The 71,192-nt window shown below is 43.5% G+C and overlaps 4 protein-coding genes and 2 long non-coding RNA genes across 8 annotated transcripts in view; 2 read left to right on the forward strand and 4 right to left on the reverse strand.

Annotated features, from left to right (window-relative positions):
- Positions 1–8,535: 8,535 nt before the first annotated feature.
- On the forward strand, positions 8,536–14,423 carry LOC103721278 (uncharacterized). 2 transcript variants are annotated; one of them, XR_016397747.1, is made up of 6 exons: positions 8,536–9,095; positions 9,199–9,412; positions 10,033–10,168; positions 12,221–12,385; positions 12,477–12,593; positions 13,290–14,423. It is a non-coding gene; the product is annotated as an uncharacterized LOC103721278 (long non-coding RNA). The 2 variants fall into 2 exon arrangements; XR_016397746.1 differs by having other exon boundaries at positions 10,033–12,385.
- Positions 14,424–14,524: 101 nt separating this feature from the next.
- Positions 14,525–16,463, reverse strand: LOC103721272 (pentatricopeptide repeat-containing protein At2g27800, mitochondrial). Its single transcript, XM_008811409.5, has one exon. It carries the CDS (start codon positions 16,127–16,129, stop codon positions 14,861–14,863), a length of 1,269 nt encoding a protein of 422 aa, XP_008809631.4. The 5' UTR covers positions 16,130–16,463; the 3' UTR covers positions 14,525–14,860.
- Positions 16,464–34,232: 17,769 nt separating this feature from the next.
- LOC120110409 (non-classical arabinogalactan protein 31-like) lies at positions 34,233–35,076 on the reverse strand. Its single transcript, XM_039125232.3, has 2 exons — positions 34,704–35,076; positions 34,233–34,602 (listed from the first exon to the last, which is right to left on the reverse strand). Exons 1-2 carry the CDS (start codon positions 34,903–34,905, stop codon positions 34,289–34,291), a joined length of 516 nt encoding a protein of 171 aa, XP_038981160.3. The 5' UTR covers positions 34,906–35,076; the 3' UTR covers positions 34,233–34,288.
- A 16,354-nt stretch (positions 35,077–51,430) lies between these two features.
- Positions 51,431–52,573, reverse strand: LOC108511871 (non-classical arabinogalactan protein 30-like). The gene is made up of 2 exons (XM_017846663.5): positions 52,275–52,573; positions 51,431–51,939 (listed from the first exon to the last, which is right to left on the reverse strand). The coding sequence occupies exons 1-2, from the start codon at positions 52,492–52,494 to the stop codon at positions 51,632–51,634; spliced, it is 528 nt and encodes a 175-aa protein (XP_017702152.2). The 5' UTR covers positions 52,495–52,573; the 3' UTR covers positions 51,431–51,631.
- Positions 52,574–62,089: 9,516 nt separating this feature from the next.
- LOC148715432 (uncharacterized) lies at positions 62,090–63,258 on the forward strand. The gene is made up of 3 exons (XR_015971592.2): positions 62,090–62,229; positions 62,946–63,028; positions 63,132–63,258. It is a non-coding gene; the product is annotated as an uncharacterized LOC148715432 (long non-coding RNA).
- Positions 63,259–65,555: 2,297 nt separating this feature from the next.
- LOC103723123 (proton pump-interactor BIP131) overlaps positions 65,556–71,192 on the reverse strand; it is a 10,032-nt gene continuing 4,395 nt past the window's right edge. For both annotated transcript variants that reach the window (XM_008813942.6, XM_039125405.3), the window contains 3 exons: positions 66,965–67,063; positions 66,350–66,877; positions 65,556–66,196 (listed from right to left, as the gene is read on the reverse strand). In XM_008813942.6, coding sequence (XP_008812164.4) covers positions 65,882–66,196; positions 66,350–66,877; positions 66,965–67,063 — 942 coding nt within the window. In that variant the 3' untranslated portion in view covers positions 65,556–65,881. The remainder of the gene's footprint in view (positions 66,197–66,349; positions 66,878–66,964; positions 67,064–71,192) is intronic.

Consider the following 71,192-nt stretch of genomic DNA (forward strand, 5'->3'; position numbering starts at 1 on the left):
TGTTTGGCCTTTAGGTTCTTAAGGCATCGAGGTCGGGCCTTAGTCTTTCAAGTAAGATCGCACTTGATTTGTATGTGCCGCTAATCGAGGGGTCTAGTCGGGTTTCCGAATTTGACTCCCGGATCCTTCGTAGGGAGCGTGAGCTAATAATCGAGTTGTCGCCAAGGGTTTCCATAGTTATCGTTCTCGGACTTTGCCGAGGTTTCGGTAAGCAGGACCGGGACTTTTAAGGAATGCCTCGGCATCTTTGTGTTCGATCGGTACGCCCGCGGCCGAGGTCATTTTCACAGCTAGACATCGGAGTCTACGTATGGGGGCCGAGTTGGGCCCTAATTTATGAGGACTTGCATAAGTTGTGGAGATTTTTAACGGACGGAGTATGCATAATGTTGGTGGGAGATCGGTCTTAAGCCGACTCATAGGAGTAGTCCGACTTTGGGCGAAATAAGGTTCTGACTTTGACTGAGATTCCGCTAGCAGCGCGTAGATAAAATTTGACAAGGAGGACGTCGAGTTAGATGTACCTTTTGCATTCCCAGAATTGTGTCCTTCATAGCGGAGCGGGTTGCTTCGTTTCCTCGTTGGCTTTCGGAGTCATTCTTTGACTTGTCAGGGGGCTCGGGCTTCTCGCGGACCCGATGACGCCCACCGAAGTTGAGGGGATCTGGGAAGGCTTCATTGATCCGCGGCTCTTTCCGAGGTCGAGGGAGTTTGGGACTCTACGGTCGAACCTCGGGGCATCCCGACCTCGGTCGAGGAATCTTACGCCAGGTCGGTAGTTTTGGGAACACTCTGCTGACCTGCGACGCTTCCCGAGGTCGAGGGAGTTTGAGACTCTACGGTCGACCCTCGGGGCATCCCGACCTTAGTCGAGGAATCGTCCGTCAGGTCGATGGGTCTGGGCACGCTCTATCGACCTGCGACGCTTTCCGAGGTCGAGGGAGTTTGGGACTCTACGGTCGACCCTCGGGGCATCCCGACCTTAGTCGAGGAATCGTCCGTCAGGTCGATGGGTCTGGGCACGCTCTATCGACCTGCGACGCTTCCCGAGGTCGAGGGAGTTTGGGACTCTACGGTCGACCCTCGGGGCATCCCGACCTTAGTCGAGGAATCGTCCGTCAGGTCGATGGGTCTGGGCACGCTCTATCAACCTGCGATGCTTCCCGAGGTCAAGGGAGTTTGGGACTCTACGGTCGACCCTCGGGGCATCCCGACCTTAGTCGAGGAATCGTCCGTCAGGTCGATGGGTCTGGGCACGCTCTATCGACCTGCGACGCTTCCCGAGGTCGAGGGAGTTTGGGACTCTACGGTCGACCCTCGAGGCATCCCGACCTTAGTCGAGGAATCGTCCGTCAGGTCGATGGGTCTGGGCACGCTCTATCAACCTGCGACGCTTCCCGAGGTCGAGGGAGTTTGGGACTCTACGGTCGACCCTCGGGGCATCCCGACCTTAGTCGAGGAATCGTCCGTCAGGTCGATGGGTCTGGGCACGCTCTATCGACCTGCGACGCTTCTCGAGGTCGAGGGAGTTTGGGACTCTACGGTCGACCCTCGGGGTATCCCGACCTTAGTCGAGGAATCGTCCGTCAGGTCGATGGGTCTGGGCACGCTCTATCGACCTGCGACGCTTCCTGAGGTCGAGGGAGTTTGGGACTCTATGGTCGACCCTCGGGGCATCCCGATCTTAGTCGAGGAATCGTCCGTCAGGTCGATGGGTCTGGGCACGCTCTATCGACCTGCGACGCTTCCCGAGGTCGAGGGAGTTTGGGACTCTACGGTCGACCCTCGGGGCATCCCGACCTTAGTGGAGGAATCGTTCGTCAGGTCGATGGGTCTGAGCACGCTCTATCGACCTGCGACGCTTTCCAAGGTCGAGGGAGTTTGGGACTCTACGGTCGACCCTCGGGGCATCCCGACCTTAGTCGAGGAATCTTGCGTCAGGTCGATGTTTCATCGTCCTGCGATACTTTCCGAGGTCGAGGGAGTTTGGGACTCTACGGTCGAGCCTCGAGGCATCCCGATTTTAGTCGAGGAATCTGAGGATCACAGACGACCCAACATTAGAAGAGAGTTATAATCATTGAAATAGGCGAATCACTTGCAGAAAAGAGACTTGAGTCCATAGTCCTGATTGTCTTGAACCCCTAGGGGTTTCATTGGTAGTACATTCGTAGATTCTCGGAGTTCCAGCTTCGCGGAATCAGAGTCCCCTCTAGGGACTTCAATTTGTATGCTCCGGGTCGTTGTACTCGGGCGATTTGATACGGCCCTTCCCAATTTGGGGCGAGCTTTCCTTGCTCGGTCGGTTGAGAAGCCTCGGCTCTCCTGAGGACGAGGTCCCCTACTTTGAAGAGCTTGAGCTTGACTCTGGAGTTGTAGTATTGGGCCGTCCTCTGTTGATATCTCGCCATACGGACCCTAGCGACCTCTCGGGTCTCCTCAACAAGGTCCAAGTTGTTCCTGAGCCGGAAAGAATTGGTGTCGGGGTCGTAATGCTCCACCCTTGAAAAAGGGATGCCAATTTCCAACGGGATGATAGCTTCAGTGCCGTACGCTAGGTTGAAGGGGGTCTCTCCCGTGGGCAGTCGGAACGTAGTCCGGTACGCCCAGAGGACATTGTACAAGTCCTCGACCCACTGTCCTTTGGACCGATCAAGCCTAGCCTTGAGCCCCTGCAAAATAGTACGGTTAGTTACCTCAGTTTCTCCGTTTGTCTGGGGATGGGCAACCGAGGTGAAGCGGTGGTCAATGCCGAGCTCAGAGCAAAATTCTCTGAAGTGGACATTGTCGAACTGCCGACCATTGTCGGATATAAGGATACGGGGTAGTCCGAATCTGCAAATTATGGACTTCCACACGAAGTCCCGCATCTTTTGCTCGGTGATCCGGGCTACAGGTTCAGCTTCGACCCATTTGGTGAAGTAATCGATGGAGACGACCAGGAACTTTCTTTGTCCGGTGGCCAGGGGAAAGGGCCCCAGAATGTCGATCCCCCATTGGGCAAACGGCCAGGGGGCGATGATGGAAGTCAGCAGGGCTGAAGGTCGGCGCTGGATATTAGCGTTCCGTTGACACCGGTCGCACTTCCGGACGAAATCCGTCGCATCTTTCTGGAGCGTGGGCCAGTAATATCCTTGCCGCAGGATCTTATGGGCTAATGCCCGACCCCCCAAGTGATTTCCGCAGATTCCTTCATGGACCTCTCGGAGGGCATAGTCCGCCTTAGAGGGTCGGAGGCATCTGAGAAGAGGAGAAGTAAATGATCGACGATAAAGTCTGTTTTCGTACAAGACATACCGGGGAGCTTGGCGCTTGATTCGACGAGCTTCTGTCTCGTCATGGGGTAGGGTTCCGTCCTAAAGGTAGCAGACGATCCCGTCGATCCAGCTCGGTTCAAAGTCGATACACATGGTAGGTTCTGGTTCCTCCGTGCTGGGAGCCTGTAGGTACTCGAGCGTTGTCCCCTTGGGAAGCTCGCTCATGCGGGAGGTTGCCAGCTTGGACAACTGGTCTGCCTTGAAATTCTCCGCTCTGGGAATGTGCTGAATATCAAAAGAGTTCAGAGTAGACGTAAATTTCCGCACCTTTTGGAGGTATTTCTGCATGGATGGCTCTTTTGCTTCAAAGTCTCCCTGGATCTGGCTTACCACCAGCTGGGAATCACTGAAGGCTCTCAGGTCTTCCACTTTCAGTTCTTTCGCCAGCTTGAGCCCGGCGATGAGAGCCTCATACTCAGCCTCGTTGTTCGAGGCCGGAAACTCGAGGCGCAAGGCTTGCTCGGCCACCACCCCGTCTGGACTGGTGAGGATGAGTCCGGCCCCGCTACCCCCCGAAGTTGAAGACCCGTCTGAGTGTAGGACCCATGGTGGCCTTGGTGCTTCCTCCATGGATATAGATGGCAGCTCGGGGTCGTCCGGCAGGGTACACTCTACGATGAAATCGGCGAGTATTTGAGCTTTGATAGCCGGCCTGGGCCGATATTCGAGGTCAAATTCCCCGAGCTCGACCGCCCATTTGGCGATCCTCCCCGCACGATCCGACCTTTGCAATATTTGCTTCATAGGCTGGTCGGTCAGTATAGCTATTGTGTGGGCTTGGAAGTAAGGCCTGAGTCTCCGAGCCGAAATGATAAGAGCAAAGATGGTCTTCTCAAGTTTGGAGTATCGGGTCTCAGCATCCCTGAGGACCCGGCTGATGTAGTAGACCGGCTTTTGGAGCTTGTCCTCTTCCCGGACGAGGACTGAGCTCACTGCAACTGGAGAGACGGCCAGGTATAAGTAAAGGACTTCGCCCCTCTGTGGCTTGGTGAGTAGCGGGGGAGAGGCCAGAAGGCTCCGGAGCTCTTCAAAGGCCCGCTGGCATTCTTCTGACCACCGGAAGTCCTTCGGCCGTTTGAGGCTCTTGAAGAATGGGAGGCAGCGCTCAGCTGATCGGGAGACGAACCTCCCCAAGGCGGCAACCCGCCCTGTGAGCCGCTGCACCTCCTTGACTGTCTTCGGAGGTGCCATCTCTTGCAGTGCTTCCACGCTGGGTTACTATGAAACCCAGGAACTTGCCCGAGGTGACTCCGAACGCGCACTTCGCTGGGTTGAGCTTCATTCGGTATCTCCTGAGCTTGGAGAACGTCTCGTTGAGGTTAGCTACGTGGTGTTCCGCCGCTCGGCTCTTCACCAGCATGTCGTCCACGTAAACTTCCATATTTCGGCCGATTTAGCCTTTAAAAATTTGGCTGACTAGTCTCTGATAGGTGGCTCCAGCGTTCTTCAGGCCGAAGGGCATCACCTTGTAGCAATAGGTACCCTTGTCGGTGATGAAAGCCGTCTTCTCCTCGTCTTCTGGCGCCATTCGGATTTGATTGTACCCTGAAAAGGCATCCATAAAAGTCAGCAGTTGGTGTCCTGAGGTGGAATCGACGAGTTGGTCGATGCTTGGGAGGGAGAAGCTGTCTTTTGGGCAAGCCTTATTCAGGTCGGTGTAGTCCACGCACATGCGCCACTTTCCGTTGGCCTTCTTTACGAGGACTATGTTGGCGAGCCAGTCCGGGTAGGAGATCTCCCGAATGAAGCCGGCTCCGAGGAGTTTATCCACCTCCTCGGCCGTAGCTCGTTGTCGTTCCGGGGCGGAGCCCCTTTTCTTCTGCTCTACAGGTCTGCTAGTTGGCTTCACCTGGAGTCGATGGACCATGACCTCAGGGTCAATTCCCGGCACGTCCGTAGGCGACCAGGCGAAAACGTCAGCATTGTCCCGCAGGAAGCTGACAAGGTGATCCCTCTCGCAGGCGCCAAGGCCGGAGCCAACCTGCACAGTTAGTTTGGAAAAATTTTCTTGCAGTGGAACTTGAACAATAAGCTCACCGGGCTCTACTTGCTTCTTCCAAAGGGTGTCCCTCGCATCGAGGGTTTCTATGGGTAGTGAGGGGCCTGTTGGCTGAATCGGCGCCTTGGTTGGTTGCCTTACTCTGTGGGCCGCCATGTAGCATTGCTTGGCAACCAACTGGTCTCCGCGGACCTCGCCTACTCCTTGGCCGGTGGGGAACCGCATGAGCAAATGGCGGGTTGAAACCACGGCTCGAAGGGCGTTTAGCCCTGGCCGCCCAAGGATGGCGTTGTAGACCGAGGGCAGACGGACCACAAGGAAGTCCGTCCTCACAGTGCTCTCCCGGGGAGCGAGGCCAACTGTGACAAGGAAGCTGGCCTCACCTTCAACTGGGACCGAGTCTCCGGTGAACCCAACCAGTGGGGCATTAATTTTCCGGAGATGTCCTTCTGGCAACCCCATTTTTTGGTAGGCATGATAATATAAAACGTTGGCTGAACTTCCATTGTCAACTAGGACACGTTTTACATTAAACCTATTTACAATCATAGAGATGACCACAGCGTCATCGTGAGGGGTCTCGACCCCTTCCAAGTCCTCGTCCGAGAACGAGATGACTTCATCAGTATGCGGGCGCTTTAGGGGTGCTCCCTGGGCGGCCGCTCCTGCCGAGGCCCTTCCAATCATATTGATGGTGCCGGCGATAGGCCTGTTGTCGTCCGGATTTTCGGACGGTACGGCGTTCTCCGTCGGCCTCCTTTCCTCACGTCGGTTCCTCACGAACCGGTTGAGTACTCCCCGACGGATGAGCGCTTCTATCTCGTCCCGGAGCTGGAAGCAATCCTCCATGTCGTGCCCACGGTCTCGATGAAAGCGACAGTACTTCCTGGGATTACGGGGAACCCCCGTGTCTCGCATAGGAGGCGGGGGTCGGAAGAAGTCCCGACCCTCGATTTCCATCAGGATCTCGGCCCGGGGAGCATTGACAGGTGTGTAGTTCTCGTACCTCCCTGGGTACGTCCGAGGCCGTGGTGGAGACCTCGGTCGAGGAGGGGTCCTCCGCTGAGGTCGTCCCTGCTGCCGGGGCGGGCTCCTCAGTCGGGGGAGATTCTTCTCTCGACGGGGGGATCGACTCCTTTGTTGGCCGCATTCCTCGCGGCGTTTCTTCTGCTTCTTTGAGGCGGGCTCAATTGCTCCCCGCCTGGAGGCGACTGCCTCCTCGGCCTTGGCATACTTCCGGGCTCGGGCCAGCATTTCGGTGAAGTCGGCCGGGAAGCTCTTCTCGATGGAGAAGAGGAATCGGTAAGAGCGAACTCCAGTCTTCAGAGCCGACATGGTTATTGACTGGTCTAGCTCGCGAACTTCCCACGTGGCGGCAGTAAAGCTGTCCAGGTACTCCTTGAGGGATTCCCCCTCCTTCTGTTTGATGTCCAAGAGGGAGTCTGACGTCCGTCGCTGGCGTCGGCTGGCAGCGAAATTGGTGGCGAACTGCCTGCCGAGTTGCTCAAAGGAGGATACCGTGTTCGGCTTTAGTCCAGAAAACCAAAGCCGAACAGTCCCTCGAAGAGTCGCTGGGAAGACCTTGCAGAGTACGGCCTCTGAGGACCCTTGTAGAGCCATAAGGGCTCGGTAGCTCTCCAAATGGTCGAGGGGGTCGGTCATTCCGCTGTAGGGCTCTACTTGAGGCATTTTGAACCTCGCGGGGACCGGCTCATCCTCGATCTGGCAGGAAAAGGGGGACTTGGTAGTGAACTCGAAGTCTCCCTCCTGCCTCGCCTTCTTACTGTGGAGCGCTGCAATTTGGCGCTCCAAATGCTCAACTTTCCTGTCGAGCTCCCCCACTCGTGGGATTGTCGCCGCGGTCTGCGCCGGCTCACGGTGGTCTGGGGCTGACTCAGCCTCAGAAGGTTGGGGTCTTCTGTTGAAATCTTCCCCCGGTAGCTCTCTCTGGGGGGAAGTTCGCTCTTCATTGTTGGCTCTGGAGGAGCCATGCAAATTCTGGCCTGGAAGAATCGGGCCGTTGGGAAGAAATTCCGGCAGGACCTGGGCCTGCGGGGGGAGCGTTGGTAAGGCCTCCTCGCGCCGCAGGCCTTGAACGGCGGCGGCCAGGGCCTGGACTTGCTGCACCAGGGCATTAAACTGTTCCGGCTGGACCTGGGAAATCGGGTCAGCCGGAGTAGGCGAATTCTGGACGGAATGTCCAGGACTCTGTGGGGGACGCCGGGAGATGTTGGAGGCTCCCTTGCTTCTCAACTTCATGATCGCTACTCGGTCCCTTCCTCTAGCGCCAACTGTTGCTGGAAATTGGACCCGGGGGCGATCTTCGGTCGAAGAGAGGGAGCAGCAGGTTCTCACAGGGGAGCGGCGATCCGTCGGCGGGCGGCGTCCTCCGTCCGGGTGCCTGCAGACAGACCGGTGGCCGGGTTTTCCGGCGCCGGCCCTCCGACGCTCAAGTCAGAAGGGGGGCAAAATGTATGAGAAGAGGAAGAACAATGTTTGTAGAGTGCGGAATCTCCCAACCCCCCTCTGAGAAGCAAAGGCTCCCTTTTATGGGGGGGTCGGTTTACCTGTGATGTGATGGGGCGAGGCCATAGTACGGCTCGGCATGTTGTTCGGATCGGCGCACGATCGGGTGAATCATTGTGCTGATGTCGGAGGTGAGGTCGTCGTACGACCCGAGCTGACACGCGATCGGGCGAATTATTGCATTGGTGTCGGAGGTAAGGCCGAGATCAGAGACTTATCATAGTCGATTGGACTCTACTGGGCTGACTTGCCGTGGAGAGCTGAGGGTCCGTAGATGACAGGAGCCATGCGCATTAATTGTGGAGTAAGCCGGAGATCCGCATTAATTGTGGAGTAAGCCGGAGATCCGCATTAATTGTGGAGTAAGCCGGAGATCCGCATTAATTGTGGAGTGAACTGGAGGTTTGCAGAGGTCATGCGCAATAAATGCTGGGGCAGTGGCAGGATATGGCCCTTGGCCGGACATCAGAGGGGTACGGTCGTAGTAGGTGGCTGACAAGGATAGATCTCGGGTGTCAAGATTTTTCCAGGTCGGAGGTTCTGAGGTCGGATATCTTGAGGTCGGACGCTGACTTCGGCTGTCCAAGATCGGCGGTTGTGCGACTTCTTAGGGGTACTTGTGTCACTGGGGGAAAAACCTTATTCCCCCAACACATATCAAAAAAAAAAAAAAAATCAAATAGAACTACTGAATACTAAACACCCACAACGGCTTGCAAGAAGGAAAATTCAAAACTAAATATAGACAAATCCTACTAAAATTTGGCCCGTTCTTGTTGTCGACCATAACTACTTAATTCACCAAAGCTCTATCAAATAACAATTTGATCCAACAAACCAATACGCAAATAATTTGATCGCCTATAAAAACAAAGAGGAAATCAGAATCTCATATCAAGACCTGTTGAAAATTTCAACCCAACTTGACCCAATAAGCTGATCGGTCCCGATTCACGTGGATGAAACCGGAGTAGGAACTGGGTATCGGCTGGTGTATTCGTATCCTTTGTCCTCTGCGGCTCGAACACTCGTTCGATGCCCGCCTACTGTTCGATCCAATTCCTCACAGGCCTATTGGGCTCCTCCGTCGCCCTCCCTCACCAATAAAGCCTCCTTCCCCTCCTCCGGGCTGCGAGAAACCCCCATTCGGCGACATCAAAGGGAGTGAAGTTGGAGCTTAACCTCACGAAGCCTGACGATTGGCACCTCCACCTTCGCGATGGCGACCTCCTACAAACCGTCGTGCCTCATAGGTTTAGCTTTCTTTTATTTTTTTCTCCTCCTTGATCTTATTCATAGCCTATGGAGCTCTAATGCTTATTCTTCACCTAAGCAAATAGTTTGCGTTGAGTGCAGTGCTAGTCATTTTGGAAGGGCAATTGTCATGCCCAATTTGAAGCCTCCCATCACCACCACGGCCGCCGCCATGGCTTCCCAGGAGTCTGTACTGAAGGCGTTGCCTCCAAACAGTGGTTTCGATCCGTTGAAGGCTCTCTACCTGACCGGTAATACAAGCCCCGAGGAGATCAAGCTTGGCAGGGAGTTCAAAATGAACTACACTGAACAAAATGTATACCACCTTGAAGGTTCTGCAAATAATATTGCTTTATCCGTTGCATGATATTATAAAAATTGTTGACGAAATTGGATACTACTACATTTATATGTTTGACTGACCTCCACGTACCTATCTACGGGCCATGGACTTAGGCATCGTTTGGTATCGGTTTTGCTTTTCAGAAACCCAAGAAGAAAAATGAACTAAACTAACAGCATGTATACCACCATGAGAGTGCTGTGTATTGCTTTATGCTTTGCATGAACTTATAAAATTTGTTATGGAAATTTTGACACCACCACATTCATATGTTGACGAACCTTCACATACATAGAGTGTGGAGCGGCATATTTAATATTCGATAGCATCTCTAAGATCCACCCACCCCCCCTCTTTAAGAATTAGCATCTTTGCATCAGATCAGTAACCTGGCTTATGATGGTGGCATACAGCAAATTTTGTAATTAGATCGACTATTTTTCTTTAATTTCAGGACAACTTAAACTTTTTTGCCTGCAGTTCTTCATAATGTTATGCAAGAATGGGACTTTCTTTGCTTTCGATATTGTTACAATCTCGTGCTGTTTTAGCTGTTGTATTGTCTTGTTGACAAAGTTGATGTCAATTGTCAGGAAAGAGTGGAGTGATGTTTGCTGTGAAACTCTATCCTGCTGGAGCAACTACCAAATCAGAGGAGGGGTTGCAGATATTTTTGGGAACTGTCTAACAGTCCTCGAGGAGATGGTAGAGCAGAGGATGCCTTTCATGGTAGGTAAAATCCAGACGTACAGACACCAGTTTTGGTGTCATGGACAAGAAGAATGAATGCATGTCGAAAACGTCAAAATAAAATTTGTAGTTAAAGAGCAAGGTTAGTGTAAATGGTTCCAAAGCATGCTTTTAATTGATACTGAAAAGAAAGTGCTCCGGATAAATGCTACCAACTTAGGGTTACCAAATGAAATGGTTTCTGAAGTAGTATAATAAAAACTGCAGGAATTGGAACAACCATACCCTGCACTGTTCCTATTACAGTCTATGTCGGTATATGCAATCAAATTTTGTTTAGAACTGTTTGATGCTGACCCTTTTCAAACAAAATCATTTAATTCAAACCCATAGACATATGATTTTATCATTTTGTCCTGTGATCAAGGACAGATGAAAATGGCTGGGTTTATCTTAATTTGAGTTGAAGACCATGAAAATAATGTGGAGGGCTGAAGCTTGCATAAGTTGCACTTAGCCTGATACTTATATTTCAAAATTTTGTTGAACATTTGTTTAAATCTCATAATTTACATGTAAGATCTTCATTGCATATTTGCATGTTTTTTGCTGTTTGGATAAATTCTGGAAATTTTTTGACTCCTTCTGTTGTTGTTTTAATTTGAACCATTTACAGAAAAATTTAAGGAAATCTTAGATCCGTCCAAATTTAGTACAATTTATCTATTAGAAATTTTGGATTTTTAAGAATATTTCCATTTTTACTGGGTATTGATGTTTATTAAATTTTGATGTCACAAGAAATGATGAACTTTATGTGCTAAATTCAGAGATATGCCTTCATTATGATTTGTGAATGAGAGCTAGGTTGCACTTGCATTTTCTAAGCCATGTGCAGCAAAACTGAACTTTTAAACGATCATCAATTTTGTTCTGGGAGTTTAGAAATAATATTTCTGGTTGATATGTAACTATTTCAATCATTACTTGACTGCAGAGTGTTGGAGATTTTGAGACACCATGGCCGAAAGAGGATTATCGAGTCAAAGAAACTAAAAAGAAGGCCATTTTCTATCTAATCAGTCCAGAAACAGTTTTAAAATTAAAAAAATTAAAGTCAAAATTTATAATTCCACTTGTTGCCCATCAGTTGCCCATTCATATTAGGATGCATGGCAGGTTTATTAAAAACAATCAGCCTTATGTTTGTTGGCCATGGATGATGAATGAAAATGTTTGCTAGTTTCATGTCAAGTAAAATTTCCGAAATAAGTACATTTTGAACATATATATAAAGCTTTTATGAGTTTAAACAGTAAAATGGAGATGGATCATATTTACTGAAAAGAGAGAACTGATTGGTTTACTTAGTGTTTTCGTGTGTTGTGGGACTGCCTTTGACAGGCCTGATTACTTTTTGTGGTACAGTGACAGAAAAATTCCCCTTCTTTTCCAGGCCAAGTTCTTTGCAATATCCATAGAAGTTGATTGTTCATTCAAAGAAGGTTATAATGCACGAAATATCCTGATTACAAAAGCAGGTTACTGTGAAATATCATATGTTTAAAAGTGTAACAGATTTGATGATCCTTGTTACATTTTCAGAATACTATTTTTTTATATTTTCATAACTATGAGCAATAAAATAGCAGTTTTAAATACGTTATGCTAGAGATAGGAAACTTTTTGTGTTTGAAGACATTTTAACATTTGTATTATCAGTATCAGATAAAACTCACTTTTTGAACAACCTGCATCCTGAACTATTAGAGTTTGCAGAAATTGAGAAGCTGATCCTTTTTTCTTCATCACTTTTGTTCCTTAGAAATATTATTGTACCTCAGAGAACTAATTTCCACTTTTTATATCATCTCATATACCTGCTACCAGAATTGTTTGTTGGCTCTGACGAGGCTCTGCCATTAAGGTTTCATTTATCCAGTTTTCAAGTGGTCATTTTTATATTTCCTCTCTCGAGAATCCTTACTGCAGTCTTTCACAGTCTTTTCACTTCTGATCAGCGACCTTGTTATCGAGTGCATGTACTAATGAAGCTGCTTTATCTTGGTGAACTCTATTTACATTTTACAGGTTCATGGGGAAGTTACAGATCCGAATGTTGATATATTCGAGTGAGAAAAAGTGTTCATTGAAACGATTTTGCACCATTGGTCCAGAAGCTTCCACGACTCAAAATTGTAATGAAACACATTACTACTATGGATGCAGTCAGGTTCACTCAATCATCCAGTGAAGGTATCTTTTGTTACAAAATTTCTTTTTCTATTTTCCTTTCCTTGTTTCTTTTGAGGGTTCATTTTCTTATTAACATATTGTAATTCTTTAGGCCATGATGCTGCAACTTTGATGCCACAGCAGCTTCTTCTCAATAGAAATTCATTGTTTCAGAATGGGTTGCTGCATCACAATTACTGCCTTCCAGTATTGAAAAGAGAGACTTATAGTATGTCCAGTTATTCCCCTTTGCTAGCTGAAGACAGTCTATATATATATACATACGTATATGTACATATGTCTACACATGTGTATATGTCCATATGTATCTTGTTTCTAGTATATATGCAAGGACTTAAAGAACTTAATGCTAAGAACTAATGCAATGGTTATTAGCCGAATTTTCTATTAACCTCCACAGATGCCGGCACAACACCCTCACCCCCCCCCCCCCCCCCCCCCCCACCTCTTCTTCCCCACAAAAAAAAGAAAGAATTTAAGAAAATATAAGAGTGATAAGTAGAATATTTTTGATGATCATAAATCTATTTTTCTCAAACTGTATGAAAGACTTTAAAATGCCATTGCTGTCGTGTAAATCCAATACTAAACAATCTGTATTTTTTTATGTTTTGTCTGTGATGAGATAAGTTCTGGTTATGTTATAAATAAAGGTCACTAAACTAAATAGATCTCTAAATAGTTATTAGGAATGTGAAATTTGACATTATTTTATCTTGCTTTCCTACATATTTATTAGATTAATGCTAATGCAAAAGCTTATTGTCAAACTTTTGCAATGAACAAATGTGATAATGGAACCAATTTATGTTGTTATTTTTCTCTGGGAAATTCAAGGGAGCTAACTTCTCTTTCCTACTTTTGCACCATTTTCAATAATTTCAGTCATGAATTGTTTTTATAGGACAAGCTATAAAATATCAGCCGTTAGAAGTGGAAGCAGAAGATATTTTCTTGGGACTGACAGTGCTCCACATGAGAGACAGAAAAGATTGTCCGCGTGGATGTGCAGGCATATATAATGCTCCTGTTGCGTCGTCACTTCATGCCAAAAATATTTGAAGAGGCATCCAAACTTTTTGTTTGATGAAATTCTGAAATCCGTTTTCATTTGGTGGCACATAGCTCCAGCATGGTCAAAATGCTGTCACAAACAACTAGGAATTAGAAGCCTTGCCATCTTTCTGATCTCAGCTTTGGGAGTTTATTGTTTCCCTGAGGATTCATGTTTTGAACACGTAATCCGACCCAGTACGACATTATGGGGCTTTCAATGTCTTACAAAGCTTGCCATCTTTCTGGTCTCAGCTTTGGGAGTTAATTGTTTCACTGAGTTAATTGTTTTGAACGCATCTAATCCAACCCAGTACAACATTATGGGCCTTTCAATGTCTCACAAAGACATTTATATACAAGTCTCCTCTCCATCTACCTTGTTTGGATTCTTTACAGCTTTTATTTATCTCATCATCCTTATATGCATAATTTCTATGATAATGAAGATAATCGGAATGCAGCCTCTAGTTCTTTTTAGTGCATATATACATGAAAAGTTGGGCAGTTCGCCTGATGTTGATGGCGTAATTGGCAACCCTGTTGTTGATGATCTGGTAGGTTTCTTTCTGAGACATCTCTTGCAAAGTTAAATCTTACAGTATCTGTTTGGTGTTATCTTCATTAGGCTGGCGGTAGTGGGTTTTGTTTTGATTGAGAGGAAACACGAAGCAGGGATGTGATGCTGATCAATTGCGGTTGATAGAATTGTAATCGAGGACCCTCACATTTTGTCTAGACTTTTTTTAAAGTATTCATAGATGTTTCTGTGTCAAAATAATTTGTGACTTATTGCTTAAAAATAAAATTTATAACTCATTCATATTTTTTTTTTAAATAAAATTAGATTTTTTTTTTTGGTGCTACAACGGATGGCTTATACACCTCTAGTATGAATATATCTAAAAAAAATTAAATGGCAATATATTACGAAGTGCACTAAGTAATTCTCTCTCCAACCTATAGCGTACTTCCAGAATGATCAGGCACATACGAGTCCACCTAGTTTGTACGTCTCTTGTTGTTTTTTTTTTTTTTTTTTAAGATGATCAAGCTTATTTAAGTGGGTTGTTTCAGGTCTTCAAACATAAATGTGTAAATTTCTCATAAATATTTCCAAACATAAAAAAGAATATAAAAATTATAAATTACAACCTTCACAGCTGTTCTTCCATTCCGGCGGTGGTCTCATTTTACACCTATACATTATTGTCCTCCAGCCACCCCGCCAACTGTGTGCAATAACTTTCCACCGAATCACTCCCCTCGGTCACTGCAACTTCAGTCGGTTTCATCAAATAACCTTCCGCTCGGTCCATTTCGCCGACCCGCATCTGTTTGCGAAAATGCCCCAATGAACAGAGCCGACCATCTAAACTCATCCTGAACAGAGGAGAGGTTCTCTCGGTGCTTTCTTCTCGATCAATTGCCACCACCATCTAAACTATCACCAAACTCATCCTGAATCCCATGCAGCAGCTCCCGGTACATCCTCCCGTCCACCAACTCCTTCTCGTGCATCTCCCTCAACAGCCCCACCGCGTCGCCGACCCTCCCCTGCCGGCAAATCTCCTCCAGCAGCGTCCGGCACGTGATTCCGTCCACCGCCCGCCCGATCCACGCCACCTCCCACATCATCTCCACCGCCTTCGCCACTTCCCCGGCCATCGCTAGCGCGCTCACTATCGAATTCGCCGCCCTCCCGCTGGGCGCCAATCCCTTCCCCCTCATCTCCGCCCACAACTCGCTCGCATTCTTTGTCCGCCCCTGCGCGCAGAGGCCATGAATCAAACAGCTGTACGTGTTCTCGTCAGGCTCGACGCGGTACACCGGAACCATCTGGTGGAACACCCGGAGGGCGTCGTTGAGGTGGAGTGAGCTGGCGTAGCCCTTGATGAGAGAGTTGAGGGCGAATACGTCGGGGGCGACGCCGGAGTCGAGCATCTGGCGGAAGAGGGCGCGGACAGAGTCCATGTAGACGTGATGGATGTAGGAGTTGGCACCGCGGCCGAGGAGGGCGGCGAAGAGGAGGTTGTAGGTCCGGGAGGTGGGGCGGGCGGTGGGGTCGCCGGCGGCGCGCATGCGCTTGTAGACATAGATGGCCTTGGAGAGCATGCGGCCCTCGGCATAGAAATATATAATGGTGTTGAAGAAGGGCTCGGAGAGGCGGAGGGAGGGAAGGGAGAGGACGAGCGAGGTGACGGCGTCCATCTCGCGGTAGAGACGCGCGGCGCCAAGCTTCTTGATGGTGATGAGAAAGGGGGAGAGATGATCGTCGTCGTCGTCGTTTGCGGCGGCGGCGGGGGCGGGACCGCGGAAACGGGGATGGCGAAGGGCGGCGAGGAGGAGTTCGTGGCAAAGGCAGGGGTCTGGGTGGCGGGCGAGGGCGGCGGCGAGGTCGGCGGAGGTGAAGCGCGCGGGGAGCTCGGAGATGGCGCGGTCGATCTGGGCTTGGTCTACGGGCGGCGGGGCTCGCTTGGATCGTTTACTCCGCGGGATTCGCCTGGATCTGGTCGTGGAGTAAGGGAAGGTGGGAAGTGAATCGGGACGTGCAATGGGGGAAATTAGGGTTAGGATTTTGGGATGGGATGAGATTGGTTGTGGAGTGGATGGAGAGTGGAAGGAGGAGAGGATGAATCTGGTGGAAGAGTAGAGATTTCTCCAGCGATGGCTGAGAAGAACCCGACTCATCTCTCTCCGATAGTTTCCAGAGCAAGAGAGGGATCCTTTGGCTGCCGGCGGTACGGCGACGAGTTATGTAGTGGACCGGGACGAGGGTGGTTGGGCTGGTGACCGGACCGGAGTCGCAGGACCCGGCTCATACGAATGGGAAGCTCGGACCGGGAATCACGGCCGTGGTTTGTAACGAGCTTGGATGCAGTTGGTTACGATGGGAAATCGGTCCTTGTTTCGTCTTTCTTCTATTGGTCCTGACTTGGTTTTGGTCGACTCTCTTATTGTTTACCTTCGAATTCTTGTTGCAGGTTGCTGGGTTAAGAAACGATACGAAAGTCTTCTGTTTTCCTTTTCCTATCCCTTCTCCTATACAATGCCTCAGTATTGTTGTTGTTTCCTCCAATTCTTGATCTTCCACTGGCATTGTATTGTGGAAGGCTTGGTGATTAAGAACAATGCTTCTCCAATTCAACAACATACGAGAGAGAATCTAAATATTAGGCCCTTACTGTTGGGGGAAAAATGGATTGCTCCAAAACACGTAGATGCATCGCCGGCACGTGATGGCGAGCGCAACGGTAGCAACTCTCAAAGGCGTCCGACCTCAGGGGGCCCGACCTGAAGGCGCTTGACCTTAGAGGGCCCGATTTGAAGGCGCTCGACCTCAAGGCGTTCGACCGCAGAGCCCGCGGCCTTGCCGCTTTGATCTCGGCCAAGCCGAACCCGATCGACCTCAATTCCGAAGAAAATCCGGTCAAAGAACGAAGCAGACTTCTCCATCGGAAATCAAGCCCTTCTCCTCCTCATCCGGGATCCAATCCCGCGATCTCCGCCTGAGCGACTGTCAACAATTAAATACGCACGATCTCCCCGGACCTCCAGCCAACCCGAAATCTCAAGCCATCTACGGCAACTCATTGATTCACTCAATCACGTCCAGTCATCCACCGCAACTCATTAATTCACACAATCATGCCCAATCATGACGATAACTTATTAATTCGCACAGTCATATCGCAGGTAACCCTGGCACCTACACCTCGTGGTGCTTACACCTCTCGCCTATCGAAGTTCTGTTCAAAAACCTCGTACGAGAACTTGTATAGAGAAGGATTTCCCGCGGCGCAGCAGTTCTTCCTCCTATAAAAGGAAGACTCCCTCTTCTCAGAGAGGAGGATTTCTGACTTTTCACTTCTACATGCAATCTCTCTCTTTCTGCACAAGAGCCCCCCTCTGACTTAAGCATCGGAGGGCCGGCGCCGGAAACCCCGACCACCGGCTTCTTGCAGGTCCCCCGGAGGACGCAGCCCACCACCGCACCACTTGCCGGAGCTCCTCCTTCTCAGCCAGTGGTCGCTCCCGGATCTAATTTCCAGCAACAGTTAGCGCTAGAGGAAGGGACCGAGTTGTGACCATGAAGCTAAGGAGCAAAGGAGCCTCTAACGCCTTCCGGCATCACGCACCAAGCCCTGGACACTCAGTTCAGAACTCACTACCAAGGTGCTCGACCACGGATCGCAGCTCGGCCTCGGCAGCCTCCATTTTCGCGGTGGCCTGCCTCCGCACGGCCTCGACTTCGCCAAGCTTTCTCTCAGCCTCCTCCTGTCCTTTTTGACTCCTCCGAGCCTTATTCTGACCCTCAGACACCACGAGGACCAATATGTCGACTTCATGAAGATGCTGTAGAGAAAGAAAGTGAAGGTGAGTAAAGGTCAAGGATTCAAAAGGATGTGAAAATTAAAGCAAGGAGATAACTTACTCGGATGGCGGAGCAGTAGGTCTGATCGACAAGACTGCTAAGATCGGCGGCCTCGAACTCGGCTCGGTCGGTTGGGAGCGGCGCGCAACGAAATACTTCGCATGCAACGTTGCTGTCATGGAGGGCCGAATCGCCCTCGCAGACCGACCATTCCGGGCAATAGGGCCTCCTCTCAGAGCGGCTCTCGGCCCCTGAAGAGCTCGGAAGGTCGGGCCTTGCTGAGCTCGGCAAAGAAGAGCTTGGGACCCCGAGATTGCTGCCCGGCTCGGGACCCGAGTGCCGCAAACGAACGACTTGGCAACTTGGCTGCTGAGAAATAGGGGCCAGGCAAGCTGGGGCCGCTGGATCCCTCGAGCGCTCGGTGGGGGAAGCTTCCTTCCGAATGAACTCGGAAGTCCCGACCTCAGGGCCCCTCACCTCGGTGGGAGCAGAAGTCGAGGCCGACCTAGCTTTCTTCCTAGGCACGGGCTGAGTCCCGCCGGCCTCGGCTACCCTCTTCTTGTACCTGGCGAAGAGGGCCGCGTTGTTGGTCACCATCTCTGCAATGTCTGAAAAGAAGAAAAAGCTCAAGTGTCAGATCAGCACCAAAAAAATGATGATAAAAAGAAAAAGAAACAAGTAAGACGAAGGACGACGAAACAGAGGAGGAGCAGTACAACCGCCCTTACCCTTGGGGCGCGCCGAGCTCAGGCCGACGTTCACCAGGGCCTCCTCGCTCAGGAGGTCGTTCAGAAGAATGTCTCCCCCGAGGCTACGAAGAGCATCGAGAATCCTTTGCTCGTTTGCCGAAAGCTTGGGGGGCTTGTTGATGGCCTTGAGCCGGGGCTGCCCCCACCTTGGGTCAAACTCCCACGTGCGCTCGGAGGAAAAGAAGAAAAATTTCTCCTTCCACCCACGAATGGAGGAAGGAGCACCACGGAAGAATGGCTTACCGCCCTGAAGGACGAGGTAGAGCCATTCCCCGTCCGCCAGGTTGGACTTCAACATGAAGCACCACCGAAAGACGTTCACCGAGGCCGGTATCCTGTGCGCGAGGCAAAGGGATAAGAAACCAATGATGGTCCTCCACGAGTTCGGAGCGAGCTGCGCTGGGACGAGCTGATATGCCGCCAGGAGCTCGTTCACAAACCTGTGCAGGGAAAATTGCAGGCTGGCCCAGAGTGTCTCTATGTACACTCCAATCCGACCTGGAGGAGGTCTCGTCATCCGGTCTTCCGGCCTCGCGGGCTCAAGGTGAAACCCGCGCTGAGGGAAAAATCGGGCGCGGATCAACTCCAACTCCTCTCGGTCAAGCTGGACCCGGCTCCGTTTGGGCCATGATCCATCTCCGACGGTTTTCGTACGACCTTCCTATGGACTTTTGCGGGCTTTCTTCTTCTGTACATAAAAGTCCATTCTTCTTGCTAGAATGGTAAGTGTTGCTGGAAATTGGACCCGGAGGCAACTACTGGCTGAGAAGGAGGAGCTCCGGCAAGTGGTGCGGCAGTGGGTTGCGTCCTCCGAGGGACCTGCAAGAAGCCGGTGGCCGGGGTTTCCGGCGCTGGCTCTCGATGCTTAAGTCAGAGGGAGGCTCTTATGGAGAAAGAGAGAGATTGCATATAGAAGTCAAAAGTCAAAAGTCCTCCCCTTTGAGAAGAGGGAGTCTTTCTTTTATAGGAGGGGTGCCAGGATTACCTGCGATGTGACTGTGCGAATTAATGAGTTATCGTCATGATTGGGCGTGATCGTGTGAATTAATGAGTTGTCGTGGATAACTGGACGTGATTGAGTGAGTCAATGAGTTACCATGGATGGCTTGAGATTTCGAGCTGGCTGGAGGTCCGGGAAGATCGTGCGTATTTAATTGTTGACAGTCGCTCAGGCGAAGATCGCGGGATTGGATTCCAGATGAGGAGGAGAAAGGCTTGATTTTCGGTGGAGAAGTCTGCTTCGTCCTTTGACCGGGTCTTCTTCGGACTTGAGGTCAATCGGGTTCGGCTTGGCCGAGATCAAGGCCGCGAGCTCTGAAGTCGGGCGCCTTCAGGTCGGACGCCTTAAGGTCAGGCGCCTTTGAGGGTTGCTGCCGTTGCGCTCGCCATCACGTGCCAGCGATACATCCACATGTTTTGGGGCAATCCATTCTTTTCCCAACATTACCCCCCGACTTCCGAGTTCTAGCCGCTTACGAGCTCGGGTGAAGGAAGTAATTGCCTTTATCACGCTGGTGGGACTAGGTAGATTTAAATTGCTCCGCCATTTCACGCGCTTCGGGGTGTCTTTAATGAGAGCATGAGGCGACGACCTTTTGCTTTTTGAGGCAGTTTTGAGCCACGGGTTCATGATGAGGCTACGGGATCCGACGGGACGCTGCCTCGATTTTGCTTTTAAAGCGTCGATCCAGGTTGATACGCCGCTTCGGTTTCCGAGGACGACACATGGCGTGATCTAGACGGAAGGCGGGATCTGGCACCATCGATCTGGGCCATCGGGGGGATCTATATAAACCCCGGCCTGGCCCTAAAAGTTCTCATTTGGCCGCCGCAGCTGTTGCCTTCTTCTTCTTTCATTTTCTTCCCCCTTTTTCTTTTAGTTGTTGCTTAGTTTTTTCCGGCGATAATCCAAGGCATTTTCTGGTGATCACCTTGATCCCTCACCTTCGGTTGGCAGCATTTCCGGTGAAGCCCACAGTAGGTCTCTCACCCTCGTTTGCTCGGAGGGTTTTTGTTTTTCTGTTTCTTTCTTTCCTTCCTTCTTCTTCGTCTTCATCTATTCGGTGAGCACAGCAATGTCAGGCGGTGCCTCGTTCTCCGATAGGCTTGCACTGGTAGTGTACAGAACCGTGTCGTCTCTTACGCTTTTATTTTCGGTCAGAAGATACTATCCCATTGGAGCTTTCGCGCTGTTGGTTGGTTTGAGCTCGTAATTGAAACGAGCTTTACGAGCTCAAGCTCGAGCCTTTGCTTTGCTAAGTGTAATAACCCCAAATTTTTTTTTTTTATATAAAAAGGGATAGAATAGTCCTTTAAAATTGATATAAGGGGTAAAATGGGAAGGAATCAAAAGATAATGGCATAATTGCAGATATATCGAAGTGGCAAGGGCAAAATGGGAATTTAATAATATTAAATAAAGGGTGAATAGTGTTTTGATGTGATTTAATTGGAGGGTTTGAGCTGGCTCACGGGAGTGAAACAGAGAGGAGAGGGGGAGGGTTCTCAGATGACACAGAGAGAAAGAAAAAGAGAAGAAGAAGAAGAAAAAGAAGAAGGAAGAGGGATTCGAGGTGGAAGGGAGTCCCGATTGCACTTCCAGCTGCAGGAAAAAGTGTAGATCTCCTTCTTCTCTACGCAAGAACCTCGATTTTCAAAAAGAAAAAGGTAAATATCCATCCCTATCTAGTCTTTTGATGACATTAGGCTATACCAAGGGTGGATATAGTCTAGAGGGGTCGGATAAGGGTTGTAGAGGCGGTTAAAAGAGGAAGAATCGGATTTTGACAAATTTTTCCGGCACTACGGAAAAACTGTGTCGAAGTCCCAACTTCGGCGAATTATTTAGGAGGTCAAACGACCTCCGATAGCAATGGATGTTACCTCTTTAGAATCCCCTATGAGTGTAGAATGTTAGGTAAAAATTTCATCAAATTTGGAGTTTGGAAAGTGGATCAAACTCGGGATGAAGTAACCGGCTGTCGGTCCGGGTTACTGTTCATCCGGGTGGGAAAATAAGAAATTTTATGCCAAAATAGGATATTAAGCCTAGATTAGGCTAAGGGAGACCTTGTACTCGTGCAAGGGAGTCCCTAATACACATAAATGATGAGTTAATTAATAGAAAAAGAAAAAGAGAAAGAAAAAAAAAGATTTAAGGAATGGGGGAGTTGAATCAATTAAAGTTCCCTATATTATAATTGGCACGTAGATTATAGCCCTTGATACAAAACTAAATGTATTGTAAATGCATGTCACAGTTGGGCAAGAAGCTAGGGAACAAGAGGAAGAAGTCCCCTGCTGCCTACTGTAAAATTCTAGAGGCGTATCGAGGCCGTGCCGGATTGGCAGGTGAGTGGGAGTCATGTACTTTGCACTATGAGCATCCTTAATTCATTTTCATGAATGTCGCCAAGTGTGAATTGATTCCACTTGAGCATATTGATTGATATTGTAGTAGATTCCTCTATAATCTTGATTCTCCATGCTTGATTATTCTGTACATGCATTTGAGGGAACATTGAGAGGAATTACGAGGGGTTGATGAGTAATCAAATTGATTCCGAATTGTGAAATGATTTCTTTTGTAAATTGATTTCATTTCCTCTATTTTAAAGACTTGTGAGTCGTAGCTTGATTATACTCTTTTATGAGTAATTAAATTGGTTCCAAATTGTGAAATAACTTCTTTTGTAAATTGATTTCATTTCCTCCATTTCAAAGATTTGTAGAGCCTTCTTAGTGGTATATTGAGTTGTATTGCACTTTCTTGACCCTCACTCCTAACCCTGATGTTAGTTTATGATTGGGTCATGATCGAGTGAGTGGTAGTCTTGATCATACTCCTTTTTAGTAGAGTATTGGGAGGGTGCATTATGGCATTTATACATGGCTTGGTAGTATCTGCAGGACACCTATAGTCGATGGGGTTGAACATCGGCATTTGTGCACATAGTAGCCTTCTGGGTGGGCGGAGCCCAGTCCCTTCCTAGGGGGGACACGGCCCTAGGCGTAGGATCGGCCGGTCCTACGACTTATATTCTGCTTGCCGCCGGGCATAGTAAGACCCCGCGAGGTGCCGTATGGCTTTCCGCGGATGTAGAATTCCCGCGAGGTGCCGTTTAGTATGTAGATGTGAGATGGATTTCTGTTCTGGATACTGGCCAGCATTTATATGATCAGTGTGGTGTCTTATCCTGCATATGCATGTGACAGTAGGGAGTTGTTGCTGGTTCGCCTGGGGCGTAAAACCCACCTCCCGATAGCTGTCTAGCATTTATGTTATCGGTATGGTGTCTTATCCTGCATATGCATGTGACAGTAGGGAGTTGTTGCTGGTTCGCCTGGGGCGTAAAACCCACCTTCCGACAGCTGTCTAGTGATGATTTACATATTGGTGTGGTGTCATATTCGATGTATGCATATGACAGTAGGGAGTTGTTGCTGGTTCGCCTGGGGCGTAAAACCCACCTCCCGATAGCTGTCTTGTTGATGATTCAGCCTATTGACACCTGATTTATATGATTCAGTACTATGACCTGTTGAACATATTCATGAGTAGCATATATGTTGACTTGATTATTCCATATATGCTTCAGATGAGTTGATATTGATTGTGGTGATATTGATGATTTACTCCATATTCTTTATGTTGAGTTCATGTTCATCTTGTTATTGATCTTGAGATTTTACCTCGAGCCATGATTATATCTTGTCTCATGTGCATAGTACTCTCTACTCCACTCACTGAGTATTTATATACTCACTCCCCAGTTTGATGTTTTTGATTGCAGGAAAGGTATTGTATAGAGAGGAGCAGGATTAGTGGTTGCCTGCTAGCTGTGCCGCTCCATAGTATAGTATAGTATAATGTAGATAGAGGTTTATATCTTTTGGTGTATTATAAACCTTCTATTGTATATAGTGCATAGTTACAGTCATAGATCCTGTTGTGGATATGGGTTTGACCATGGATGGATTGGGAAGCAGGTATATATATATGTGTGCAGATCAATTGTGTGCCTGTGATAATGTATTGCTATATATTGTCCAGGTTTATTATGTGACAGATTATGTGATTGCTGCTCTGACAGGTAGTGTGTTGTATGTATTGAGATAATCCTGACAGGTCACTATAGGAAAAGTGATCATTTTGTGCATGTATCATGCCAATTTTTTTTCAAGATCTATTGATGATTGATAGGTAGTAGGGTTCTACGCGGTGGCTGGTGGCCTTATGCCTACCCGCACCCTAGGACCGTCGCGGCGGCCCGCCGGGAACGGGGCGGGGGTCGTGACAAAGCTTGGTATCAGAGCAAAGGTTAAACAAGAGTCCTGTCAGAGCAATAGGATGAGTCAGGATTAAGTATAGGATTATACTATGGAGCATAGGGTTTTTCTGTATGTTATTTTATGAGTTATTTACAACTCAGTAAAATATATCATGACTCAGTGTGTAACGACCATCCTCTCTTTTTGACTTTTTTAGAGAGATATAAAGAATACCTCCAAGGAGAGGACCCGCTCGTCCTGGAAGGAGGATGGAGCCAGATATAGCATTGGATGCGGGTTCTGCACATGTCGAGCCCCAAAGAGAAAAACCTCCTCCTGCTGATAGACGGAGGGTTGATGATCAAGGAGATGTAGGAAGTAGAGATGCATTGATGGAACAGTTACTGGCGGAGAATCAGGCTCTGAGGGAGCAGATTGCTCGGGGGAAATCTCTTGCCCCGTCAGTAGTATCCATCCCACCTCCTGTATCTGTGCCAAGAAGTTTGGCCAGGCGGGCTCTAGATAATGAGGGGATTACTGTACAGGAATTTCTGAGGCTCAAAACCCCAGAGTTTAAGGGGGGAGAAGGTGAAGATCCTCAGAGATTCCTGGAGGAGACTGAAAAGATGATACGGAGACTGCCCTGTTCTGATGCAAGAGCTATAGAACTTGTAGGGCTTACAATGAAGGAAGATGCCTGGGGCTGGTACCAGAGGCACGTGGAGGACAGATTGTACAGTAGGAATCCTCCAACCTGGAAAGAGTTCAGGCAAGCAGTGATGGATGAGTTCTTGTCTCCAGCTGAGAGACAGAATCGGACTCTTCAGTTTGAGAGGCTGAAGCAGATGCCCGGAATGAGCGTATCTGAGTACGCTCGTGAGTTCACTAGATTGGGAAAGTATGCTCCTTACATCATCCCCACTGAAGCTGCCAGGATAGAAAGATTCAGGCAGGGTCTGATTTCCCCGCTTTATAATGCAGTACTGGCAGTAGAGGTCCCCACCTTGTCTAGGCTGATTGATAAAGCAAAACAGTGGGAGACCAGAAACAAAGAGGAAAGAGCTGAAAGAGAACAGAGGAAAATGAGTATGGGAAAAGGGCAAAGCAGTAGAGATAGATCTGAGGGAGTAGAGCTCTCGGAGGGCCCGACGGAGCAGTCTGTGCGCTCAGCTCCACCTGCCCCACGTAAGAGGAAATGGAGGGAAAGAGGTCAATCACAAGATACTTTTCTACCATCAGTACCTCGTCCTCCAGTCACTATGGCCAGAACTGAATCTAGGTTCCAATCATGGCCAGTATGTGGCATATGTGGGAAGCAGCACCCTGGCAGATGCAGAATGGATCAGGGAGTGTGCTACAGATGTGGACAGCCGGGTCATTTTGTCAGAGAATGCCCGCATGGTGCCACCCAGCAGTTTGTGCCTTTGGCATCCTATCCTTCTGTGCAGATGGACAGGCCTAGTAGTAGGGAGCCTGTAGGCAGAGGTAGAGGTCAAGCACAAACATTACAGCAGAGTGCTGGACCATCTCAACTGTCAGCTCCAGTAGGCAGAGGGCAAGGAAGGGTGTTCACGGTAAATCCACAGAAGGCACAGGCATCGAATGCAGTTATGACAGGTACACTCCTCATTGATAAGATTAAAACTAGAGTGTTATTTGATTCTGGAGCTACCCATTCATTTGTATCCCCTTATTTTGCTAAAAAGTTATCTTAGGATAAGATATTAATGCATATTCCCTTAGCTATTAGTACACCTGTAGGGATAGTATAAAAGCGAAGTATGTGTATCCTACCTGTGTGGTAGAAATAGAAGGTAAAACACTTCCAATTTATTTGATTCCCAATACCACACCGAGCAGAATATGAAGAGTAGATATACTCATCCCTTTGAGTAATCAGGTAATTTACTCTTTTAAATTCGAGGACGAATTTTATATAAGGAGGGGAGGATGTAATAACCCCAATTTTTTTTTTTTTATATAAAAAGGGTAGAATAGTCCTTTAAAATTGATATAAGGGGTAAAATGGGAAGGAATCAAAAGATAATGGCATAATTGCAGATATATCGAAGTGGCAAGGGCAAAATGGGAATTTAATAATATTAAATAAAGGGTGAATAGTGTTTTGATGTGATTTAATTGGAGGGTTTGAGCTGGCTCACGGGAGTGAAACAGAGAGGAGAGGGGGAGGGTTCTCAGACGACACAGAGAGAAAGAAAAAGAGAAGAAGAAGAAGAAAAAGAAGAAGGAAGAGGGATTCGAGGTGGAAGGGAGTCCCGATTGCACTTCCAGCTGCAGGGAAAAGTGTAGATCTCCTTCTTCTCTACGCAAGGACCTCGATTTCCAAAAAGAAAAAGGTAAATATCCATCCCTATCTAGTCTTTTGATGACATTAGGCTATACCAAGGGTGGATATAGTCTAGAGGGGTCGGATAAGGGTTGTAGAGGCGGTTAAAAGAGGAAGAATCGGATTTTGACAAATTTTTCCGGCACTACGGAAAAACTGTGTCGAAGTCCCAACTTCGGCGAATTATTTAGGGGGCCAAACGACCTCCGATAGCAATGGATGTTACCTCTTTAGAATCCTCTATGAGTGTAGAATGTTAGGTAAAAATTTCATCAAATTTGGAGTTTGGAAAGTAGATCAAACCCGGGATGAAGTAACCGGCTGTCGGTCCGGGTTACTGTTCATCCGGGTGGGAAAATAAAAAATTTTATGCCAAAATAGGATATTAAGCCTAGATTAGGCTAAGGGAGACCTTGTACTCGTGCAAGGGAGTCCCTAATACACATAAATGATGAGTTAATTAATAGAAAAAGAAAAAGAGAAAGAAAAGAAAAGATTTAAGGAATGGGGGAGTTGAATCAATTAAAGTTCCCTATATTATAATTGGCACGTAGATTATAGCCCTTGATACAAAACTAAATGTATTGTAAATGCATATCACAGTTGGGCAAGAAGCTAGGGAACAAGAGGAAGAAGTCCCCTGCTGCCTACTGTAAAATTCTAGAGGCGTATCGAGGCCGTGCCGGATTGGCAGGTGAGTGGGAGTCATGTACTTTGCACTATGAGCATCCTTAATTCATTTTCATGAATGTCGCCATGTGTGAATTGATTCCACTTGAGCATATTGATTGATATTGTAGTAGATTCCTCTATAATCTTGATTCTCCATGCTTGATTATTCTGTACATGCATTTGAGGGAACATTGAGAGGAATTACGAGGGGTTGATGAGTAATCAAATTGATTCCGAATTGTGAAATGATTTCTTTTGTAAATTGATTTCATTTCCTCTATTTTAAAGACTTGTGAGTCGTAGCTTGATTATACTCTTTTATGAGTAATTAAATTGGTTCCAAATTGTGAAATAACTTCTTTTGTAAATTGATTTCATTTCCTCCATTTCAAAGATTTGTAGAGCCTTCTTAGTGGTATATTGAGTTGTATTGCACTTTCTTGACCCTCACTCCTAACCCTGATGTTAGTTTATGATTGGGTCATGATCGAGTGAGTGGTAGTCTTGATCATACTCCTTTTTAGTAGAGTATTGGGAGGGTGCATTATGGCATTTATGCATGGCTTGGCAGTATCTGCAGGACACCTATAGTCGATGGGGTTGAACATCGGCCTTTGTGCACATAGTAGCCTTCTGGGTGGGCGGAGCCCAGTCCCTTCCTAGGGGGGACACGGCCCTAGGCGTAGGATCGGCCGGTCCTACGACTTATATTCTGCTTGCCGCCGGGCATAGTAAGACCCCGCGAGGTACAGTATGGCTTTCCGCGGATGTAGAATTCCCGCGAGGTGCCGTTTAGTATGTAGATGTGAGATGGATTTCTGTTCTGGATACTGGCCAGCATTTATATGATCAGTGTGGTGTCTTATCCTGCATATGCATGTGACAGTAGGGAGTTGTTGCTGGTTCGCCTGGGGCGTAAAACCCACCTCCCGATAGCTGTCTAGCATTTATGTTATCGGTATGGTGTCTTATCCTGCATATGCATGTGACAGTAGGGAGTTGTTGCTGGTTCGTCTGGGGCGTAAAACCCACCTTCCGACAGCTGTCTAGTGATGATTTATATATTGGTGTGGTGTCATATTCGATGTATGCATATGGCAGTAGGGAGTTGTTGCTGGTTCGCCTGGGGCGTAAAACCCACCTCCCGATAGCTGTCTTGTTGATGATTCAGCCTATTGACACCTGATTTATATGATTCAGTACTATGACCTGTTGAACATATTTATGAGTAGCATATATGTTGACTTGATTATTCCATATATGCTTCAGATGAGTTGATATTGATTGTGGTGATATTGATGATTTACTCCATATTCTTTATGTTGAGTTCATGTTCATCTTGTTATTGATCTTGAGATTTTACCTCGAGCCATGATTATATCTTGTCTCATGTGCATAGTACTCTCTACTCCACTCACTGAGTATTTATATACTCACTCCCCAGTTTGATGTTTTTGATTGCAGGAAAGGTATTGTATAGAGAGGAGCAGGATTAGTGATTGCCTGCTAGCTGTGCCGCTCCATAGTATAGTATAGTATAATGTAGATAGAGGTTTATATCTTTTGGTGTATTATAAACCTTCTATTGTATATAGTGCATAGTTACAGTCATAGATCCTGTTGTGGATATGGGTTTGACCATGGATGGATTGGGAAGCAGGAATATATATATGTGTGCAGATCAATTGTGTGCCTGTGATAATGTATTGCTATATATTGTCCAGGTTTATTATGTGACAGATTATGTGATTGCTGCTCTGACAGGTAGTGTGTTGTATGTATTGAGATAATCCTGACAGGTCACTATAGGAAAAGTGATCATTTTGTGCATGTATCATGCCAATTTTTTTTCAAGATCTATTGATGATTGATAGGTAGTAGGGTTCTACGCGGTGGCTGGTGGCCTTATGCCTACCCGCACCCTAGGACCGTCGCGGCGGCCCGCCGGGAACGGGGCGGGGGTCGTGACAAAGCTTGGTATCAGAGCAAAGGTTAAACAAGAGTCCTGTCAGAGCAATAGGATGAGTCAGGATTAAGTATAGGATTATACTATGGAGCATAGGGTTTTTCTGTATGTTATTTTATGAGTTATTTACAACTCAGTAAAATATATCATGACTCAGTGTGTAACGACCATCCTCTCTTTTTGACTTTTTTAGAGAGATATAAAGAATACCTCCAAGGAGAGGACCCGCTCGTCCTGGAAGGAGGATGGAGCCAGATATAGCATTGGATGCGGGTTCTGCACATGTCGAGCCCCAAAGAGAAAAACCTCCTCCTGCTGATAGACGGAGGGTTGATGATCAAGGAGATGTAGGAAGTAGAGATGCATTGATGGAACAGTTACTGGCGGAGAATCAGGCTCTGAGGGAGCAGATTGCTCGGGGGAAATCTCTTGCCCCGTCAGTAGTATCCATCCCACCTCCTGTATCTGTGCCAAGAAGTTTGGCCAGGCGGGCTCTAGATAATGAGGGGATTACTGTACAGGAATATCTGAGGCTCAAAACCCCAGAGTTTAAGGGGGGAGAAGGTGAAGATCCTCAGAGATTCCTGGAGGAGACTGAAAAGATGATACGGAGACTGCCCTGTTCTGATGCAAGAGCTATAGAACTTGTAGGGCTTACAATGAAGGAAGATGCCTGGGGCTGGTACCAGAGGCACGTGGAGGACAGATTGTACAGTAGGAATCCTCCAACCTGGAAAGAGTTCAGGCAAGCAGTGATGGATGAGTTCTTGTCTCCAGCTGAGAGGCAGAATCGGACTCTTCAGTTTGAGAGGCTGAAGCAGATGCCCGGAATGAGCGTATCTGAGTACGCTCGTGAGTTCACTAGATTGGGGAAGTATGCTCCTTACATCATCCCCACTGAAGCTGCCAGGATAGAAAGATTCAGGCAGGGTCTGATTTCCCCGCTTTATAATGCAGTACTGGCAGTAGAGGTCCCCACCTTGTCTAGGCTGATTGATAAAGCAAAACAGTGGGAGACCAGAAACAAAGAGGAAAGAGCTGAAAGAGAACAGAGGAAAATGAGTATGGGAAAAGGGCAAAGCAGTAGAGATAGATCTGAGGGAGTAGAGCTCTCGGAGGGCCCGACGGAGCAGTCTGTGCGCTCAGCTCCACCTGCCCCACGTAAGAGGAAATGGAGGGAAAGAGGTCAATCACAAGATACTTTTCTACCATCAGTACCTCGTCCTCCAGTCACTATGGCCAGAACTGAATCTAGGTTCCAATCATGGCCAGTATGTGGCATATGTGGGAAGCAGCACCCTGGCAGATGCAGAATGGATCAGGGAGTGTGCTACAGATGTGGACAGCCGGGTCATTTTGTCAGAGAATGCCCGCATGGTGCCACCCAGCAGTTTGTGCCTTTGGCATCCTATCCTTCTGTGCAGATGGACAGGCCTAGTAGTAGGGAGCCTGTAGGCAGAGGTAGAGGTCAAGCACAAACATTACAGCAGAGTGCTGGACCATCTCAACTGTCAGCTCCAGTAGGCAGAGGGCAAGGAAGGGTGTTCACGGTAAATCCACAGAAGGCACAGGCATCGAATGCAGTTATGACAGGTACACTCCTCATTGATAAGATTAAAACTAGAGTGTTATTTGATTCTGGAGCTACCCATTCATTTGTATCCCCTTATTTTGCTAAAAAGTTGTCTTAGGATAAGATATTAATGCATATTCCCTTAGCTATTAGTACACCTGTAGGGATAGTATAAAAGCGAAGTATGTGTATCCTACCTGTGTGGTAGAAATAGAAGGTAAAACACTTCCAATTTATTTGATTCCCAATACCACACCGAGCAGAATATGAAGAGTAGATATACTCATCCCTTTGAGTAATCAGGTAATTTACTCTTTTAAATTCGAGGACGAATTTTATATAAGGAGGGGAGGATGTAATAACCCCAAATTTTTTTTTTTAATATAAAAAGGGATAGAATAGTCCTTTAAAATTGATATAAGGGGTAAAATGGGAAGGAATCAAAAGATAATGGCATAATTGCAGATATATCGAAGTGGCAAGGGCAAAATGGGAATTTAATAATATTAAATAAAGGGTGAATAGTGTTTTGATGTGATTTAATTGGAGGGTTTGAGCTGGCTCACGGGAGTGAAACAGAGAGGAGAGGGGGAGGGTTCTCAGACGACACAGAGAGAAAGAAAAAGAGAAGAAGAAGAAGAAAAAGAAGAAGGAAGAGGGATTCGAGGTGGAAGGGAGTCCCGATTGCACTTCCAGCTGCAGGGAAAAGTGTAGATCTCCTTCTTCTCTACGCAAGGACCTCGATTTCCAAAAAGAAAAAGATAAATATCCATCCCTATCTAGTCTTTTGATGACATTAGGCTATACCAAGGGTGGATATAGTCTAGAGGGGTCGGATAAGGGTTGTAGAGGCGGTTAAAAGAGGAAGAATCGGATTTTGACAAATTTTTCCGGCACTACGGAAAAACTGTGTCGAAGTCCCAACTTCGGCGAATTATTTAGGGGGCCAAACGACCTCCGATAGCAATGGATGTTACCTCTTTAGAATCCTCTATGAGTGTAGAATGTTAGGTAAAAATTTCATCAAATTTGGAGTTTGGAAAGTAGATCAAACCCGGGATGAAGTAACCGGCTGTCGGTCCGGGTTACTGTTCATCCGGGTGGGAAAATAAAAAATTTTATGCCAAAATAGGATATTAAGCCTAGATTAGGCTAAGGGAGACCTTGTACTCGTGCAAGGGAGTCCCTAATACACATAAATGATGAGTTAATTAATAGAAAAAGAAAAAGAGAAAGAAAAGAAAAGATTTAAGGAATGGGGGAGTTGAATCAATTAAAGTTCCCTATATTATAATTGGCACGTAGATTATAGCCCTTGATACAAAACTAAATGTATTGTAAATGCATATCACAGTTGGGCAAGAAGCTAGGGAACAAGAGGAAGAAGTCCCCTGCTGCCTACTGTAAAATTCTAGAGGCGTATCGAGGCCGTGCCGGATTGGCAGGTGAGTGGGAGTCATGTACTTTGCACTATGAGCATCCTTAATTCATTTTCATGAATGTCGCCATGTGTGAATTGATTCCACTTGAGCATATTGATTGATATTGTAGTAGATTCCTCTATAATCTTGATTCTCCATGCTTGATTATTCTGTACATGCATTTGAGGGAACATTGAGAGGAATTACGAGGGGTTGATGAGTAATCAAATTGATTCCGAATTGTGAAATGATTTCTTTTGTAAATTGATTTCATTTCCTCTATTTTAAAGACTTGTGAGTCGTAGCTTGATTATACTCTTTTATGAGTAATTAAATTGGTTCCAAATTGTGAAATAACTTCTTTTGTAAATTGATTTCATTTCCTCCATTTCAAAGATTTGTAGAGCCTTCTTAGTGGTATATTGAGTTGTATTGCACTTTCTTGACCCTCACTCCTAACCCTGATGTTAGTTTATGATTGGGTCATGATCGAGTGAGTGGTAGTCTTGATCATACTCCTTTTTAGTAGAGTATTGGGAGGGTGCATTATGGCATTTATGCATGGCTTGGCAGTATCTGCAGGACACCTATAGTCGATGGGGTTGAACATCGGCCTTTGTGCACATAGTAGCCTTCTGGGTGGGCGGAGCCCAGTCCCTTCCTAGGGGGGACACGGCCCTAGGCGTAGGATCGGCCGGTCCTACGACTTATATTCTGCTTGCCGCCGGGCATAGTAAGACCCCGCGAGGTGCAGTATGGCTTTCCGCGGATGTAGAATTCCCGCGAGGTGCCGTTTAGTATGTAGATGTGAGATGGATTTCTGTTCTGGATACTGGCCAGCATTTATATGATCAGTGTGGTGTCTTATCCTGCATATGCATGTGACAGTAGGAAGTTGTTGCTGGTTCGCCTGGGGCGTAAAACCCACCTCCCGATAGCTGTCTAGCATTTATGTTATCGGTATGGTGTCTTATCCTGCATATGCATGTGACAGTAGGGAGTTGTTGCTGGTTCGCCTGGGGCGTAAAACCCACCTTCCGACAGCTGTCTAGTGATGATTTATATATTGGTGTGGTGTCATATTCGATGTATGCATATGGCAGTAGGGAGTTGTTGCTGGTTCGCCTGGGGCGTAAAACCCACCTCCCGATAGCTGTCTTGTTGATGATTCAGCCTATTGACACCTGATTTATATGATTCAGTACTATGACCTGTTGAACATATTCATGAGTAGCATATATGTTGACTTGATTATTCCATATATGCTTCAGATGAGTTGATATTGATTGTGGTGATATTGATGATTTACTCCATATTCTTTATGTTGAGTTCATGTTCATCTTGTTATTGATCTTGAGATTTTACCTCGAGCCATGATTATATCTTGTCTCATGTGCATAGTACTCTCTACTCCACTCACTGAGTATTTATATACTCACTCCCCAGTTTGATGTTTTTGATTGCAGGAAAGGTATTGTATAGAGAGGAGCAGGATTAGTGGTTGCCTGCTAGCTGTGCCGCTCCATAGTATAGTATAGTATAATGTAGATAGAGGTTTATATCTTTTGGTGTATTATAAACCTTCTATTGTATATAGTGCATAGTTACAGTCATAGATCCTGTTGTGGATATGGGTTTGACCATGGATGGATTGGAAAGCAGGTATATATATATGTGTGCAGATCAATTGTGTGCCTGTGATAATGTATTGCTATATATTGTCCAGGTTTATTATGTGACAGATTATGTGATTGCTGCTCTGACAGGTAGTGTGTTGTATGTATTGAGATAATCCTGACAGGTCACTATAGGAAAAGTGATCATTTTGTGCATGTATCATGCCAATTTTTTTTCAAGATCTATTGATGATTGATAGGTAGTAGGGTTCTACGCGGTGGCTGGTGGCCTTATGCCTACCCGCACCCTAGGACCGTCGCGGCGGCCCGTCGGAAACGGGGCGGGGATCGTGACACTAAGCAAGCTCGAGTTCGAGCTCAATACAGAGCTTGGTACCGAGCCCGAGCCCGAGTTCGAAACCAAGATTTTGTGAGGCTCGGACTTGGCTCGGCTCGGCTCGTTAATAGGTCTACACTTTATTTTGTCTAACTTCTCCTGCACCCGCAAACTATGGAAAGTTAATCAAGTAGCACAAAGAACACGTTCCCAATTAAAAAAAAAAAAAAAAAGGCACGTCCCCATCCAAATATCAAGCAGCACAAAGAACGTCTTATCAAAATAAACAGCACAACGAGCATAACAGAAATTTAATTAAGCTATGAAACCGTACAATGGTGCAACCAATTATTCTTTCGACAACGGTATTATTGATGAAGAATCTAAAACACATTGAAGAAATCATATGGAATACATTTGACTGGTTCGATTACATATCGAACTCTTATTAATCCAAGAGACCGTTGCTTCTATAGTTTTTTATCGGCATAACATCCTATCTCGAGGCCCGATGGCAGATCCCTCAAGGCCTACGGGGACAAGAGCTCCCTTTGGCAGGAGCAAATGCGAAAGCCCCCGCAGTGTAAAGTGCTCGTTGGCCAGAACCCAGCTTTATGATCCTCTCAAACTTTAGGGGAGCCCCAGACCTTTGGTCTGCAGGATACACCGGCACATTGCAGTATGATAACGGCGACGATCCGAGGAATACTCGGCACTTGTGCGCTCCATAGTTCGTCACCGCGTTTGTTTGGATCAAGAAATAGCCATTTTTATCTGTTGTTCCCTTCACTGTCACACCAGGTGCGCTACTATTGCAACGTAACCATGCAACAGCACCTATATATGCCAACAAGAGAAAATGAGAATAGATGAGCGATTGTGATCAAAAGAGAGATTACTGTGATAGAGGTTGAAGGTTAGGAGGAGGTGGAGCAAACCAGGAAGAGGAGAGGCATCCATGGACTCAACGTAGCCGGGGAGCTTGCATGACCTGCAGTAGATGACGCCTTCCACAGCGATGGGCAGGCGTGGAGGGGTGGTTGCTTTCGCCGTGTCAACGCCCTCGGCATGAGAAAGGAGAGAGCCCAGAAGGACGACCAGAAGAGGAAGAGAGAGAACTAGAATCCAGTTTCGTGCCATCTTAGCCTTCGCTGCCTCCCAATGAAGTCAAAAGAAAAAAAGTGAGAGGTGCGTTGAAATAGGTTGGTCTGTGAGAGGCCATTTATAGCCGGCCCTTGCACCATTGCCGCTGGTTCGAACTGATAAAAATGGTCTCATATAGTGTGCCATGCTGAGAGTGCATGCATGAATACAGTGTCCCCATTGAAATGGTGTCACAAACTGCAGGTGTGGAAAGCCCATGGCTTTGCTGTATTGCTTGTATGCGGGCTTTGGGTCAGGGCTCTGGCTATGTCCCGGAGGGGCCCCTGTAGGACGTAGGTGCACACGGATTTAGGCACGAATTTTACTATTTATTTTACCATGGAGGGCGAAACTTCCATCTTCTGGTGGAGAGGACCGCGGCTATTATTAGCATTTGTTACGGCATAGCAGCATATTTTAGATTTAATAGTAAAACAAACGGCACAGGAAGTATTTTATAATTTAGAATCGTAGCGTGCCTCAGATCGGCGGTTTTGCTCCAAAACAAGCAGCTAAGTTCCGTTCAGACGACACAGGACCATATATAGGTTTATGCAATTTAATGCAATTCTACATAATCTGATCGATCCATGGATAATTTAATGAGATTTAAAGATGGGTCAAATATGGTAGGGATGTGAATCCAATAAAGGACAAGAACACAGTAAGCTAGGCAATAAACTAGTTCTTAAATTTATATTCATATTGATATTCATACTTCCAATATCTGATTTTTATCTATATTCGTTCAAAACAAATATGGATATAAATTTTTACATCCAACTAATACCCACATGCATATTTATATTTATCAAATAAAATAAATATGAATATAGATATATTAGTATTCGAACCATATTCGATTCGGTTTCCGCCTCATGTAACATACATCCTTAAGCATTTTACTTTCTGAATTGTTTAGAACCTAGCTCATCTAAATCTCTATTCCCTCATCCAAAGCAGGCACCATCGGATTTAATTTATATCCTAGGGCTTATATCACTTTTAGAATTATATTATTATATTTAAAAAAATAATAGCTAACAAGTCTTCTCTAGCTAACTTCATCCATTGTGATCAGGGTCAATTGACTCGTGTCGAACACACAAGCCCAACGAGTCATGCTAGTCCAGGCTGGATTGGGTTGGATAAATGGATGCAGATTAGAATTGCCACCTACATGTGCACACATATATAGATTTTCAATGTCTCAGCTTACTTGCGAGAGCCTTCATGGTGGCTCAACAAGCTTGTAATTGCTTTGATGTTGCTTTTCTTTTGTTCACCTTCTTTGATAGGACCAACAAGAAAACTCACCTAAAAAATACATTGCCATGGGTTAGGAGCGGTAAAAATCAAGTGCTAAATATGGCACCCAAGTCAATAGGGATCATCAACTTTCAAAGCTTCGTATCTGAACATGTTTAGCTACCTAATTAGCAACATTTATTGCTTCCTCGTGTGATAAGGTTGAGAGCCCGATTGCTCGATACATGATAGCCCTAGCTCCAGCACAACTGCCATAAGAAGTCACTGAGCCATGAGTAATTTTAAATAACTGTAGTCATATTGGTTCCAGGGAGCCCATATAGCGTCCATTAGATGTGGTTTCGCCATGCAATGGACCATAAAATTCTTCTTTAGTGCACTCTTTCCCACCTGCAAAACACATGTTAGTACGCTATTTTATTGGAATACACGCTATCCTATGTCAATGCGAACAAGTATCCGAATATTTTATTCATCCTCAAATCGAACAAAATAATTTTAACTAATATTGAATTGAGATGCTTTCGGTAATAAATTTAAAAATTAAAAATTATTTGGTTTTATTTATAATTTTAATCATTTTTTCAAGCCGAACCCAACTTAAAACCAAAACTTATTCTGAAAATAAACATTATCGATATTTAATAATCATATTACCTTTTATATTTTGTTTGAATTCAAATTATTATATTTATGAGAATGGCCATCAGTTAATCTCAATGTACTATTCCACTCATTCTAGACCGTCCATTTAAAAAATTATTAATTGAGTTTATTTGTTTACATCAAAATTCACTTGTATTGGAAAGGATATAAGGTTGACGAAAACATCATAAGGCCATGAACTCTTGACTACATTAGAGATTGCCCTCTATCCCTTTTCTGGTCGCTTGGAACACCACCGTGCAAAAAGCTCGAAGTGAAGCTTGTAAATTGTCAGAATCACGTTGGAAGCTTGTAAATTCTGTGATAACCTGGTGCTCAACCGTGAGGTTCTCCACTGCGCTTGCCCTCTTTTGAACGATGAGGCTCTGAATTCAATTCCTCTGTTATTTTTTATTTTCTTTTTTGTTCCCTATAGTTTGGCGATAAGGGTTATCTATAGAGTGCTGCCTTTTGGTTTGATCGAACATATAGGAGTTGGGGGTGGTGTTGGCTTTATTTTTGCTTTAATGATTAGTCCAATTTTTAAATAAAATAAAACATAAATTATCTATAAGAAAATAAAATTTGACATTTTCTATTTTCAAGCTCGATTCATAGCCAACTTTAAATTACCCAATAAGAAAAGCAATTTGGGGGTTGTGGTACCATTGCCACGAAAGGGTTGCTTGGAGATGGGATGTCGGCCCTTCTCATATTCTCTACTTTAGAGGCATCCCAATACATTTGAAGTTGTCCTGATTTATCAATGATTTTCTGAATTTAAATCGTTCCAATACTATAAAAGGTCCCAGAGAGTTACATGTTCAAGCATTGAAGGTTCTAGTTGTTTTTGTGAACCTCGGGATCTCTACCTATAAAGCTTAATATGGTGTCAATGTCAATTGTCCCTCTTGCCTATTGAGTATTGACGCCTTTGTACTCTAGTTACAATGCACATATTGCTCCTTTTTAGGTTCCGCTTCTCGCACTTTCCGTGTACTTGAGAAGGGGTGCTGAGGGATGAGTTCAGATCCTCTCCAAACGAGGGTTGGATAATGTACCAATCACGACTGTACGCGCATAGCACGATAGTTATTATGATTGAGTGGACCCTGCAAAGTAAATTGATAACATCTTTGAGTGGGACCCTACCTATGATTAATAGATTGATCCTCTCAAGTCCAACATTTGAATGGAGAGGATTTTGTCTCTTAAGAAATAGTATGCTATTTGTTCTCATAAAGCCATGAGCCCATCCACAACTAGACAGTTTTTGGGTTGGATTATAATAGAGAATCAAGCTAGCTGTTCCTCTTATTCTTTCAATGTTCCATCTCCGGGCTCAACATATTGGATTGGTTGTGAACTATAAGTGGTCTCATATACACATAGGCCTCTCCTATCTACAAGTTTAAGTTTTTAACCGGCCTTTGACCGTTACACATTACAAATTAAAAGAAGTTAATAGAACCTTATCGAAATTGTTGTAGCTTAGACAGACAAATTTGTCCCAGTGATCACATCCTTTCAATTATCAACCCAAGATGCTAGATTCATTTCATTGGTAACGCACTGACAAAAAGTCCAATACCCAAATATCTATAGTTAGGGGTGGCAATCGGGTCGGGTTAGGCATAAATAAGTCGGGTCAGATACAAATCGGGTCCAAAAATTTTAAACCTAAACCCGACCTGTTTATTAAACAGGTCAGGAATTATAATCTGAATCCGACCTGTTTAATAAACAGGTCACCTGATCCGACTCGTTTAAGACCCGTTTAAGGAAAGAAAAAGATGGGAGCCGGCGGGATGGGAGGGGAAGAGACGAGAGAGAGAGAGAGGAGGAGGAGAGACTGAGAGAGAGAGAGAGAGAGAGAGGAGGGGAGACCGAGAGAGAGAGAGAGAGAGAGAGAGGAGGAGAGACCGAGAGAGAGAGGGTAAAGGAGAAAAAAAATAATAACTACTCATCTTCTTCCCCGATCGGCCTCCCTCACCACGGCTGCGCTCGAGCCGCCACCCCGCACCGCTCGCGGCCTCCGCCTTGCCACGTCGCCGCCGAAGCTTCACCGATCGAACCACTACCTCCAGATCTGCCGCAACCGCCGCTGTGCTGCCGTTGCAGCGCCGCACCGAGCTGCCACCGCTGAGCGTCGCTGCCTCTGTCGAGCGTCGCCGCTTCTGCCGCTCCGCCGCTCAGATCCAACGCCCCCTTGCCTTTCCGGTCGGACGCTCCACCGCCTTATCCGAGTCGCTCGCCTTTTGGATCGGGACTCGGGATTTGTTTCAACAAGAGAGGGAGAGCCGGAGAGGTGGGAGGCGAGGAGGTTTTGACGGAGAGAGAGAGAGAGAGAGCCAGGTCCATGGAGGGTTCAACGCGACGAAGGGAGAGACGAGGAGGTTCCCTTGACGGCTTGACGCCCTGACCCCATCCCATCTCATTAAATCACGCTGGACCAGTGGGCTAAGCAACCTGTGGGCTGTGGAGATAGGTAGTAAACAACAGCTATTGCTTTCCTTTGGGCCGAGGCTTGGGCCGGCCCTGTTTGATCCAATCCAACCCATATATTAAATGGGTTAAACGGGTCAGACATTTAAAATATGTATCCGACCTAATTAATAAACAGGTTAAACGGGTCAATCTGTTCATGACCCGAACCTATTTAAGCCAAACCCGAACCTGTTTATGGCGGGTCGAACATGGGTCGGGTTGGCGGGTCGAGTCATATTTTGCCATCCCTATCGATAGTGTAGCTGAGCCTCCCTTCATAAATTGCACGAGCACAAATCTTATGAAAATACATTGGCCCGTCAGATTCACACACACACACACACACACACACACACATATATATATATATATTTGCTAAAGCGGATGTATCATATATGGCGGGTATGAATACATCCAAAAAAGTCAAAAGATAACAAGTTCCGGATAGGATCTCCTTCAGATTCACATACTTGGCAAACCACACCATAATTCATCACATTGGTCGTTTGGATCAAGAAATGACCACAATTCCATCCGTCGTTCCCTTTTTTTTTCCACTAAAATGAGTATTTCATCCAACACGGATACGAATATACCCAATAAAATTAGAAAACCATCCGTCGTTCCCTTCGTCATTGCTATTGTATTATAATTCGGCAATGGCACCTGCATGGACAAAAGAGAGGGATGATGAAGGTTGAAGCTTGGGGGCAGAAGATGATCAGACCAGGCGAAGGAGAGGAGGCATTGATAGGCTTGTCGTAGCAACCTGAAGTAGATGATGACGCCTTCTACAGCGATGGGCAGTGGGAGGCATTGATGCCGCGCCATCTCCCGGAGTTTCGCTGCCACCTATAAAATAAGCAATAGTGCTTTAGATAATCTGCGTTTGAGTGCCCTGTCCCCCACCAAAAGAAAATGGTGCCACAAACTACTGGAGGCGTAGAAATACTACCAATCTACTATATTGCCGTTTGTATCGCTGGCATATGTCATGTATTCTGGGAAGGGTTTACATATGGACCAGGGCTTGGGCTGGACACAGATAGATAGGCAGGTGGGCGTACTCGGATTGAGGTGCATGGATTCACCATTTATTTATGGTAAAACGGATAGATTATATATTTCTAGTATGAATACATTTCATATGGTCAAAAATCAAAGTGTGGCTCTGTAAGGTAAATTGAGAATACATGCATGTATTTAGAATAATAAATAATCATCATGTATTTAAAGAACTTCGCTAGAGTGCTCTGCCACAAACAAGGTGATCCTATTTACCATTTATTTCAAGACTCCAAGCAAACACATGTTTAGTGAGGTTTCGTTTCAGATGGCATGGGTTACCATGGTTGTGCATAATTAAACATGATCTCGGAGCATTCTGATGCAAATTAAGTATAACGTATATTGGACCTAATATGACTTGCACATACCATGCTTGGACTGCAGAGAGTAACAGAAGAAGAATAAAACAAACTTAATCTTCAAAAGAGTAAATAGCAGAAGGGCAGAACTTGGATATCAAATTAAAATTTTCTTTTAATCAATCATAGTTTAAGTTTTACTAATATTAAAATGAAAATGCTTCGCTTTGAATCACAGGCAAAGTTGGCATTTTGACCCTTATTAAACCATCTATCTGACTCCTTGGCGCGAGAAAAAAGAAACAAGGTTTACATCCATTTTGGGGAGTTCTTGGGTCGACAGAACATCGTCCTATTAAGAAATGATAGGCATGCACGTCAGGAAAAATGGAGATTTGTTTACAGAAGCGGAAAAGTAAAAGAAAAATACGTTCATATAAAAGGATTTAGTCTTACTGCTTGGAAAGTAGCAAACATCTTCTTACCTGGTTTGTATGATCTTACATACATTTAATTGGCCATTGCTTGGCCATCATCCTCACGAGCAACAAAGGTGCCAAATCTTTCATGGTCGAGCCGTTCGTGAGGATCCTTGATTAATTCTCGTCTCCTTCCACCTTTCTTGAAGAGATGGTTAGAATTTGATGAGAGCCGCATAGAGGGCTACAAGGTACCTAGGAGGGATTGCTGGACCTTGTTATTAGGTATGGATGGTATGGCACATATTTGGAGAGATCGAAGGCTATATTGATGCATGAATTTGGTTGTGGGCATGCCAATACCCATTGAGGCAAGGGATCGGGAGGTTGTGGTATCATTGTGATGGAAGGGTTGCTCTGAAATGGGATGATGGCCTTTCCCCTATGCTCTCCTTTATAGGCATCCCAATACATTTGATGTTGTCTCGATTCATCGACAATCTTCTAAATATAAATCATTTCATTAATATAGAAGGTTCAGATATACGTTCATGCATCGATGGTTCTAGTTGTTTGGAAGTAATTATAGTCCAGCTGTAAAAGTTCATGAACCTCATGACCTCTATCTATAAAGCTTAATATAGTATCAATAACAATTGTCCTTCTTGCCTATTGAAGCCTTTATACTTCTATTTACTAATCCATAAGCTGTCCCATTTTAGATTCCACCCTGGGGCTTAACATGAGCATGGGAGGGGGTGCAGAGGAATGAGTTTGGATCCTCTCCAGACTGGGGTTGGACTGGAGAGGGCCAGTCTACCAATCATAGGTATATATGTATGACATGACAGCTATAATTGAATGGGCCTCACATAGCACATTGTAATGGCCCAATCCTTTTAGGCTAGTGGGCCGGTCTGAAGAGGCCAGGCTCACTAGTATCCAAATGCGGGTATGTTGCTCGTGATGGGAAGAAGGCTCTGTTCCTTCCCGATTCCGCCGGGCTCTGAGAATGCAGAGTTGATTCGATCACTAACGGGATCAGACCGGGATTCGGTCAATTTAAGGCCTCCTCCTCCTTCGAGCTCCATCAACGAACACTCGAGACAACACTGTAGGTTTCAAGATTTCTATTCGAATATCATCCTTCGATCTTCGCCGGAGAAGCCGTCGGATCACCTAGTCAGACCGAGGTGAGTGTTCTACGTCTTCTTCTCTATCTTTTTCTGATATTTTAGCCATTGTTCATGTTGATTTGGGCCGGCAAATTGCCGGAATTTCATCCGAAATAGGAGCGCTTTGTTTCGGTCTCTTTCTCCTATGCTCATTACTGCCGGCTGTCGGATTTGGCTGAGCTCTATAGCTGAGGAAGATGCCATCGAGGTAGAACGGGACGCTGCCCCTCTTCCCTTACTCGGTTTCGTGCACGATTGGAGCACAGCTACTTGTGATGATTCACACTAAAAGAAGATAATAGACCCTTATTGGAATTGTTATAGCTTAGACCCCCACAAATTAGTCCCAATGACCACATCCTCCCTTTATTTAATAACCTGCATCACTCTTAATATTTTCTTTTATCAGCGTGGTTTTGTGTCAACCTTTATTAGTTTCCTTAGCATAATCTTATTAAAGTAATTTTAGGGATCACATGACAATCTGTATCACCTATAATATTTTTCATTGTTAGTGAGATCCTATATCAGCCTATATTATTTTTCATATATAGAATATGTACAGAAGTATATATAACTTCTGATTTGTACTGAATATGAAGAGAACAGAAAAATAAAATCATTTTTCTCTCTCTGTCTTTTACTTTTGTTTTTCTCTTCTTCTCCAAATACTTTAACATGGTATCAGAGCCACCGATCACATAACCTGCTACCATCATCTCTTCCATCTTTGTTGCGGTCGTCATCGCTCGCAGATTCTCTATTTCTCCTGCCTCGTTTGGGGAGGGGGAGGGGGGGTAATCGGGGCTCTAGCCTCGGCAGGTTTCAAAGCCTCTTTCTTCAAATTTGAGAGAAAATTAGCCCTTTCTTTTTCTTCATCTTTATTGCGATCGAAGAGATGTCGGTCCGGGCCTGTGTAGGCACTGTAGTCGCCCCTCCTAGCTACGCCCTCGCATGGAATGGCTCTCTTCCCATGTCGGGACCATTTTTCAGCGGCACTGCGACAATGTCGGCCTTCAAACACATCTCCTTCGCAGTCTACGCACCTCACACACCAGCCAAGCCCACCTCTTCGCCTCCGAGCTCTGGAGAAATAGAGAGTGAAGATAGGGAATCCCTAACTCCCCATCCTTTTTTCATCTGATTCCACCCCTCAAATCTCTATGGATCCTTGGTAGTGTAGTCTACGATCACCAGTTCCTCCTCATTCTTCACCGAAAAGCTCGGTAGTGGCAGCGAGCTCAGTGACAGCGAGACTGAGAAGGCCGACTCGGCATACACCGCCGCAGTCGCCGCTGCAGTCTTTAGACCCCCATACCGATCTACTTCGGGACCATTTTTGAGTCCGGCCCCATCATCCCCATCCTGAACACCGCTGCCGCCGCCGCCTTCGGCTTCCTGAATGCGTCCAACGGCTCTTCTCGCTTTAGGATCATCACCTGCCCCACCGCTGGCATTTTCCTTCGCCGGTCTTGGTTGGCTTGATGGAGCCCTCCCGCCGCTTCTCCGGTTGATCCATCTAGGTACCTCTGCTGTTCGATTTAGGGTTCTCTTAATCATAGAAGTCGTTTCTTCGTTCTCTTCTCGATTTCCCCGACCAAGGTGCTGGTTTGGGGGATCCTCGGATGTGCCACGACTATGGGCGATTCTGCTCGGACAATGGCGATCTGGTGAGAGCAGGATCCAATCTCTCCTCCTCCGGCTATATCCATTTGATCGAAGGAGTTTTTTTTTGTTACGATAGCCTCTAGTGGTCTAGTGAGCGTGGGATCCAATCCTCCACAGCCTCGTTGGATGAGGACATGTCGGCGCCACCTGAGATAAGGGAGTTAATCTCCCTAATTATCCACTTTCAATGCTTCCGTTCCTCTATGTCGGTGGCCTCCTCCTCCACAGCCTTGTCGGGCGAGGACACGCCGGCACCATCGAAGATGAGGGAGTTAAGCTCCTTGAGCACCTGCTTCTGATGCTCCTGTTCCTCCATGTTGATGACCTCCTCCTCCACAGCTTTGTCAGACGAGGACACGCCGACACCACCAGAGATGAGGGAATTAAGCTCTCGAGCACGCGCTTCCGGTGCTCCTGTTCCTCCATGTCGGTGGCCTCCTCTTCCACAGCCTCATCGGGTGAGGACACGCCTGCGCCACTGGAGATGAGGGAGTTAAGCTCCCTGAGCACCCGCTTCTGGTGCTCTTGTTCCTCCGTGTTGGCGACCTCCTCCTTCATAGCCTCGCGGACGAGGTCACGCCGACGCCATCAGAGATGAGGGAGTTAAGCTCCCTGAGCACCCGCTTCCGATGCTCTTGTTCCTTCGTCGAGGTGGCGGCGCCCAAGGGAAGCCCTGGAGGTTGGTGGTGGTGGCCATGAAGGCCTTTATCATAAATGCGTTGTTGTCGGTCCATAGGTTCATCTAGTGCGCGATAGTACTCGAACTCCATCACATCAAAGGGATCCGGCCGGCGGGGTAACCGCGGTATCCTCAACTCTGGGATGGGACTAGAGCTACCCCTAACTCCTTCATCATCCCGTTCGAGGTCTTTTGCTCTTATTCTATGGTGCTTTCGTCTACAAGCATCATCGAGCTTCAGTTGCCTTCGATCTCTATGAGATCTATCATCACTGCAACTTTCATCTTCTTTATGTCTTCTCGCTACCAAATCATCAGATAAGCTAATCAGCCATCTCGATAGGCATGTCAGTCTGTCACGTTAGTCAGACAAATCATTCTGCCATATCGGTTTTTGAGTTGTTATGTCAACTCCTAATCTGTTGCATCAGCTTTTGAGCTACTACTCCAGCTCTTCATCTAGTATGTCAGTTTTTTGGTACATTCGCAATCTAGTTTTCAAACTCAAGTTAGCACGTATAGTACCATCTTTAGTTTGAGGTGGGATGCTAGAATAATTTTAAGGATCACGTAATAATTTGTATCATTAATAATATTTTTCTTTATCAGCGTGGTTTGTTGCAACCTTTATTAGTTTTCTTTGTTAGCATAATCCTATTAGAGTAATTTTAGGGATCACATAACAATCTATATCACTTATAATATTTTTCATTGTTAGTGAGATCCTATATCAGCCTATATTATTTTTCATGTATGGAGTATGTACATAATTATATATAACTAGTGAGATGTACTGAATATGAAGGGAATAGAGAAATAAAATTATTTTCTATCTTTTTTTTTCTTCTGTTCTCCAAATATTTCAACACTTTTTACTTGATTATTTCAAATATTCCAAAAAAATGAGATCCTGTATCAGCCTATATTATTTTTCATGTATGGAGTATGTACATAATTATATATAACTAGTGAGATGTACTGAATATGAAGGAAATAGAGAAATAAAATTATTTTCTATCTTTTTTTTCTTTTGTTTTCCAAATATTTCAACACTTTTTAGTCGATTATTTCAAATATTCCAAAAAAAAACACGTCCCCATCCAAATATCAAGCAGCACAAAGAACGTTCTTATCAAAATAAGCAGCACGACGAACATAACAGAAATTTAATTAAGCTATGAAACCGTACAAAGGTACAACCAATTATTCCTTCGACAACGGTATTATTGATGAAGAATCTAAAAACACATTCAAGAAATCATATGGAATACATTGACTGGTTCGATTACATATCGAACACTTATTCATCCAGGAGACCGTTGCTTCTACGTACAGTTTTTTATCGGCATAACATTCTATCTCAAGGTCCGATGGCAGATCCGTCAAGGGCTACGGGGACAAGATCTCCCTTTCGCAGGAGCAAATGCGAAAGCCCCCGCAGTGTGGAGTGCTCGTTGGCCAGAACCCAGCTTTATGATCCTCTCAAACTTTAGGGGAGCCCCAGACCTTTGGTCTGCAGGATACACTGGCACATTGCAGTACGATAACGGCGACGATCCGGGGAATACTCGGCACTTGTACGCTCCATAGTTCGTCACCTCGTTTGTTTGGATCAAGAAATAGCCATTTTTATCTGTTGTTCCCTTCACTGTCACGCCAGGTCCGCTACTATTGCAACGTAACCATGCAACAGCACCTATATATGCCAACAAGGGAAAAATGAGAATAGATGAACGCTTGTGATCAAAAGAGAGACTCGTGCCTACTTGAGGTTGAAGGTTAGGAGGAGGTGGAGGCATGGAGCAAACCAGGAAGAGGAGAGGCATCCATGGACTCAACGTAGCCGGGGAGCTTGCATGACCTGCAGTAGATGACGCCTTCCACAGCGATGGGCAGGCGTGGAGGGGTGGTTGCTTTCGCCGTGTCAACGCCCTCGGCATGAGAAAGGAGAGAGCCCAGAAGGACGACCAGAAGAGGAAGAGAGAGAACTAGAATCCAGTTTCGTGCCATCTTAGCCTTCGCTGCCTCCCAATGAAGTCAAAAGAAAAAAAGTGAGAGGTGCGTTGAAATAGGTTGGTCTGTGAGAGGTCATTTATAGCCGGCCCTTGCACCATTGCCGCTGGTTCGAACTGATAAAAATGGTCTCATATAGTGTGCCATGCTGAGAGTGCATGCATGAATACAGTGTCCCCATTGAAATGGTGTCACAAACTGTAGGCGTGGAAATCCCGAGGTTTTGCTATGTTGCTTGTATACGTAGACCATGGTGCTACTTACGGGGTTCGGGCCAGGGCTTGGGCTTTGTCCCGGAGGGGCCCCTGTGGGACGTGGGTGCACACGGATTTAGCCACGGATTTTACTATTCATTTTATTATAGAGGGGAAAAATTCCATCTTCTGGTGGAGAGGACCGCGGCTACTATTAATATTCGTAACGGCATGGCAGCGTATATTAGATTTAATAGTAAAACAAACGGCCCAAGAAGTATTTTATAATTTAGTATTGTAGGGTGCCTCAGATCGGCGGTTTTGCTCCAAAACAAGCAGATGTCAGCTAAGTTCCTTTCAGACGACACAGGACCATATATAGGTTTATGCAATTTAATGCAATTCTACATAATCTGATCGATGGATGAATAATTTAATGAGATTTAAATATCAGTCAAATATGGTCGGGATGTACTGCAATATATCCAATGAAAGAGAAGAGCACAATAAGCTAGGCAATATACTAGTTCTTGAATTTATATTTATATTAATATTCGTACTTTTAATATCTGATTTATATTTATATTCGTTCAAAACAAATATAGATATAAATTTTTATATTTAATTAATATCCGCATTCATATTTGTATTTGTCAAACAAAATAAATATAGATATGGATATATTTATATTCGATCTAGTTTCAGCACCACGTAGCATACATTCTAAAACATTTTCTTTTCTAAATTGTTTAGAACCTAGCTCTTCTAAATCTCTGTTCTCTCATCTAAAGCAGGAGCCATCGGATTTATATCCTACAGCTTATATCACTTTTAGAATTACATTATTATATTTTAAAAATTATACCTATCTGTACTCTCAGAGACCTAACAGTTTAACAAGTCTTCTCTAGCCAACTTCATCCATTTTCAGGGTCAATTGACTCGTATCGAACCCACAAGCCCAACGAGTCATGCTAGTCCAGGATGGATTGGGTTGAATAAATGGATGCAGATTAGAATTGCCACCTACATGTGCACAAATATAGATTTTCAATGTCTCAGCTTACTTGCGAGAGCCTTAATGGTGGCTCAACAAGCTCGTAATTGCTTTGATGTTGCTTTTCTTTTGTTCACCTTCTTTGATAGGACCAACAAGAAAACTCACCTAAAAAATACATTGCCATGGGTTAGGAGCGGTAAAAATCAAGTGCTAAATATGGCACCCAAGTCAATAGGGATCATCAACTTCCAAAACTTCGTATCTGGACATGATTAGCTACCTAATTAGCAACATTTGTTGCTTCCTCGTGTGATAAGGTTGAGAGCCGATTGCTTGATACCTGACAGCCCTAGCTCCAGCACAACTGCCATGAGAAGTCACTGAGCCATGAGTGATTTTAAATAACTCTTTGTTATATTGGTTCCAGGGATCCCATATAGGGTCCATTAGAGGAGGTCTTGCCATACAATGGACAATAAAATTCTTCTTTAGTGCACTCTTTCCCACCTGCAAAACACAAGCTACTACGTTATTTTATCCGAATACACGCTATTCTATATCAATGCGAACTGATATCCGAATATTTTATCCATTCTCAAATGGAACAAAATAATTTTAACCCATACTGAATAGGGATGCTTTTGGTCATAAGTTTAAAAATTAAAAATTATTCAGTTTTTTTATAATTTTGTTTATGATTTTTATTATTTTTCCAATCCAAAATCGAATCGAACATCAAACTAAAATCTATCCCAAAACTAAACATATACGATATTTAATAATCATAATAACTTTATATTTAGTTTGAATTCAAATTATTAACTTCATAAGAATAGCCATCAGATAATCTCAACCCACTATCCTTCCAATCTGGACCATCTATTTGATAAATTATTAATTGAGCTTGTTTTTTTAATCAAAATTCACTTGTATTTGAAAATTTATCATTATTTTTTTTTGATATAGTTGGACTTATTTTTAACTTAGATTATTATATTTGTTGGATAGTTGTATTATTATTTTTGAATTATTAAATTGTTGGATGGTTGTGCTATTATTATTATCAGATATATTTATTAGATGAGTTGGTATTAATTATATTATGAAATTATGGATAATATCTATAATTTGATTATTTATATATGAAAATTTTGAAATAAGCAAATAAATAAATGATTTTCAGTATTTTTTTTGGATGGATTTTATAATTTTTTTAATTCACAAATTGTTGAACTGCTGCTGCTGCTGCTTTTTCTTCTTATTTCTTTTTCTTCTTCTTCTTCTTAGGCAAAAGGGAAGAGGGGGTGAGGATAACCTCACCCGCATAGCAACCCCCACTAGACCCCCACCAACGTAGCAGCTCCATCCACGTGTGAGTACGTCACACTAGCACCACCTAAGTACCGGCAGACCAGATGACGACTTCACCGGGTAAATCGAGCATGGGGCATCCGGTACCCACATTTAATCGATGCCCGCGCGTTTCGAACTTAGGCCACTCCGATAAAATTTTAGCTCCACTCTAACCGTGCTACCACCTCGGTGGTTCAGCTTCTATTTCGGTTTTAGAGAGTTGCAGTAGATTTCAATTTTAGTTTCTATTTTTACGTTAACTGTACGGCACTGCTATCATGTCACCCTCACCATCTTGGACGATGGTGGGCCAAGCAGATCACCCAAGTGGACCATTGCCCAACCACGAGGTGGTTTTAGTAAAAAAGCCAAATCTGGAGGTTGCTAGCCCAATATGATCCAAATTGCCTCCCAAAGTTGCTATCCAAATTAAGATAGGAACCAGGAACCTCATGAGAAAATGAGTGTTATCCTCTATATTGCTACAACAAAATTGCTTAGGATCATCCTAACAACATGAGCACCAAAAGTATCCTGCTGTCAATTAACAATGAGATCATGGACATTCAGAGCAAGGGCTTTGGATCTAACAACAGTGACTTGAGATTGTCTCTTGGACCTGAATCGGAGAAGGTTAGCATGGATTGGTGCAACGGCTGTGACTAGATAGGCCCCACATAAGATGTTGCTGTATGTATGGATTGCAAAGGTTCGGGAGAGTTATATGTTCATGCACCGAAGGTTCTAGTTGTTTGAAAGTAATTATAGTCCAGCGGTAAAAGTTCATGAACCTCACGACCTCTATCTATAAAGCTGAATATAGTATCAATAACAATTGTCCTCTTCTTGCCTATTGATGCCTTTATACTTCTATTTACTAATCCATATGTTGTCCCTTTTTGGATTCCAGCCTTGGGGCTTAACATGAGCATGAGAGGGGGTGCAGAGGAATGAGTTTGGATCCTCTCCAGACCGGGGTTGGACTGGATAGTCCAGTCTACCAATCATAGGTGTATATGTATGGCATGACAGCTATAATTGAATGAGCCTCGTGTAGCATATTGCAATGGCCCATTCGTTTTGGGCTAGTGGGCCGGCAAGAAGAGGCCAGGCCCACTAGTATTCAAACGTGAGTCTGTTACTCATGATGGGAAGAAGAATCCGTTCCTCTCCGATTCCGCCGAGCTCCGAGAATCCGGAACTGATTCAATCACCAGCGGATAAGACCGGAATTCGGTCTATTTAAGGCCTCCTCCTTCGAGCTCCATCGACGAACACTTGAGACAACACCGCAAATTTCAAGTTTTCTATTCGAATCTCTTCCCTCGATCTTCGTCGAAGAAGCTGTCAGACCACCTCGCTAGATTGAAGTAAGTGTTTAACGTCTTCTTATCTATCTTTTCTGGTCTTCTAGCCATTGTTCATGTTGATTTGAGCCGGCAAATCGCCAGAATTTTATCTAAAACAGGAGTGCCCTGTTTCAGTCTCTTTCTCCAGTGCTCATCGTCGTCGGCCATTAGATTTGGCCGAGCTTCACCGAGCCCTATAGCAGAAGAAGATGCCACCGAGGCAGGACAGGGCGCTGCCCCTCTTCCCTTGCTCGATTTTGTACACGATTGGAGCACAACTACTTGTGATTCAAATTAAAATAAGCTAATAGACCCCTATTGAAATTGTTATAGCTCAGACGCTCACAAATTAGTCCTAGCAATCACATCCTCCCTTTATGTAGCAACCAAAGATGCGGGATTCATTTCTTCGGCAACGCATTCTCAAAAGGTCTAAGACAGTGATAACTATAGCATAGTTCAACTTCCCTTCCTATATTTCCCAAAATTCATATAATGGGAACTAAAAATGAAAAATATGAAGATAAAAATCTCACACTACAAGATTGCATGATCGTAGTGTTGCAATACTTTCATCTCTGCCCTATGGCATCAAGCCACATATCAAGAATTCATGATTTGAGAAATTACATATTTTCAAAATTCGGAATTCAAGATTTTTTAAATTATAGATTCTTAATATATGGTTTGATATGAAGCTGAGACGAAGATATTGCTAATAGTAACTTATTAGTTTCTCCATTGTTAGCAACTTGCACTAGATTTGGTACTAAGCCCATTAGTAGAACAAGTTGTAAATCAGCTGTTTGCTCCATATTCCATTCTTTTGGCTCACGCTAGAAACTCTCAACAAAATGTTTAAATTAATCAAAACATCAGCACGGTAATCAGAACCCTAGGAACATATTGGAAACTTAACAAGAGAAAGGTTGATTAAGGGTAACTGAGCTGTTAGTCCTTAATTATAACAATGCAGCAGCCACTTGGACTAAAATGTTCATAGCACATACGAAGAAGAACTGCAATGACGCTAAAAACTCTCTTAATTCACATACTAGGCTGTGGGACGCCGCATCTCAAAAGGCTTGGAGCCCCCCCTTGGACATCAAGGGTGGTGGGGACACGAGGCAGCTCTAGCCGGGCCCACCTTGAAGAAGCCTGCGGTGTAGAGGGCTCGTTGAGCGGACCCCATCGAAATGTTTCTCTCGAATTTGAGAGGAAATCCCCTCCATTTGCCTTGTCCTGGCACATCGCAGCCCGGCAACGGCGACTTCGCCAAGAAAAGCCTGCATGCAGGGATCATAGAGCTCGAGACCTTGGTCGTTCGGATCAGAAAATATCCTCTAACATCCGTAATTCCCCTCATCAATACCCTCTGCTTGCCATCGTAGCACAGCAACTTGGCCACCGCACCTGCAACAGCATAAATAAATAAATAATAATAATAATAATGGAGAGGAAGAGGAAAGTGAATGGAAATCATACAAGGCGTTTTATACTGGTACGAATAAAGATATTAAAACATTCATAGTGTCACTCTTTTTTTTTTTTTGGAATAATACTTTGAGACGCAAATATTTTTTTTCTGCCGTTGCTACAAATCTAATACAAGCATTAATTATTATGACTTGAAGGTGTCAAGCCTCTTCATCGAATTAATCCAAATCCTGTCTCAACAAGGTCTACGGGGAAGAATGTATTGTTGTAGATGGGCTATGTTTAAAGAAAAAATTTTAGTAAGAACAAACCAGGGAGAGGTGAAGCTTTCAGAGACTCGAGATAGCCTGGGAGTTGGCACTTGCAGTAGATAACACCCTCTACTGCGACACCGCAGTACTTAGGTAGCATCCCGGGGAGCTGGCGTAGCCTGCTGCTGGGGTCAACAGAGCCATTGGTTGGCAAAGAGAGAGAGGCTAGAAAGATCACTGCAAATATCAGACGTGCTACGAAGCTCTTATAGCCAACCATCTTCCTTGTTACCCTGACGGCACCTCAGAGTACTCTTCTACTACAAAGCAAAGCCAAGCAAAAGATATGAGGCAGGGAAAGAGTCTCTTACTTAGCATTATTTATGCTGAGCTCTAGCCAGGATTCTCGGCGGTGTGGTCTCGTCCTGGTCCAGACGCTGTCACCAACTCTGCTATCCAAGACGTGGGCAACGATATTATACTAATATCATAAGATTTTTAGATAGACGTCGGTGTTCGGGTTTTGGACGGGTCAATTGCTTAACAAAGAGAGGGCAAGTGACTGCATAAAGTGAGTGCGTGCATGGACTGTGTGGTGGAGACGGCAAGGTGTCATAATATGATAAAAAAAGCCATGCTCTGCGATCTATACAAGCTGGAAGCAGGATTTATTCCGTATGCTGTACTTTGGCGGATTGCATGTGTACTTGAATTAATTTCTGTATGCTTCGTTTTCCAGAGTAGCATCAAGATACCATGTGATCTAAATTTCCGGTCACATATTTGAATCCTGTTGGCATTAATCTCTTTTTTAGGCCCAGTGTATTTGCAACAAGCAAGTTCAGGCTTACAATTAATGGGAGGTATTTGCAAGCTTTTCCTTTCTAGGTAGAAAGTATACCAAAGCATTAACTGGCCTCTTGCAGGGAGTTATCAAACAGCCATAGCAAGGAGGAGGAGAGGCTGAGGAGGGGCAGGAACAAACTAGGGAGAGGAGAATGAACCGCTGTTCTAGGAGGGCGTATGCCATGCTTTCTCTCACAGCCCGGGAGCTTGCATCTCCATAGGACAAAACCTAGTACGGATACATCATAAGTTGATGCCGGCGGCTCAGGTTGTGGCGTCGAGCCTGCTGGGGCTAAATTTTCATTAGGACTCTTGGCAGGGGAAGGAAGAGAGCCCAGAAAAAGCACCAGAAGATGAAAACCGACCACCAAACACTTCAACCCCGCCATCCCTCTCTTCTCGCAATACAAACACGTAAAAACTGCTGCCGTGACCGCCAGCATTGAGCCATGACACGTATTTATAGAGGTCGCTTGCCAGATTCTCGGCGGTTTAGTTCGATCAAATTCTAAGTGGTGCCGGAAACTGCGCTCATTTGTTGCATCAATTTACTTTAAGAAATACGTTCTTTATTTTATCTTGGTCGAGAAATAAAATAGACTCGTAAACATAAAAAGCATGGATATATTTGCTAACTCACATATTTTTTTTAAAAAAAAATCATTTAGAGGATCGGAGCCATCCATGCATCACTTTCATTAGCAGGTTCCATGTCTAATGCTTTAAATTCTTAACTGCATTAGTTAGCCTAAAATGGTTGTGAGGCATGGGAGTACATTAGGTTAGCTAAGTAATGAAAACTTTTGTTTCTACTTCTTTGGAAACAAAGATGTTTACACGAGGACTTCCGCCTTCTTTACGGACATCCATTTCTTTGGTTTCTTTTTAGTTTTTAAATATTTTACGTAGAAATTCTTGTGGATGTATTTACTCAATGATAATATAAATATCTGTTTTTACCAAAAAAAAAAAATTGTTCCTGCTACCACAATAGACGACAAAATGGCACTGAAAAAAAAACATGTTACCTAAAAAATAAAAAATATAATATACTTAAAAAGAAAATATAGCAAGAATGTTATTATTTTCAATAAACATGGCAAAAAATTGGTCCAACCTGAAAAAGCTGACCCAATCCAAGTGATTGCCTCGCCTTGCTCCCAGGGCCAGCCCGAGCCTTAAGCGGTCGAGGCGGTCGCCTAAGGCCTCGAGCCAATGGAAGGCCTTCAAGAGGCGAAGAAGCAAAAAGATTGAGAGAGGGAGAGAGAGAGAAAAATTTCTGTGCCTGATCGTGACCAAAAGAAAGCAAAAGCTCCATATAAAACGAGAACTGGAGCTAGCTACGAGTCTTCCCCCTTGATGGAAGGGCGGTGGAGAGTTTCCTGGCCTGCAGAGGGACAATTTGGGAAGTTAGGGACAGTAGTTTTGTTTTGGGTGGGGACGATCTTTTCCTATTCGGCTCTTGCTTGGCATGGTAAACAGTATTGTTAAGCATTATCTCAATTATTTAATCAGTTTCATGCTTTTTTTTTTAGAGAAATTATTTTTATATGTTTTTATTTAAGAATTATATTAAATTAAAAAGATTTTTTTTCTATTAAATTCATATATCTTTGTTGAAATAGTGTACTTGATAGCTATCTATTCTCATATCATTTTTTTAAATATTTTATATTTATTAAATTTTTTTATTATTAAAAAAAATGCCTCATTCAGCTCCTAAATGTATTGGCCTCTGCTTGCTCCCAACCTTATATCAGGCTAGGTATTTCCATTCTAGAATCTAAACCCCGATAGAAAACTTTTGGCGTGCATCCATCGTACGAGGAAGCGATGGAACTCTACATGCGTGCACATACAGTTGGCGATTCTAAACCGGATTCGTCCACCTAACCCAATCCAGCATGGGCTGCCGCGACTTATCATTGGGCGCGTCTCAGATATGGGACAACTGACCTTGACCTGCCAATGGATGAAATTTGGTTTGAGTCAAAACACCTTAACATGTCAGGCCACCAGGGCATAAGTAGATATTAATTTCTAAATATAGTAATATAATTTTAGGAGTGATATAAGTCATAGGATATTAATCCGTTGGATCGTGTGCTTTAGATGAGAGAAAAGAGATTGGGAAGAGGTGGGTTCTAAACAATTCAAAGGAGAACGCTTTAGGATGTGCTTTATATTTTAAAATTTAAGTTCATACATATTGCATTCATCTTTTTTTTCTGATAAAAAAAAAAGGAAGGGAGGCCCAGTGACTGGTTTAGGCTTTTTGGGAGTACACAACCTAAGAATTGTTTCCTATCCAATTAGAAGAACAGCTGGCTCTGATGCTATACTGAACTCGAGCACAAAAACTAGGGCTAGCGTGTCAAAGCGTCCATGAGTGTATAAGACCAAATAGTTTTTAGGATTTTTTGTATAGATATCCTTCAAAATATTTAAATTTACGTGAATACCCTCTTAAAATATATATATATATATATATATATATCAGTTCAAGTTCCTTTCTCTCGAGATCGGATTGGAGAGGATTAGTGTACTAATTGTAGCCATCTTGTATGGCATGACTGCCATGATCGAGTCAGGGGCGGCTCAATACATTCTGGGGTCTAAGGCGAATCCAATGAACGAGGCTACTTTTTTTTAATAATAATTTTTTTTTAATAAATATAAAATACTTAAAAAATATATATATAAATAGATAGCTATCAAGTACACTATTTCAACAAAGATACATGAATCTAACAGAAATAGACAAGAAGCTTTTTCAATTTAATATAATTCTTGAATGGAAGCAAATAAAAGTAATTACTCCAAATGAAGGGCCATGAAACTAATTAAATAACTGAGATAATGCTTGGCAATACTGTTTACCATGTCAAGCAAGAGCCGAATAGGAAAAGGTCATCCCATGGCACTTCATGGTCAAGGTAAAGAAAAGAATTTGTCCATAAAGGAACCTCTCTATAAGAGAAAGTATGGTCATTATGGGAAATTCACTCCATCTAATTAATAAAAGTCCCATCCCACCATCTCCCCTTCAAGTGAGTACCCAAGCGGCAACTGCAACATCACAGCACAGCAGCCATTCAACCCCCTCCCTCCTTTTCTCTCTCTACCACCCAAGAGGGGAGAAGAAATCGAGAGGAGAAAACTAAAAGAATCTCCACCCTCCAAGAAGTCCATCTCCAATCCCCCTATCTTTCTTCCGGATGGCCCAGCTGGATCAGGAGTAATGTGAGGGAAGGAAAACCAAGACCAAAACCAAAAAAGAGAAGGGAAGAAAGATAAGAGTGGCTTCAGGCGTCTATCAAGCCAACCAAATCCCTCCTCTCTCTCTCTCTCTCCCCACCCAAAACAAAACTATCGTCCCCAACTTCCCAAATTGCCCCTCTGCAGGCCAGGAAACTCTCCATCCCCCTTCCATCAAGAGGGAAGACTCGTAGCCAGCTCCAGATCTTAGTTTTATATGGGGCCTTTGCTTTCTTTTGGTCAGCAGCCTCCCAGGGGCCTTCCATTGGCCCGGGGCCTTAGGCGACCGCCTCAGTCGCCTAGGGCTCGGGCCGGCTCTGGATCGAGCGGGCCCCTTGATATGTTGTCCACGCGTTGTTGGGGCTCCTTCAATCATAGCTATCATGCCATACACATGCACCTGTGATTGGTAGTCTGGCTCTCTCGAGGCCAACCCTGGTTTGGGGAGGATATGAACTCATTCCCCCACACCCGATCTCAAGTACAAATAAAGCGCGAGGGATGAAACCTAGGAAGGGACAACATGTGGATCAGTAAATAAAAGTATGAAGGCATCATTAGGCAAGAGGGGCAATTGGCATTGATGCTATATTAATCTTTATGGTGTCACGCTTCGAACCCAGAGTGTAACAAACATCGCATACTTGTATGGCGGACTATACAAGCATACAAGGCTGTAGTCATTTTAAAAAAAAAATAATTTCTGAAAATTTACTTAATCAAGAACTTATCCAAATAATTCTTATAATAATTCCACAGTGACATAAGTTAATATTTGCTAACTATTAATATAAATCAAATAAATTACTCTAATTAATCTAACTAAAACTCTAATAATTAAAAGTATTTTCAAAAGATCTAGCGTACTTATCATGTTTCGAGCAATCATGCATCTGAATCTGAAAAAAAAAAGAAAAAAATATAATAATGAGGTACACTAGTCCAGTAAGTAACGTAACACCCCAAAGTAGGGTCTAAGCATGCAAAAGAATAAGTTAAAGAGCAAGATATTAACTAAAAAATAAATCAATTCTCGAATAATATATATCTCTTTTTAAAATATACTATTATTTTTATAAACTAATACTAAAAATCTAATAAAAGGCTATGATCACGTACCCCAGTGGCATGGATCGCACAAAGTGCCAAACATCACTATTTTTGACTATCTGTAGTATGGTGTCTAAATACCACTATTCTAATCACTAGTGGTGTAGTGTCGAAATTAGTTTCTCAAATTATAAGTCGACAGGATCAACGAATAATCCTCATTGATGGGTTCAGATAATAACCATGCTAAGAATACATACATATAAAATATTCTTTTCATAATTTGTCCAGTCATATTTTTTAGATTTCATAACATAACACATAACATATTTTAAAATAATTACTATCATAACATTAACATGCCTGACCCGTTTAATTAAGTATAAAATAGATATTATAATCAAATTTAATCAAATTATTATTATTTTACTAAACATTCAGAAAACATGTTTTGAAGTATTAGGTTACTTACCTCTTCTCTCTTTAAAAATTTTACTCCAGTTAGACGAGTCAAGATTACCTATTTTAATATCATTAAAATATCATTAATTTTATGACTATCTTAGAAGCTAAACAAAGTTAAAAATTAAGATACTATTGGGGATACGACCTCATGCCCAAATCAGGATGAATAAAAGGTAATGTCAATTAGGCAGCGATGCCCGACTGCATGGGTTAGCCTGAACAAGGTGAACTAAATTGATCAAAATTGGGCATGATTTAAGTGACTCAATGAAAGTCAATGATGACTAAATTCCAAAAAGATATGATAATGCCGAGGTAACAGGCTAGCCTACCGCCCGGATAATGGGGTGGTTTAGGGCCTGAGTGTTGGAATTTGTATCCTAAATGTCAATCGTCAGCATATTGATGATTGAATTTTGTAAATGAATTGACAAATTAATAAAGTATTATTCGGTATTATTCATCATTTCATCTTCAAATGAACTCTTATATGATGAAGTCCTTAGGACTTATGTTATGATAAAGAAGGATTTATCTTTGAGTCCTTAAACTTGTTCGCGACCAAATGATATGTTGTTACTATGAGGGTAGCATTATCGAGATTAGGTCGTTGTGTGACATATACGTTGGTTGTCCTCTTAACCAAGGAGTGTGGAGACACTGGTATGTCATACAGGTGAAGTGCAGAAGTGCATTTCACTGAACGTGACCAATTTCGAAACACTCTACTATCGAGAGATGTTCCGAGTGGATATAGGTATAAGTTTGGCCCTCTGACCTGAGACCGCAACCTGTGACTAGCAAACACTCACTGTACTTTGGTACCAGACTACCTGGATTTCTAATTCAGTGACGGAAGGTCACTGGGTGCAGTCAGGTACTTGCGTAGTCAGTTATGAGTCAAGATGGAATTGATCCCTCCTGAAAATAGGAGATAATGTCTTGTGATTAATTTAGCAAAACCTTGGCCAGGGTAATCCCAGTGAGGAGTCACGGGATATCTAAAGTTAATCACATAATGGATGTACTAATTATAGGGTTGACAGTGAGCTCTAAGTCATCCTGGCATTAGGAGTCAAAGGGATTGAATTATACAGTAACCATAGTCCAGGACTTTAGAATATTTGCTTCGCATATATTCGGCCTATCCGGACATCGGGTACCATTGCTAGATGGTCACATCAATTAGTGTAGGAAGTCGTTCCTATACTACCGGCCTAGGTTCGAACCTATGAGGTCACACGCATAGAAGATTCCTGATTGATCAAGAAGGCTGATGAATAATTAAGAATCATTCGGGGATAATTTGGTCAATTCGATTGGCAAATTATCTTATAAAATAATTAAAGTAACTATCGAAGGATTAATTAGTAAATAGATTGCTAATGAACTCAATTTGATTGAGTAATTGAGCTAAGGATGAGCCAAATTGAATTGGATTCAACTTTGGGCTCAATCAGGGTTTTGACCTGATTGGATTAGGTCAAGACCAAAAAGGACTTAAGCTGATCAAATTAATTTTAAATTAATTTGCACTTAATTAGGGATTGATCTAATTGGATTAGGTCCAACACAAAGTAATTAGTTCAATTTGATTGAGTTTTGCATGAGCCAAAAATTGAATTGGATTCAATTTGAGCTCAATTAGGGTCTGACCTGATTAGATTGGGTTCAACCAAATTGCTTTGTTTTAATATGAGTTTGACCAAATTTGATTAGGTGCAACCCAAGGGGATTAGACTCAGATGATGTGGCAATTAGTGGTGACATGGAATTGGATTTTATGAATTTTAAATAAACCAAAATTATTGCATGGCGCATGGATCCATTGCTTGACACATGGCGACATTGTTTGTTGTTTGAATTTGAATTCAAACATTAAGCAATATATTAAATGATTTCATGCATCAAATAACTTTCCAAGCTAGTGTGTGAACCTTTGAATTATTTAAATTCGAATTTCAAATGAAATATATGCGAGAAGAGGAAGAAAAATTCTACCGCATGGATTTCAAATTCCTCCCCTCTTGCGCATGTGTTTAAAATTTGAATTTAAATCAGATTTGGTTGAGATCTAATTTGGGTTGTTTCTATTCCATTGCATGCGCCAACTAAAGGATGTTTTCTGAAGATAATTTTCGAATTTTGCATGAAATTCGGAGGCCATTAAAAGGGATAAAACATGGGCGCCGGCAACACATCCATGGCAGCCTTCTTCCTCACACGCCTCCTCCTCCTCTTCTTTCCATTTTAGATAGGGTTTTCAAGATGAATATCTAGAAGATTCAATATTAGATCTGAGTCCTCTACTTTACTTACAAACTTCATCTCCATCTGCTTTAAGACGATTGATCAAGAGTTTATTAAATTTCGGCGAGCAGATTTCAGCTTTCAAGTGTTCTGCAGCTGCTAGCACTGTTGCGGAAGAAGATCCTTCATGGCTTCGTGTGTACTTCTTGTAGAGGCCATTCGTGTGCGTGGCTGCAAAGTCAAGGATCAGATCCATAACTTTCATCCATCATAAAAGATATTAATCTAACATTAATCATTTATTATGGTGTCAAGGTCTAGATCCGATTCTCCGAGGTTTTACCCTCTTTTGGGGCTCCTTACGGAGATATCTCCAGAATCCATTCGATGGATATTCAGAGATTAATTGGAATAGAGTTCTTAAGTTTCAGATCTGATAGTTAATCATGCATAAAAGTTTTAGCATAATTGTTTAAACGATTCCGGCATAATCCTATGTGTTCTTAATGTGTTGATTTCTAGATTTGATCTTGTAAGTAGCATGAATTAAATTGTTTGATTTATTTTTTCGCTGTATTTTTGAAACTTAAAAAGAACTACGTAGGCAACCCGATCAGGTTCAGCCATAGTTTTCAAAAAAAAAAAATTAGCATGCTAAACACCGAAGAACCTAGGATGCACTTTCACTGAGGGCCAAGATCAGGTGATCGTGGCGGTCGACAGCGAGAAGACCAATGATAGAGGTGACCGATGATGGTGACAGGGCGACCGACGGAGAAAAGAAGAGGAAGAAAAGGCCGAAAATAGGAGTTTCGACCCCTCACATTCTTCCTTCAAGATCTCTAACGTTGGGGCTCCGATGACAGCCCAAGGCATCAAAGGGGACAAGCCCCCATCTCCGATGATAAGCGTCAGCAACGGAGGAGGCCAGAAAAAGAAGAACAACTGGGGTTTTAGGATCAGAAAATAGGGGATGAACATAGCCCCTTCTTTCATAGATTTTTCGGCAAAAACTCGACCAACGATGAGACTGGTGAATGGAGAAACAAAGGAGAAGGAGATTAAGGGTCATACCTCTAATTCTGGTGAGGCTTGGATGCATTTTCCGGCGAGCATAAGGAGCTTAGGCCATCGGCAATCAAGGGAGGAAAAGAGATAAAGACGACAGCTTATGCAAGGATCTTCTGATAATGAAGAACTAGGGAGGGCCGATGGCTTAAATAGAAGTGAAGGGTAGGCTTATCCTAGCCTCTAGCAGAGTTCGTGGTGGAGGAGGACTCTTTCTCTTCTGCCGCCATGGTTCACTGGGGCTCTGCCCTGTTCTGAATGGAAAGAGGGCCTTCGGGCCCTCACTTAGCGTCAGGCCGGCCCAATGAGGCTGGGCCTCACAATGGGTACAAGTCATGAGGTTATCAAACTTTGACAGCTGGACAACAATTAATTTCAAACAACTAGAACCTTCGATGCATGAACATGTACCTCTCTCGAACCTTCTATATTAATGAAATGATCTAAATTTAGAAAATCATCGATGAATCGAGAACAACTTTGAATTTATTGGGACGCCTCCAACGAGGCTGGGCCTCACAATGGGTACAGGTCATGAGGTTATCAAACCTTGACAGCTGGATTACAATTAATTTCAAACAACTAGAACCTTCGATGCATGAACATGTACCTCTCTCGAACCTTCTATATTAATGACATGATCTAAATTTAGAAAATTATCGATGAATCGAGAGCAACGTCGAATTTATTGGGATGCCTATAAAGGAGAGCATATGGGAAGGGTCACCATCCCATTTCGGAGCAAACCTTTTATCACAATGATACCACAACCTCCAAATCCCTTGCCTCGGTGGGTATCAACATGCCCACAACCAAAGTTATGTATCATTATAGCCTCTAACCTCTCCAAATATGTCCCACACCATCCATACCTAATATCAAGGTCCAGCAAACCCTTCTGGGTACCTTATAGCCCTCTATGCGGCTCTAATCGAATTCCAACCATCTTCTCGCGAATGGTGGAAGGAGATGAGAATGAATCAGGGATTCTTGCAACCAGCTCAAAGTTATCCTTTCAATGAAGGATTCGTTGCCAATAGAGGATCTTAGCATGATGCCGAGCAATGGCCAATTAAAGGTATGTAATTCCACAAACCATGAAAGAAGATGTTTGGCAGTTCACAAGTAGTAAGACTAAATCTTTCTAAATTAACATATTTTATTTTTAATTTTTTTATTTTTTTAAATAAATATTTATGGGCCTCTTTGGTTAGGGGTAATCTAGCATACCAAAATAAAATCTTATATATCAAATTACCATGTCTGGTACGAAAAATGGATGAGAGAGATAGTAAAATAAATGGTGGGTCATATATTTATTTTTCTAAGAAAGAAGGTAATACAAATACCAGCAGATGATGGATCTTATATTTTCTCATACTGAATTATCGAGTTTAGGTAATATAAACATACCATTTCTTGATGAAAAAACCCTCACTTATATTATATTAATATTGTATTAATTATATTAAGATATTATATTAATATTACATTAATATAGCAAAAATATATTAGTCAAATTAAAGTACAATTAATTAAAATTAAAAAAATAGTTTAATGTCCAATTTTGGCCCCTCTGATATTTGCTCTGTTCAAGGTTGAGTTTCCTTTTTTTTTTCTTGTTTTGTTATACTCTACAGTCCAATCCGTTCAATATAGTACTTAAGCCATACTTAATTTGCATTAGAATGCCCCCAAACCGTGTCGAATTATGCAGAAGCATGGTAACCCCACCTCCAGTAGTTTGTGGCACTCAAACGTAGATTATCTAAAGCATTTTTGCTTATTTTATAGGTGGCAGCGAAACTCCAGAAGATGGTACGGCATCAATGCCTCCCACTGCCCATCGCTGTAGAAGGCGTCATCATCTACTTCAGGTTGCTACGACAAGTCTATCAATGCCTCCTCTCCTTCGCCTGGTCTGATCATCCTCTGCTCCCAAGCTTTAACCTGCACCATCCCTCTCTTTCGCCCATGCAGGTGCCATTGCCGAATTATAATACATAGCCATGATGAAAGGAACGACAGATGGAATAGTTGTCATTTCTTGATCCAGATGACCAAGGTGATGAATTATGGTGTGGTGCCCACAAGTGCACGGTGCTCCTCCATTCTTCGCTAGCTAGCTGTTGCCGTATCGCAGCTTGCCAGTTTATCCTTGGAGTCGGAGCTGCCTCAGAGCACCTGAGGAGGGTCCGTATGTAATTGATCGTTGAGATGGATGACAGGGTGAGAGATTGAATGTAATAGTATTTAGATGGTAATGTAAACTGTGAATGTTGTAGAAACAACCGTCAGTGGGTTGAAGAAGAGCTCGGTTTGCCAAGTATGTGAATCTGACGAGCCAATGTATTTTCATAAGATAGATAAATGCGTTACCAATGAAATGAATCTAGCATCTTGGGTTGATATATAAAAGGATGTGATCAGTGGGACAAATTTGTGTGTCTAAGTTATAACAATTTTGATAAGGTTCTATTAACTTCTTTTAATTTGAAATGTCTACGAGTCAAAACCCGGTTAAAAACTTAAGCTTGTAGGTAGGAGAGCCTGGAGGTGGAACATGAAAAGGACAAGGGGAGCAGGAACAGGCAGCTTGATTCTATGTTATAATCCAACCCAAAAACTTTGACTAGTTGTGGTCGGGCTTATGGCAAGATAAGAACAAATAGCTATTTCTTAAGAGACGAAATCCTCTCCATTTAAATGTTGGACTTGAGAGGATCAATCTATTAATCATAGCCATTCATGTATAGCATGGCTGCTGCGATTGAGTGTGCCCCGCTCAAAATGTTTTCCATGTACGATGCAGGGTCCACTCAATCATAATAATTATCGTGCTAATGAACATTACACTCGTGATTGGTACATTATCCAACCCTCGTTTGGAGAGGATCCGGTGTCCATATTGGTTTTCAGGACCATGGCCAACCAATGGCTAATTAAAAGTATGTAAGATTTCACTTTACAAGTAGTAAGAGTAAATCCTTCTAACTTTAACATATTTTACTTCAATTTTTCTAGTTTTGTAAACAAATCTTTGTTTCTCTCAACATGAACCCCCCCCAGCGGTTGGTGGTTTTATAAGGTTCGAAATGCCGACCTTTTTCTACGGCTCAAAACAAAGCATTTTCTTTTTTAATATTAGTAGAACTTAAAGTTTGATTAACTAAATAAAATAATTAGTTTAATGACCAAGTTTTGCCCTTCTGCTATTTGCTTCTCTCTCTACGATCCAATCCATTAAATACACTACATTATGTGCTCGTCATATTTGGTCCACTGTTAATTTATACTTGATTTGCGTTAGATTTCTCGAAGATTGTATCAAATTATGCAGCACCACGTTAACCGTGCCATTTAAAATAAACTTCGCTAACATGTGCATGCTTTGAGTACCGCAATGGGTGGTAAGTCCATGCCCCAAAATCCGTGTCCATCCACTTACCCTCTCTGTTTTAAGCCCGAGCCCTGTTCGATAACCCTGCTCATAATAACATGGTCTATATGCAAGCAATACAACGGTAATAGAGTAGCTTGGTAGTATTTCTGCAAGTCCAGTTTGTGGCACCACTTTAATGGGCGCACTCAAATGAGTTTGATCTAAAGCATTTTTGCTCAACTTACAGGCGGCAGCGAAGGCCGGAAGATGTAATGCGACGTTGACAGCAGTGGAAATAAGAGCTCGGTTCGCCAAGTATGTGATCCTGACAAGCCAATTTTTTTTCGTAAGATTTGTGCCGAGCATTTTAGACCAGCCATTAATATGTTGATGTATAACTGCAGGATATGATAGCTTAATTAAATTTCAACCATGTTTTAGTTCATTTTAGATTTGACTGTTGCTTGTTGGATTGAGATGTGGTTTTTCTTGAGCTGAATGGTGACATGATCGCCACCCTTTCATCAGATGAAATGGTAGGAAAGGCTTGTACTGGAAGAGCTCCAACTACAAGCAGAAAATTATCCCTCACAGGTCAAAAGAGAGCAAGGCAAGAGAAGAACCTCACAGCCTGAGCACCAGCTTATCCCAGAACCTAGTGCTGATGTGCTTGAATGGCAGATGAAGTTCCAGCAGGCTGCATGGTTGGTGGTGGAGATGATGAGCTTGGATCACTTCCGCCCATTGGTAATCTAATGAAGTTCCAGCAGGAAAAACTATTAATAACATTGTTTAAGCCTTCAGATTCAAATTTGCATGCATAAAAAAAGTATAAATAAATAGGAAGTCCTTTTTCGGTGCATATTTCTTGCCTGGCTCATGCAGGAATAGATCATTAAGAGAATCGAGCATTGATGCATATAACGACAGAGCAGCATGCACATGACAAGAATCAGCACAATGATCAACATGGGATTAAACAACTGCAGTTGCCCTTGGAGTCATGGCTGAAATTACTGATGTTGACAATGAGGATTATTCATTATCCATAAAAATATAAATAACTCTCTGATAACCACATGAATGGATATGACATTCTAATGACAATATCCCTCAAACATCTTATTTCAGTTCTCCAGACATCTGTTTAAAATCGGACCCTATAAATAGAGTACAAGCCTCAAAAAGGTAACTGAGACCAGCTGAGTTCACTTTCAAAAACACAACAGAATTGCCTCAAAATATAAAGTGCCTAGTACATCTACCAGAGAACAAAAATGATAAGTTCATTGTTATCTGATTGCCCTGAATGCAAAATTGGTACATCAGAGCTCATTCATCGAGCACATCAGTTTCTCCCGAAAGAAAAGTAACACCCAACTATCACGAGCACCAGAGCTAATATTGTGGCAGGAACAACCCATGACCAATATGATTGTGATTTTTTCCTTTTGAGAATGACCTTTGGAAGCCTATTATGACTTTTCACTAAACTCCTGTACCTAACGTTCTCCTTTTGCTCTTTAGCCTTCACTGGAACAGGGTCATCTACTTGTACATCAGCTTCTTCTGGTTCCACAATCTTTGGATCCGCTTCAATCTGCTCATCGGATATACCAGGTACTGATGGTCCAGACTTCTTTTTAGCTTTCTTCTCCTTCTCCTGGTATTTTTTAAAGAGATATCAGCTGCATCAGCTAATAAGACTTTCCAAGTAGTTGCCTTATTAGTACTTGACACACACACACAAACACACACACATACACATACACATACACACAGAGAGAGAGAGGGAGAGAGAGAGGGAGAGACTAGCCTTGAGCTTTTTTTCAGCTTCCTTTTGGGCTCTGGCTGCTGCCCTTGATGCTGCTTTCTCCGCTAACTTCTTCTTCCGTTCCATGGCTAACTTAGCTTTTGCAATCTCCTCTTCTCTTTTCATCTCCCTCAACTTTGCAGCATCAATTTCATAAGACTTTGACAGCTCTTTCTGGGATTTTTCAGTACCATCATTATCTTTTATGTCCTCCAAATCACCTACCTTTTCTCTCAGTTCTACTTGGATCGGTCCAATGATATTTTCTTTGAGGGCCTTCTGAGTAGAAGCAATATCAGACCGTACAGCAGACTTGACATCCTCCTTTGCTCGTTTTGCATTTGCTTTCAGTGGAGTCACTGTCTCGGATTCAGTGGTTGGTGTGGCCTCCAAAAGAATGGGCTTTTCATCAGGATTTCTCATTCGGCCATCCCTACTCAACTGTCGAGTATCAAGCGATGGCAATATCCTCCTCTCATAATCCTCTCTGAAGGATTTATTACTGCTCCACTGTGACATGAATTTTTCAACCTATCATCAAAGGAAAGAAAAGTTATGACCCTGCTAAAAGAAACATGAATTAGCTCAATGATATATGAACATATTAATGAGGCTGACCTCACTGTGTAAAAGCCCCTCCAATGCTGCTACGTCCTTTTTTGCAGCGAGTTCCTTGGCTTTGTTCAAGAGTGCACGGTTTTGATAATAACATGCATTCTGAATCAAAAGAACATATATGAAGACAATTATTAGCCATGGCCTAACTTAGGCAACATGCATTTTTGCATCCATGATGCCCAAGTGGAATTAGATAACAGCACAGCACCATCAAGCATCAAGAAAACATAAAAACATGCAGAAAAGCATCACTAAAGCCCACTCCCCAGCATGAACCAAATAAACACAAACTACAATGAGAGGCTTTCTGCTCTCTTGTTGTAGACTTTGTCCTAGTTCTTTACATATACTGAAGCCTATAAGCTGTAGGCTTTTATAATAAGCATTTCCGAAATAAAAGGTGCCCTACAAGATGTATGCACTGACATCACCAAAACTCGAGCACTATAAATAGTAGCCATGGAAATATGTAAGTATCATAGGTCTTGATGATGATATCTCCAGTTGTCAAAAGAACCAAATAACCATTGCCTATCTCCGCATTTCATGTCATGGCATTCACATATTTATCAATTTTTATAACTTTTTGCCTTCGATTTTTTATATCCCTGGTATTTTCTTAAACCTAATCCTTTCTTCCTTATAACTTATTGACCTTCTTGAATTATGCCAAGTCCATATTAAGCGACCACTATTCAAGGTTTAGAAGAGATTAAAGTACAGAGATTGATCTTGCATGAATCCTTGACAAAAATTATTAGAAAAAGGGGACAACCTCATTGATAACCAGAGTTCATTCGAGAATTGTGTTTCATTGTTCACATTCACATAATGCTACAATCATGAAGAGGTTTTGTAGAGAGATGAGAGTGAAAAATTTAGCAATACCACATAGAATAAATATATTCCTTCAAAGTTGTCTATCTTAATTTAAAAAAAAAAAGGATCATTGGTGCTGCGATGATCTAGGAGGATCATCTAACCCATCTGGACAAGCTTTGGTGGCAAGATCCACCAAATCTAGGAGTTAGTCAAGTACCAAAATTTTGGAAAGCCATAATTTCTAATCCGGAAAGAATTTGACGATGCAACTAAAGACAAAGTTAATATGAGAGTTCGGATCTAGCTACTTCCCAAATTTAAGAATTTTTGTACAATTTTATATTTTTATAATTTGCATCCTCTTGTAATTAGGTGAGGGATGCGACCTAATTTAAGCTGGACTTCACAAGTATGAAAAGAGGAAAGTTTTCATCCTCTTCTAGCTAGAAGAAATTCAACTCAAATAAAAAAGGTAGACCTTAGTAGAAAAGTTGCATCTTCTCCTCTTTTAGCTAGAAGAAAATTCCAATTCAAATAAGGAGGACCTCACAAGTAAAAATAAATGATATATGCTACGGTTTTCGAGAACGCAAATTAAGCGAGTGAAAATAAAGAGCATAGACTATAATTTTCATCCACTAAAATCTTAACAAAGAGAGCTTTCATACCAACTTGATCCAATATGAGAGATGGAATTCCTTCGATCCACTTAACTCGAGTCTCTCGAGACTCTTTGCACCCTTCCACGTTAGATGAAGACCAAGGTCAAAAAGCAGTGCCACCAACTGCGGATGTTCTACAAGTGGAGCAGGAAAGGCCATTGGACAAAAACCGTGTTATTGAGAGGAAGGTCCTAGGACTAAAGCATGGGAGGATCCAATATTTTTGGATCAACCGGAAGGCTCATCTTCCTAGCAAGTTTCAATCGTGAGGTATTTCCCATCTCGAATGCTCATTTAGCAAGACCTAAATCCCTCAAATAGATGGAACCCTGATCCAGGATGATCATCAAACTCGATGTGAACCACTCTAGCCATTATAGGGAGGATCAAACATGGCTCGGGAGAGAGATCCACCATATTGGAAAACTAAAATCACACACTAAACTTTCAGAGGCCCTAACTTGCTTGTACACTATCTGGTTGAGGTTTTTTTTTAAATCAGGTAACTTTTTAAGCTTTACCACATGGTGCCATCTCATAAGGGTGCAGTGCATTGAGCAATCAGGACCAAATTACATCATTTGAGCCTCACAAAACTAGTCAATAAAAGCAAAAAAAAAAAATTCAGAAAAAATTTTGATCAGGCATCTCTCTGATTATTTCTTCTAATCATATCCATTTCAAAAAAAGCTGTAACAATTTTTAACTAGAAGAGAAATCCAACTTGAAGAAAGAAAAGGGTACCTAGATTCCACTTGCACTAATTTTTCTATTTTCTAAATTTCTCAAAGAAATTCAAGTTGAGCGGCTTGAAGAAATTTCTTGCTTCTTCCTCTTTGCATCAAGTTGATATCAGAGTCCAGGATCCCTACTCTATTAAGTTCTAGTATACCGTCCAAACATGCAAGTAGTGTAAGCAAACAGGAGAAAGCTTTTGGTTCTGGAAATACATCAAAGGACACGCAGATGATGATGTGTTGTCTTGTCTCAACCAAATTGGAGAAGATTGCACGAGGAGAAGATTGCACGAGGAGAAAATTACACAACTCATAAAGCTTATGACTCAATTGATGCCTTCAATTTCAACACCTGTAATTCTTGTCACAAAACTGGCTCCAACATCTAAAGATGAAGAGAAGTTTGCTCTGCTGACACTAAAAGATGTGGATACGTCATGGTAAAGGACGAATTCAAAGCAAAAAGCAAAAAGTTCAGCCATAGAATGGGGAAGCAGGCATTTCCGCAGCTCCACTTCTATGTAGTACGAGCTGAATTTCCCAAACAGGGAGGTCTTTTTAAAGAGTATCATCTAATCTATCATGAAGCAACCTAGTCACTTTAGATAGATCTAAATAAGCTTCAGGAGCAAGATCCACAACATCCAAAACTTCGTTGAGTATCGAAGTTTTGGGAAGTCATAATTTCTAAACTGTTAAGAATTTAGTGATGCGAATGTAGGCAAAATTAATATAGGAATCAAGATCAAGCTCTGCCCAAATTTAAAAATTTAAAAATAGTTTATTTTTTTGGGTAATTTATATTTACTTTTAATTTGGAGAGATCCAACTTGATTTGGATTGGACTTCGCTAGCATGAAAAGAGGAAGAATTTCATCCTCGTCTAGCTAGAGAACACTCAAATAAGGATAGTAGACCTCCACAGAGTAGTAGAGAAGTTCCATCTTTTCCTCCTTTAGCTAAAAGAAGATTCCTCCTCAGACAAGGACCTTACTTATATAAACAGAGGATATATGTCATGAATTTGGACTGCAAATAAAGGGAGTGAAAGCAAAGAGTATAGACTCTAATTTTCACCTGCCATAGTCCTAATAAACAAAATAAAAATGAAGAGTATAGACTCTACTTTCCACCCATGATATTTGTCATAATTTATGGATTATCAAAAATTAATAAAAGTAAAAGGCTCAAAGCCTCACTTTTTAAAATTCTTATTGATCATTATTTTGTTCGAGAGATTCAAGTAGAATGGATTGAAGGAGTACCTTCCTTCTCCTTGATTGTATCATGCAAGGAGATTATGACTTTACCCATTATAGAGACACACCAAATATGCGAGCACAGCAACTGATGGAGAAAAGATTAAGAATCACAAAATCAAGAACGACAAAAAGATATGGGAGCATTGATCATCACATGTCCCTTGATCGTGATTAAGGACAAAAAGAAAAGCTTATGATATCTAACCTGTGGAAAGTTATCAAATTATCTGCAGTGTTAGGCATAGCTATCTTAGGTTGTTTGCAGCTAAGGTCCTCAACTCAAGGAAAATTCTTCCAATAAGGAATGCAATTTAAATAATCTCTAGAAGTTAGGGAGAGAAGAGTGCAGTAACCTGATGCAAATTGTTTATACATAAGATTCATGACAATATTACCCATATTTGGTGTTTTCTTCTCTTGGATATTATGCTGTTTACAAAGAAGCTTTATATTTTCTTTAAGTGGTTTGGGGTTCTATCTTCCAAAGTCTATCTTCAAGGTTGTCAATATGTGATATTATTTGGGAACCTCCCAAAAGTGAATTGACGATACTATAATAGATACCTCATATTTCTGAGAGCTTCATAATTTTGAAATAGCAGTTTACTGGATACACCAATATTTTCTCTGAATTTGAGAACCAACACAATTGTCCGCTATCAAAAATCAGAAAAAGGTTCAGTTACCAAGAAGAATATATATAAGTAAAGGTTTGGAGCCCAGCAGCAATCAGGCCGATGTAAAA

Source organism: Phoenix dactylifera, chromosome 1 (genome assembly GCF_051530095.1).
Source record: "Phoenix dactylifera cultivar Ajwa chromosome 1, Ajwa_hap1_PhDact_Kaust_v1.1, whole genome shotgun sequence".
Classification (NCBI taxonomy): domain Eukaryota; kingdom Viridiplantae; phylum Streptophyta; class Magnoliopsida; order Arecales; family Arecaceae; genus Phoenix; species Phoenix dactylifera.

What these genes read in the sequence shown, in the direction of transcription:
- LOC120110409 (XM_039125232.3), bottom strand. Translation starts at nt 34,905, where the DNA reads ATGGCACGAAACTGGATTCTAGTTCTCTCTCTTCCTCTTCTGGTCGTC. An exon ending in GGATGCCTCTCCTCTTCCTG is followed by an intron (nt 34,603 to 34,703) that starts GTTTGCTCCACC and finishes TGGCATATATAG; the next exon opens with GTGCTGTTGCATGGTTACGT.
- LOC108511871 (XM_017846663.5), bottom strand. Translation starts at nt 52,494, where the DNA reads ATGGTTGGCTATAAGAGCTTCGTAGCACGTCTGATATTTGCAGTGATC. An exon ending in GAAAGCTTCACCTCTCCCTG is followed by an intron (nt 51,940 to 52,274) that starts GTTTGTTCTTAC and finishes ATGCTGTTGCAG; the next exon opens with GTGCGGTGGCCAAGTTGCTG.
- LOC103721272 (XM_008811409.5), bottom strand. Translation starts at nt 16,129, where the DNA reads ATGAGTCGGGTTCTTCTCAGCCATCGCTGGAGAAATCTCTACTCTTCC.